Here is a 72089-nt window from a genome sequence, read left to right on the forward strand (position 1 = left end):
TCCATTTCAAATAGGATTTGTCCCATGGACACACGAGCAATCCAACCAGTAGGATTTCCTTTTCCTCTTCCCATTCTTACTTTTGTAGGTTTCCCGGTAATAGGGATATCGGCGAGAACTCTTACCCATATCATACCATTTCTTCGGAATTGTCCACTCATAGAACGATGGAAGTGTCTGATTATAGCACGATGCGCTGCTTCAATGGCTCGATATGAAAGACGACTAGCTCTACAACTTCTAGTGCCATATCTTCCAAAGCCAAGTTGTGTACCGTCCGGTTTGCAACCCCTACTACATCATCCTTTACGATATTTACTATATTTCGTACGCTTCAGCTATAGCACGTCCCCCCTTTTTTTTACTATATGAAATCCACACTTTGACACCTGAGATTCCGTAACGAGTAGATACTTCCGCAGGAGCATAATCTATTTTCTGGTTAAATACATTACGAGATGTTTTTCCATACTTTCCGCATTCAGTTCTAGCTATTTCTGCACCTTCTAATCAACCTGAACAACACATACGGATCCCCTCCACCCCCTCTTTCATTACTAATGGAATATCCTTCACTATTTGACTAAAAATGGAACGAAATGATCTTGTTTTGTTCCTCGGTTGAAAAGAGATGTCTTGAGAAATCGGAGAAGCACTTTGATAAACATATTTGATCTTGACCGATTCAATAAAGGTATTAGTGTTTGGTCTATTATACAACAAAGATCGCATTTTTTTCACTTCGTTCAAATAATAGTTGTACCCGTACAGTATTCTTCTGTTTCTCAGTATGATCTCTATCATCATCTCTATTCCCCTTATCAATTCTCTAATCCTATTTAGGTCTATGAATTTCTCTATCAATTCCATTACCTTATCCTTACCCATGAGGTTCCAACATTTTCTCCTTAATTGACCTAGGAGTTGTTCCCGGGCATCCTAAAAAAAAGGTTATTATACACCCCAACCCTATCCCTTGAAAAAAAGGGTAGCACCGAAGAAAGGAAAGAGTGAGATAGTGGTTTTTGTTGTTCCCGCGAAGCGAAGATCATTCGCTTGGCGAATAAAGTGGGTCACCCTCTTTTTGGCTTCGGCCAAACACTTTTTCTCGCTGGTCGAGCTTTCTACAAAAAAAGCGATGCAAGAACGTATTCTTTTATCTAAGCTTCTTCCCTGTGCATTATCTCCCCCCATCATAGATGGTTCAGCCACACCCAGTGCCACAAAATGATTGAGAACTACGACGGGGATGAAATGCATTTTCTTCTTTGTATTCAACAAGTATTGCGGGACTAAATAATTCAAGGAAGGGCGGACTGCAGGGATGGTCCTTTTAACTAGATGACTCATCTGGCGGTTGGAGCGGGACTTCTTTGGGAAAAAGAACTTGAATAAGTTTGTTTTTCTGAAGGAGTTGTCATTTTCTATCAGGAACGCTATGTCATTTTCAATCCCGGCGTATTTTGAACGCTTGAAGGCCCCGCTGACACGAAGTGATTTAGAAAGATTCTTTTTTATTGATGGTGATCGGTCATGGTATCCATAGTCTTGCTTCTTTTTCGGCCAAATCGTTATTTCGTTTTGCTTCTCCCGATCGTCGAGCCTGATCGACTCGACTCTTTTCCCTGCCCCCTGGCCTCTCACTTCGTTTCGTTCTTTTTCTGTACCGTCGCTTGAATGAAGAAACCCGATCGACCCGGCTTTCCCAAATGTCCCTTACCGGCCCTTCTCCTTTACGGGTCTGGATTTTTCGTGTCGTTTCAGTCGTCGTGGTTGACGGGGAAGAAAGAAATGAATGAATGTTCTTTTGCAAAAATGTATAATAATACACCTATCGAGATGAAAGCCAAAGATGAGTCTCGTGGGTAAATGTATCAAACCGAAATAAGATCTCAGATTGACATCTTGATACACTGATTTACCATAATAACAAATATAGTCAATGGTGACTCCACCGTGGGAAGAGCCGCTTCCTTCTTGCTTGATAGGGGGGGGCTTCCATTCACTAGTGCAGACTAAAAGTGCTCTCCGAATCGTGCTGGATAGTCAACCATCACACGGCTCTCAAACCCAACCTGTGGTGGATCCCGGGAGACAAAGTCAAAATGCAACATCCTTTGCCCCATACTTTGAGATGCTCTTCTCCTGTTTTACGAATCCTAAAATTCTCTTTACTAAGCAAGACTCCATCCATATCCCTACTAGTGGTTTTTCTTTCATTCAATCATCACTTGTTTGACAACTTAAACTAGGCTCCACTTTAGAGATAGGTTTTTGGTCTTAATCAAAATAGGTCAAGGAAGAGTTGGAATGGTTGGTAGCTGCTTAGTCTCATTCGAGAGTTTAATCTCCTTACTGTTTTTTTCTTTTTCCTTCTTATAGATATCATCGAAATAGCGGAAGACCAAGAAGACTTTTCTTTGTGTCGTCCACACCCAGGAAAGATAAGATCAGATTAGTAACAGCAGAATTCCAGTTCCTTGTTCCCATGAAAACATGAGTGAACGGTCAATTATTGTTAAGAGGATTTGAAAGAGCCGAGTCTGTAAAAGGCTTATTGGATAGGTAAGAAAGACTTCGGTATATCCAATTCAAGTTCAAGACTGGTTAAGAGAGCTACGTCTAGTAGGGTTGGGCTCATCATCGTGAACCGAAAATGAAAGGAATTGGTAGTGAAAGACTAGATCCTTTTTTTCATCAATTGTAGTATCTATGCGCCAATCCTTTTAGATTTACAATCTTATTCCTATTATAAGAAATGAGGTTTTAACCCACTTTATAAGAGTCCTTAAGGTCATAAAGAGACCTTAAAAATGAGTTTTCTAGAGGTCAATTCTTTTTTCCAGTCGTAGTATACGACATTACCAGTCTTAGTCTTAGGAATTCCATCCCTAACGAGCTAGAAGTTAAATAAGTTCTCTTAGCATTTTTCTTGATAGTAGGATTTGGGAAGCTCTTCCCTTCTACTCGACTTGTCTACATTTTTCGAACAAAGAAGACGACTATAGGATCAAATTCGCTCTTCAAGAAACTGCTCGTCCCAATAAGATAAGCCAACGTTCAATCTAAGACCGCGCTGAGCGCTGATAGCTTGTAGTGAACAACACCATTATGAAACCAACCGAAACCAGCCTTTGGTACTTAAGTAGTTAAGGTTTTGAACCTTTGCAACTATGATAGAAAGCCGTTTGCTTGTTGCCAAACCCTTCGAATCAAAGTAGGTCGCGACTGTTGTATTTTAGTCGGTCGGGGGAAGCGGTAGCTTGGTGCTCCGCTTCTCTCGCGCTTGCTTGCGTGAAGGCTTAGATCCCTTTTTGCTAGGTCCAAATGCTTCCCAAAAGATCTGATCCAACAAAAATCCCGCATTGAGCGTAGCTGATATGTGGCTACGGCTAATTGATCATATCATTCGATAAAAAAATCTATATGTATAGAGAGATCCCCTAGATATACAGATAGAATAGATGTTCATGGATAGACATACATTCCATGGATTCTTAGTTTTTGGGCTGAAGAATAGATCACTAGGTCCTGAGAAATTCTACCTTATTTCCATTATCCAACGCTCATGCGTCCCCTTTCTCCCACTCTTTTAAAGCTTTTAATAAAGCCTTCTTAGCTGTGGAAGCAACAATCGGTCTATTGGAAAGTTCCTGCATAAAATGTCGGATCCTAAAAAAAAAGCTTTTCTGGGGACGCGCTGTTCAAGTCGAGTTTCCTTATTGTCCCTTCCAAGACATCCCTTCTAACTTCCCTATTTACAAAGGAAGAAAGAAACGTCAAAATCTCTCTTTCGAGAGCCTCTTTTGTTGGGCTCGATGGTCCTATCGCAAGGCTAGATCGAAATCCCCCCATAGCCTGTTCAGCATGAGGAATGGCTAGCGGAGCATCAGGATTTCCTTGATCCATTCTCAAGATCTCAGGCCCCCCTACCAACTCGCTCCTGGTGACATTAGGCACTACCTCATTTGGGCTGGAAATGATATAACTGTCCATAAAACAAATCATTGCTGTGTTTTTGGTCTCGTTGAATAAAATGCAAACGTATTCTGCTATCACCCTTCCTTTTTGGTTACATACGTGATGTCGAATTCAGACAGAAGCAGTAACCATCTTGCGGTCCTTCCCGTTACGTTAAGGCGGGTTTCTCGAACAAATACTTTTTTTGTAGGTCCATGGAAGCTATTAAATGTACTGGGTAAGACAGCATGTAATGCCTCAATTTCCGCCTTACCCGCCAAGCAGGTTTTCTCCAAATTGGTATACCTGGTCTTGTAGTCAGTCATTTTCTTACGTTGGTAGTATATGGCCCTTTACTTCCGTCTGTCTTCATCGTATTAAGCCAACATAGACCCCATAGTGGTTTCAGTGACCGATAGGTATAGTAATAAAGGCTTCCTGGCGTTGTAGGCACTAGAATGGAAGTATTCCTTTATTTTGTCAAAAGCTTTCTGTTCATCCCATTTTCCTGCGAAATTTTTATTTAGAAATTTGTGTATCGGCTCGCAAGTGGTTATACAAGAGAAAGTCAAAGTCTGATGGGACTATTGATCGCTACAAGGCTCGCGTGGTAGCCAAAGGCTACAACCAGCAATAGGGTATAGACTATGATGAGACATTCAGTCCAGTTATCAAGATGGCATCAAGGGCGATTAGGTGGGACTTTCTTGATAAGGGAAAGAGAAGACGTCCCTCAAAGCCCCATTAACGCAAAACAAGTCGATTCCTGCGTTTTTCAATTCCCAGAAGCTCTTAGCTACTCAGCTATACTATAGGCTCTAAAGGCATTACTTAACTGAAAGAGTGCTTATATTATGGGGGCTTCCCTTTCCAACATCCGACTTATATAGCTATACTATAGGCTCTAAAGGCATTACTTGACTGAAAGAGTGCTTATATTATGGGGGTTCCCTTTCCAACATCTGACTTATATACAGGTCAACGTCGACTTAAGAAGCACGAAAAAAATTAGCTCACTCGACTGAAAGGAGAGGGATGAGAGTAGTCTTTTTCCAATAGGCTGGCTGCCTATTGCAGGAGTTCCTAACCTGAAAGGACACCAGCAAGCTGTTACTGCATGTGAACAAAGTCAAAGAGATGGAATCAACTCAATAGAATTAGATTTTTTATGACTGCTGAAGTGACCAAACGAAATGTTGGATTGATTCAATACCAAATCCCAGATCTCCAAAGACGACTAACAGTAGGGTTTGCATTTTTAGGAAAGAAAGATAGTGGCAAAAGGCTGTTAATCAAGAACCGACATCTCATGCCGACCCCGTCTGCAGTTGTTACTACACTGTTACATCCGTATAAAGTGACCTGTATTGGTGGAATAATTGCAATGCGACTATACCGCCTGCTGATAAAGGGAAGACAGTATAACAAGCTTGTCCCAGTAGCCAGGTTTTGTCCTCTGGGCAGCAACCTGGCTGGTATACACCCCACAGAGGAAATTGGGCTGTGAGGTGAGTAACTATATTCAACAATCATTTGCCAACATCGTTCCTAAGCCCTACTAAGTAAGAGGGGATGTGTTCAGTCCCAAGCATCTTCATCAATACTCCATCTGCCCCCCGCCGTAGGGTTAAGGGGAAGGATGTCAAAACCTTACCCATAAAAAAAAGTACATAGACCTGCTCACAAAGAGCTACAAGACAACCAAAAACATTACTGCTAATAAAATGAAAGTGAATAAAGCGAAACCAATATGATATTCAATAAGCCCACTTTTTTGAGAGAAAAAACCTGAATTTGTTGAAGAAGATCGGTTGTAGAGGAAAACCTATAGTCAAACTGAGAATCGCAGTCGAAGTTTGCTAAAGAGTTTGCCACTTTGTTGTTTTCTCTAAATGTATAGACGATTTTGAAATGGCCAGCCGATAATTTGGATGAAATGAAGCTCCACCATGTGTCTAGGTATGGGTAATTTTAGGGGCTTATTTATTTTCATTGAACCAATCAACAATGATTTTGGAGTCAATTGCGAGTTTACGAGCTTGATGAATGTAGAGCGCATCCAGAAGAATAGAATCAGTAAACGTCCAAGATGATCTGATGTCAAGAAGCTGAAAACAGTCTTTCAGCCAGTCAGTAATTTTTTGAATAATAGTAGCCGATTGAGATATTGGGTTTTCTAATTTACGGCTATTGCCTTCCTTCCAGAGTTCCCAAACTGGAAAAATAGTAAGCATAGACGTGACGTAGCCAACTTGGGATTTCCTGCGAGATCTATTAAACCGCTGAGACTGAATAGAATCCGTTTGGAAGGATCTTATATTGAAAAAGCGATCAAAATGGTTCCAAACCTTTATATCAAGCTCACTCTTGATGAAGAGGCGATTAATACTTTATTTATCATGCTCCAAACAGCACAAGAATTTTCTTGCTAATCTTATACCTTTCGTCTGAATTTTTTCCCTTAACTGATTTTGAAATCCCCGTATACAAAGTCAAATAAGAGCTTCCACACAGAAATGCTAATTATTGTAGGAATGGCTTTATCCTAGACAAATTGAGTCCAAGCTTGAATGCCCGTTCAATTTCTTATCGATTCCCAACCAGGTTNTTCCCTTAACTGATTTTGAAATCCCCGTATACAAAGTCAAATAAGAGCTTCCACGCAGAAATGCTAATTATTGTAGGAATGGCTTTATCCCAGACAAATTGAGTCCAAGCTTGAATGCCCGTTCAATTTCTTATCGATTCCTAACCAGGTTTGAGAATAAATGACTCACTACGATTCTTTTTCCATATCCCACTATCCTCCTGATGAGATGTGAATATACCACTATTCCTGATATCATAAACCACTCGGTGAGGAAAAATGCTTCCATATCATTGAAGAAGCAGTTTCCATGTGCGTCAAGCACATCTATGATTTTGGAGACATTACTAGTAAAGGAGTTGGCCTGGTCAATAAGAGGGAGTCATACTTTGGACTGCTTTTTCAAAAGAAACTATCTGAAAGCCCCTATGGTTTGCTGCTTCCAAACCTGGTTGTCAGGACTTGGAGTGAATTCTATTCTATTTTCAGGCAACCCCACCAATACTTAAGGGCTAAAAATGGCGGATTTAAAATGGAGCTAGCACTGATTTCTGGTTCCACCCCTGGCTCTCTGATATTCTTCTCATTGAAAGTACCCACCTCTTATTGACCAGGTAAACTTCATACGAAAAGTTTTTGAAAGCTCTTGAAAATGTCTTGTAGTAGGAGGACCCAAAGCTCCTTCTTGAATAGGTAGGCGCATAGTATAAAAAAATATCTAGTGAAGCTTTCTTTTTTCTTCATCACTGCCTCCCCAAAATTTAGCTAGCATTTTTTCCAACTGGTCAAGAACTCCCTTTGAAACTGGAATCCCTGCAAGAAGGTGTATAGGTATCGTGAAAAGAACATGTTTGCAAAATCCACTGGATAACAATGCTTTCATCTCCTACCATTTTATTTTATACTCTATCAGAAGATGATAATTTTTTTTTAGATTTAAATAGAGGTAGTCCTAGATAGAAATATTAGGAATCAAAGCAAGGAAAGTAGCATTGATGGAACGGGGGATCACACCTTCAACGAAGAAATAAGGTGACCTACTGGAAGTTTTTGAAATACCAACAATATTTTCTATATAAAAAGAATCCGGAAAGCCTGATGGCTTTAAAGGATAGGGGGGACCTTTTTTTGGGTTAGTGCGCGCCGACATGCTAAAAATTACCTTTTGAACTTCTTCCATATTAGGAGGGCTCGTAAGCATCTTATTATCTTTCTCTGTGACTACAGAGAGGATGGTCTCAAGGATCTCATCTTCAAGCACCGAACCTTGAGAAGAAAGTAATGTATGAAATAAATTGAGAGCTTCCTGCCATACAGAGACAAGTTCTGAATTTGGTTCAAGGTGCTTATTCTCTATCTTTCTTCGTAAAGCAAAAGTATTTCAAGGTTACTCTTGGCAGAATCTAACTCCATTTTCTTATCAGCAGACCAACTCTGTTCAAGAACAAATTGGCCTTCTTCGTTTTCGGCATTTCTATATTCTGAAATAGTTTGCCAATTCAGTGTTTTATTTGTCGAGTCAATCTTCCTGGAGAAGACTTGAAAATGATTTCCCGAGCATGGTGAGATCAATGTGAAAATAAGAATGCCGAATCCACATTTTTTAGAAACGAAAGACCCCAAGCCTGGGAGTATTATAATCTTCTAAGGAGATTACTAGAGGAGAGTGATCAGAGGATACTCTAGGCAAATGGTCAACTCTGGTGGAAGCAAAACGAATTTTATATAGAAGCGGGCAGTCCCCATTCAAAAGGATTCTATCTATTCTGGCCCAGATACAATGTTGACTAGTTTGATTATTACTCTAAGTCAATTTGCTGTCATTGAAAGCCCAATCAAATAATCCAACCGAGAAAATCATATCTTCAAAGCTCATCACTTCAATAAAGGCATTGATGTCGGGAGGTTGACCCCCAAGTTTTTTCTAATGGATCCGCAATTACATTAAAGTTCCCACTACTAGCCACGGGAAGTTAATGCAGGTCGATATGTCTTTCAATCATCGAGTACACTATAGACTTCCCACACTTATCATGACAACATCACCGATCGTTGGCGCTTATGGGGGGCCCTATCATACACATGCACCACCAGAGTCTTCATAAGAACTCTAGGGAGAGGGCCAAGGTGAACCCGAATTAACGATGAGAAGCAGTCAAATCAGTAGCAAAGGCACCAGGACGGACGGTTGGTTGAACCGGGCGATAGCTTCGCGATCGATAGCTCAGTGAGGTACGCCACCTGCCCTACTTCTAATGATAGATAGAAAGGGTGGGAGAAGGGCTGAGGGACAGCAAAGGTACAAAAACAAAAACTACATGACATACGTACGTTAAATAGTAGGCCCATTACGAACAATCATTAAGGAGGTCTCCAATCTCGCTTGACTCGGGGTGATCACTTGAACAGAGCGGGATTGATCGATCTACATCCAAAATTCTGGCTTCCCTTCCCAGGAACGCATCTACAGAATAAAGATAGCACGCACCACACTTCGACTATACCAGGGCCTTTAGCTTTCACTGAGAAGAAAAGATTACTTCGAGCTAGATTTTTTCCCTAACACTAACCTATAAATGATAGGCCAGCTTAGGATAATTGAAAACGAATTCACTTTCAGTAATCAGAGGCAGGTCAGGGGCCGACGGGCACGCCCCAAGCTTTTTAAGTTAGGGAATTGTGCCGTACCAATGCTACGAGCTTCCGGAATGCAATGAAATCTTCATATAGTCTATCATTACGAGTATTATGATTCATTTGATTGGCAGGTCCAATCGATTCATAGCCTCTCGAGCACAACCCATATTCATGCAAGGATTGGTGATTGAGGATCCATACAGAGTTTTATGAATTATCTTAGAGATCAAGGAACATATGCTTTCTTCAGGAAATATGAATGCTTTTTGGTAGGGACAAGCCCTTTTTTGGCGTTGAATCGGGTCAGGAAGAACAAGTTGTTCCAGCTCTGGGGAAAAGATTCATCTTCCAATTTTCCCTTCCTTCCAATTCCAATATTTTAGATTTTAGCTTCCCTCATTCCTTTTATTGAGCATAATGATGTCAATCAAGCTTGTTGTATTTAGTATACAAGGTCAAGCAATTCCGCTTTCCCCTACCGATGATGTGCCGAGAAGTGCATTGTTGGAACTGGGTTGGANGGTCAGGGGCTGACAGGCACGCCCCAAGCTTTTTAAGTTACGAAATTATGCCGGACCAATGGTACGAGCTTCCGGAATGCAATGAAATCTTCATATAGTCGATCATTACGAGTATTATGATTCATTTGATTGGCAGGTCCAATCGATTCATAGCCTCTCGAGCACAACCCATATTCATGCAAGGATTGGTGATTAAGGATCCATACAGAGTTTTATGAATTATCTTAGAGATCAAGGAACATATACTTTCTTCAGGAAATATGAATACTTTTTGGTAGGGACAAGCCCTTTTTTGGCGTTGAATCCGGTCAGGAAGAACAAGTTGTTCCAGCTCCGGGGAAAAGATTCATCTTCCAATTTTCCCTTCCTTCCAATTCCAATATTTTGGATTTTAGCTTCCCTCATTCCTTTTATTGAGCATAATGATGTTAATCAGGCTTGTTGTATTTAGTATACAATGTCAAGCAATTCCGCTTTCCCCTACCGATGATATGCCGAGAAGTGCATTGTTGGAACTGGGTTGGAACTTAAGACCATAAGCTCTAGATTTTTTGGTTTCTGCTATAGCCGAACACAAGGGAAAGATCATGTTTTTACCAAAAAAGATCGTTTTATCAGGTAATCGGTACACTATAAGCATTCCTTTGGTTATGTATTATGTATAAGCCTTCCAACAAACAGAAAGACTTGTATGCATCAGGTTCATAGGGGTAAATACATTCAAAAGGGAGAAATGTTAGCGGCTCATATTTCAAATAAATATCACCATGTGGAAAACTCATTTTTTGGGGGGTTGTCCCCACTGGTTTGCGAAAGCAATGGGAGACTTGCTCCATAGAACACCCTCAGAGACTTTCGTCCCCAGTATTGTCTATGGGCAAAGGCGCTCAGGTGCGCTTAAAGACTTATTGCCTATATCTTATCATCAAACGAGGTCGCCACCCCGCCTGCTTTAGTCTCAAATAGGGCATAAATTGAGGTGAATATACTTGACCGAACATCCCTACGTCAAGAGCTTTTGGTCTTCACAAGAGAGCACCAGGTCGTAACATCGGAAGACTGCGCTAATTATTAGTTATTATTAAAATTATATAATTTATTTGTATGGTTAATCAGTAGTGGCACAATCTACGGGCTAAGTAGCGCCTCAATGGGAGTCTTTTTTTTCTCCGCTATAGTGTAATACCAAGACAAGTAAGAGAGAATGGACTTCATCCATTCGGACAAAACCCATACCCCCTAACCAGTCGTACTCTGACCAGGCTTCGAAAAACTTCGAGATCATTGAGTTTCTCGGGAATCGAGGGGTCAAGAGCCTAATTAGGTCCCCTAACCATACCTTGTTGATAAGAGGTTATGCATTTAGTAATGGTTGCACTTAACCAGATCCAAAAGGGGAGAGGACACACATCATTCAGTGAGTGAAAGATGAGGAAATGCCAATTCCAGTGTCTCCTAGGAGGCGCCGTGCATCGAGTATACACCCGATACGCAGCTTCTCATAAATGATACGACAATGGAAGATTCTTATACATAATTACCCTCATTACAGGAACAAGTGATATGGAACTAACTAAGGATCTTCACATGTGACAGGAGATAGGAAAAAGTCCTTAGTCACTCCGTGTACGAAGAATCGCTTAGAAAACTCCGAAGCACCAACTGACGATACTAACAATTTCTCTAACGAAAATGGAACATTCAGTGGTGGAATTAACTCGCGATAACGCTCAGCCACCCGCTTATCTTTGATGACGATATCGTCACCAAGGATAGTGTAGCGTGTAAAAGGAACTCCATGATATACTTGGGCTGCTACGAACCAAATCACCAAATGGTGAGTTAATGGGAAAGCAGGCCAAGCTCCGTAAAGGCCCAATGGGGCTCCTATTAAAAAAAGAACTCTACCTCGAGGATGGATGTAATTCAGCTCGAATGAAGTGAGAGGGCTGAAAAGGAAGCTCTACCTACAAGGAGAGGAAGCCGACGACGAGAATTTCGAATCGTCAAAAAAGAGTAGTAGGCATACTTTAACAATAGTCTTGTCCACAAGCAAATCAATGTTCGGCAGCGGAAAATCATATTTGGGAACATGCTTTATTGAGAAAAATAGATGCATACTTGAACACGTCCATCCCTCTTGGGTATGGGGACGATGTTCGAAATCCAATCAGCAAGTGAATGACCGATCCTTTTGCGCCAATACTGTTGTGAGACTGGTACTTGGCAGCTCACGAGCAACATATAGACTAAGGTTGCCCATCACCCCTTCGCTATTTTTTGAAGGCCCTTTCAATTCTCTTTGTAGTATGTTTCCTCCATAAGAACACTGAATGCCCAGCTTTGCAGAGCAGCTCTCCCCCCAGCCCACAGCATAGTGTGGAATCTGGATCCTTTCATCGAGCACCATTTCTTTTAGATAGAAGGGTGTTCTGACTCTGTTGGATCAAGTCATAACCTAAGCCTTCTACTAGTAGACTACTATGGAGAGACTAAGCTCTATTTTAGAGATTGGACTCTCTTACTGTGATTAGCTCCTACTAGTAAGAACCTGTTCCCGAGCCAAGTTCCCTGGATCCACGTGTTCCTAGATGGGCCTAAATGGATGAATGAAGAAGCGCACATGGGTAGACTTCAAGAGCTCTTGCTCTGCCTATCCTCCTACTTCTTGGGGGTCATAGAAAGATATGAACCGCCTACTCTTTAAAGGGTTGGTGTGGCATTAGATTGTTGAAAATGAAAGCGGCTTCTCCTCACTAATAAAAAACAACAATCCCTCCCCTTTTGTTACTTACTTTTATGAATCTCTTCGGTATACCTCAATACAAGACAAACGCAAGAAAGGATAAACAATAAAAACTGGGCTATCACCCTATCTAAGCATCCTTCCCCTCTCCTCTGCGGAAGTAATATTTAAATCTATTTCAGTTCATGTGTCTGTCGCTATCGCCCTATTCTCTCTCAATTGCCTATCCTTTCTAGATTAGGGGGAGTCCCTTAGCAGTAGCGTCCAACACTTAAGATTGACCTCCTCAAGTGCCAGATATGAATGTTTTCTGAATTTCATACGGGACTACTTACTTACCTAAAGTTCACTTTTGGCTTACCAAAAAAATTAACTGAAGGAACTGACCTAAGCATAGCTCTCTCTCTCAAATACAAATGTCAAGAAAGGGATTCCTTGGATAAGTGGAAAAATGCTCAAAAAATCCTTTCATTTCCCTTTGAAGGCCTTTGTCCTACTTATAGTATCAGTCCTCCAGCCTATACTTGTGTTTTTATTAACCAAGAACACATGCACTTTGTTGGCACTAAAAAAAAGGTTATTCAATCCACTAGTGCAACTGAAGGTGCGCAGCCTCTTCTGAACCGGGACAAGAAAGTACTCTTAACCACTACTTGTGAACAACTGTCCTCAACTTAAGGCGCACCTACTCTTACTAGAAGTCTAGTCTCTCCGACGTCAAGTTTTGATTTCTAACTAACTTACTTAATAGGCCAGGCAGGCCAGGCCGGCTGAAAGAGAGATATTCAGAAAACCCGATTTCCTGTCTTAACAACCTGACTCAAAAGAGAAACGAAGATCGAACTAAAAGAGATCTCACTTTTGATGATTGAACTTTACTTTTATATCCAGATTGGAACTAGACTTAAACGTCTTTGGATCCTGCTTAGGGCCGGCTTTGACTTTCATATCAGGAACATCGACTTGCACTTGCTATATAGAATTTGACTTTCCAGAATCCTTGCTCTTGGCTTATATTCACATAGGCCACTCATAAGAATAAGACGTTCAACTCCCTAAAACACGTGTAATTGAGAGAGTCATCATATCAGTGCCTTGGGGAAACGCCTACCTTCAGGAGAAGATTACCGAATGAGTTTAAAACCTGTCCTCTTTGCTTCTCAAGATATTTAGGGAAAGGGGCGTTCATCCACTTGACTCTAAGGAAAGGGGCCTTGTCGGCCACCGCTTGTTGACGAAAGAGCGCATCGTCAATTACAAGGTCCTCACCTTGGACTTAGTTGGAAAGGTAGGTGTTCAACATGTCCCTTGCTTGCAAACTTCTTTAGTAGGGCGGATGTGCCATTCCTCACGTTTACCGTTGTCCCCAGACTTTACTCTTTCAACACTTCTATACTTTCTAAAGAGTCAGGCATGTCCCTGTCTCCAAGTATGTGATCCACCGATTCACTGAGTGACGTTTTCTTACCGCTGCGCTGGAGTCCCTATCTCTTAAAGGGTTGGTGTGGCAGACTTCCCCCTTGTTTGCCGATTGAAGAAAGCCTTATATGGCTTCAAACAAGTGAGAAAGACCCTTTCTATCTTATTAGTCAAGCGCGCTAGCTGCAATAAAAAAATAGCTCTAACGAGCAAGAAAGGGGATGCACTATGGCGCAACGGCGTTCGCGCAGCAGCTGCGCCCTTGCTTCTTGATTTTGAGCCGGAGGTTGCTGGGTAGTGATGTGGTCCGTGAAGGTTAAATAAGACTTGTATTAAGCAAGCAGAGTAGTCAAGACAAAAAAGTAAAAAATGGTTTTAGTTCGATCGATGGAATCAATCGTACTGTCACTACTGTGGACCGGCTTTAATAAATCACCTTTGGGCAGCAGCTACTATTGGGATCCAATTTATAGATCAATTCTACAATGACACTCTTTAAGAAATGATCTTATCTATGTCATTTCTCTTGACACGATACAAAAGACAACTTTTGAGAGTCACTTAGCCCCTTGACCTCTTTTCTCAAAAAAGACGCTGTGCGGGCAAGTCGATCAAAGTCAGAGGGGGGAGGGAATGCTTATTTACAGTTGTGGTAGTATGACTTTTCATTTCCTATTCGGTCTTTCAATAAGTAGTCAGCTGCGGGCGTAGTCAGACTTAACATTGATTGAAGTAGCTGTTGGAGAGAAGGCACCAGTCAGACCTGCAAGCACCGGGTAGTATGCAGTGGCAGTTTTCAATCATATAATGTTCTTAGTCTGACTTTTAGTGGTAGTCAGCTATCCTCATTCTCCTCTTTGAATTGCCCTGTTGAGTCAGGGTCGGTGCTTGCAAAAATGTCGAGCCGACGGTGTCAGGTACCAATAGTTACAATAGTAAAGGGGGGCTGGACACTAGTTGTGCGAGTGGAATGACCCAAATGGACCTAGTCAGCCCGAACCATTTTGTGGTTCTAGAGGACCCTGGACAAGAAGAGGCAAAGATGCCAGATCTGGACACTGCTGAACCGGAAGAGATTGCTCAGGATGAGTGTTTGGGTAACAAAGCCGAGAAGGGTGTATTCAAGAAGAGAACTCCCGAGGAGAGTGATTTGGCTCATAGAAGCGAGGATTTGGAAGAGAGGGTCAACAATGGCAGTGACTGAGGGGGACTTGTTCTGTGATAAACAAATGACTTCAAACCTCAGGGCATCCAAAAGAGGTGAACCTGAGAAGAGCAGTAATAGTAAGTGTTCAAGTACTGGGGCTATGACCTTAAAGGTGGAAAATCCTCCGCTGGTTCGAATCATCCTGAATGAAGAGTGGGCGAATAATATGCAAAACATATCATAAATGTTGAATTTTAAGAAAGAGGGGGGGGGGGGCCTTCCCGCGTATGTGCCTTTATTTATATTCTTTCTATATTTGAATTACCAATGGAGAATCTTTCTAAAAAAATCTCTCTATCAAAACACAATTCTTCGAGTTCAATTCAAGGTGCACCTTACTTTTTTTTTCAGGTAGCTTTTTCTTACGCCTATTTAGCTAGTGGGGCATTGGTCATAGACGAAATTCATTGAAGGGATAAAACCAAAATAAAGAAGAGAAAGAAAGGGAAGTTTTTTATTTCTTTCAATCCAAATAAGAGAACAAATAAAGCACTCAAAAATGATTGTTAGATAAAGAAATGTTAGTAAGAACTAGCACTAGACTTCTTCCCCCCTTTCTTTTTGACTTTTTCTCTCTCCTTTTGTTTGTGCTTCCACCCGGGCTTTTCATTCTGTTTTATAGAGACCCGAGGAAATTCTATATAATAATAAATGTAGAAAGGTGGGGGTGAGGTACTTTCCCCAGCATACGAAAAGAAAATCCAGGATGACGGCTTTCAAAAGAAGAGTAAGGGACTGGGAGAGGATGACTAAAAAAGAGGCTCGACTAATAGGAAGAGGGTGGCTCTCAAAACCAAACGAGACTAGAAAGAACATGGGAATTAGCACCATTCATATGATCTTTGTGTTGGTAGTGGTACCTACCTGCTAAGCTATCCCCTTTTATTCTATATTCTATTTTTTGCCTGCCCTGAGGAGGGCCCAACTTTCAAAGGGAGTGAAGTAATTGGATTTAGGATGTCACTAGGAGACTAACCCACCTTTCCGATACAACTTATTTCTACTTTCGGATATCATAATAAAGGAAGAAAAGAAGAGCTTGATCCGATCGAAGAGTTTTCCACCCGGACTGTGACTTCTTTCTGATTCCCCAATCCCAACTTGGACTTCCTCGTGTAAGGAGTTTTATCCCAGATTGGATTCATTCTGTTTTAGCTTGAGACTTCTAAACTATAGGTGTAAAGCAGGTCATGAACCCACAATTTTGTCACAGCTTTGGAATTGGAATCCCATCATGATCGACTAAAAGGAAAGTCGCAAAAGCAACATTGATTCGAATCCAATTCATGATTCCAGTTCAGAATTCATTCAATCGAAGAAAAGAAAGAAGCATTACGAACAGATAGCCAAAGCAGACAGGGTGAGAAGATGTGACAACCAGAAGGAATCCTTTTCGCTTTCTCCAACAATGAATTCGAAAGTAAGCTAAATATTATAGACATCTATCATACTCGTTGTAAGGTATGAATGGGCAACAGGGAATCAAGTAAATGACCTTAATGATCATTTTAGAAGTAGCACTTTACTAGCCTGACGACTCAAAGCAAGGTCGAAATCCATCTCTCTTTTTAAAACTGATTAATTAATGACCCACAAGCAAGGGCACGTTGCGCAGTAGTAGCCAGTTCAAGGAAGTGAAACTAAGACAGGAAACTCCCCCTTTTTTTACTTTTAAGTAAGTAAGACCCTGTTATCTTCCCTTTCGAAATCAAGATAATTGACGAAGGTGGTGCTTTGAACATTTTCGCTGAAGTCGAAAAGATAAACATCTACCCGGTATACCAGCAATCCTTCTATGCGGATACCCTTTTTTTAATTTCAACCATTGCCGAGAAGATAAAATGCTCAAGGTTCTATATATTCTTTCTTTATTCAATTCATTCCTATCCTTTTTGTTTTCAGTCCCGGGTTTCCTTTCCTCTCCAAGCCAATCGATCGCCTTCTTAGTTAACTGTGGAACCCACCCTTTAGCCATCTATCTTTAGATACGGAGGGCTTATGAGTCACATAATTTGAAGCCCAAAAAACAAGGTAAGAAAGGTGGGGAACAGCGGCCTCACACAAAAAGATTTGTCTAAGCAATCTCTTTGAGATTTTCAATAAGTCAATACCAAGATTTGCTTTCTGCGCCTACTGATGTGATGATAATTCAGAAGCTTTTTTACAAAGAAGAAGGGCCCTGTTCCTATGGGTTCATGTGCGAAGGCTCCACCAAAAAATGCTCTTTTTCAAGAGAGAGGTTTAAGGCGCATTAATCACGCCTTGAAGGAGGGAAGTAGTGGAGTAGGAGAGGTAAAGATGGATGGGAATAGATAAGTAAGAGAGAGGACGACACCAACTAGAAGAACGGACGGAATGAGAAGAAATCCACAGGATGGAAAGAAGCTTGAAAGAGAGAACCAGGAATGAAATAGCGAGACCAAACGAGAAAAAAGCCACGAAGGTTGACAATAAGAGCGTAAGGCTTTATGCGAGAGGGTAGAGCCCTTGATCCTTTCAAGAATGTAATTATCCATAATATTAAGGAGCCAATTTAGAACCTTTATAGTAGATTAAAAGAAAGAACAAACTCATATGAAAGTTCCCTAGAAAAAATGGTTGTTGTTGAATCAGCTGCGAAATACGCTTTTGCTCACGAATTGTTGTTCTAGCTCAGACCAGGCTATCTATGAGAAAAGAGGGGTCCCGAACGGGAGAAAAATAAGGCAGGCTGTCCTTTGACTAGTTTGTTGTTTTTTCTGGGGAATTTGCTTGTCAACAAAATTCCACTCATAAGTAGGTTCACATCGTGATCTAAGTTCCATTTCCCATTGAGAGGTTATGATACTGGTAAAGAGTCCTATCTTTCTCCTTGGGTTATGAAATAATTCAATAGCTCTGGGCTCCGTCACTGCATTCCAAGGCAAGCTCCTACTAGATCCTAATATTCCTGATATTCTTACTGGATTTAAGTAACTCGAGTATGAACACTGTATCGCTATGCCCCTTGCTTAGCCCCGCTCTTTGGTTTAGGATGGATCCGGACTGGACTAAGCTTAAAGATCTAATTACTGACTGGAAGAGAAAATGTCGTAAAAATGGCTTCTTTCTTCGAGAACTCTTTTGTAATAGCTTGATGAGCCGAACCAACAAGAAATATTACGTTCTACCCTCTGCTTTGAGCCCGGACGAGAGTGAGCTTCCCGATAGTCTCTTCCTTCCTAGAAATAGAACTATAACTATCAAACCCGTCCTGTCTCCTCACTCGAGATATCTGAGATAGCTCCGTAAACTACTAACTTATAATAGATGAGCCCATTATCCTTATGTTCCGAACATGCTTCTTGGTACAAGGGGAGGGGCGAAGAATTCTAGTTATAGTTCTTCTTCTGCCTAATCTTTAGTACCACATTGAGATTGAATCTTTAGAACCATGTGCCTAAGAGGGTGAGGACCTTTATAGCCATAATTCTTCCCCCGGTTCTACGTCCTTCTGCAATAGTGATCTATCCCGTCAATCCCACCTGCGAGCTATCCATTCTAACCTGTCTTTGCCTAGCAAGATACGTCTAGTTCTCCCTCCGCTTGCCTATCTCAGTAGGAAATTGGAACAGTCTCCGATTTCAAAGAAAAAGCTGAGGCGAGAGCTATACCTTCTGGAACTGGAGTAATAACTACTATAAAGTAAGGAGATGCGCAGGAACGATCCCTAAAGCAAAGACTCGGAATGATCCACGACTAAGTATACCCATTCAGACTCGCTTTTGTTCAATTATAAAAAAATAAGCACTTTGATGAAGATTTATAGCATCATTCAAGTAAATACAGATTAAGATCATAGAAACATGAGCTTGTGATATAGCTACACCTAATTCCAAACCGGTTAATGTAAGAACTATAAATAAGGACCAATATCCCCTATGAAATAGAAAAGATCATTCAGACATAGCAAAGTCCAAGCGAACCCACTTAAAATATTTACTGAACTATGACCGACCATCATATTAGCAAATAAACGTATTCCTGAGCTTAATGCTCGAAAACAATAAGGGATTAGCTCAAGGAGTACTAAAAAATGTGCTAATGGCAGCGGGACCCCCTCGGGTAATAAGAAGCTTAAAAAATGAAGCCCATTTTTTTGAAATCCCACTATAGTAATGCCAATAAAAATTGAAAATGAGAGACCCAAAGTAATGATAAAATGACTTGTAACTGTGATGCTATCAGGTATCATACCCTTGGATTACAAAATAATGAAAAAGTAAAAGTGACTGAGATGCGAGGGGAAAACTTTTTTTTAACATTTTCGAAAAGACCACCTATTTGTTCATTTACCGGGTTCAGCACGAAATCATAAATAAGCTCTACCAAGGATTGCCAAGCATTTGGTACTGACTTTCCTCCTCCCTTTTTAGTAACAAAATAAACCAAAAGTAGGACCAAACTGAGAGTTAGTAGCATAAACAAAGATGGATTTGTGAATGAGAAATATAAGTTTCCAATTTTCATAGGAATCAATGGAATAATTTCAAATTGTTCAAGTTGGGTGGAGACGAGATCTTTCAGTAGATCCAATACATCTTTATAGGCTTCACAGCTACTCTGTATTGATTCAAATCTTTCAATAGGGAGTTAAGAAAGTCAATATCGTTGCTTTTGCCATGTAGAAATTCGGCCACTTCCAGAACTTCTTGGGTACTCTTGTTAGGCATCAACTCTCCTAATTTCGCCCATATATCATATTGAAGTTTCACTATACGTTCACTGGAAAGGTTAAGACCTGAAAAGTCCTCAAAAATACCATTAGAATAATCGTTAATAGTTGTTGTGGATTGAAGAGAAAAATCGTTAATAGTTGTTGTGGATTAAATAGAAGAATCGTTAATAGTTGTTGTGGATTAAAGAGAAGTTGTCATAGATGTAGCACTGGAATTGAGACTTTCTTCATCAAAGGAAAAGATACGCAGAATACTTGGAAACATATTGATTTAGTTGAGACAAAACGATTCCCTCAATACAGCTTCACTCCGTCAAGCCTGTACGAGTAGTGAAGAAGTACAAATTTAGTTGTTTGTTGACCAACGAAAAGCATGTGATCAAAAAAGGCAAAATCTCTTTTCTAAAAAAAATCTCTTTTTTTTCCCCAACGACAAAGGAACTTACGGGCGGGGCATTTTCGGGGGCTAGCCCGCTTCCCATTACTTAATAGGGCAATTCGTCACAAATAATTAAGGGAGCTATTGAAAGGTGACTAAAACACCAAAAATGGGGACTAGCCTAGCTAATGATAGAGGCAAGAACACTTTTCGGTCAAGTCCCATTAATTGATCATTACGATATCGTGAAAATGCTGCACGGACCCATATATATAGGAACAGAAAAAGAATCACCTTGATACTAAACCAGATCGAGCCCGGGATCTTCTTGGAAATAAGAAGATCTAGGATAGGCGGCCAACCTCATGCAGAGAGCGATGCGCATAGACCAGGTGAGTAGGGATGCAGCTTTGTGGACTGCTCGTTGGGCCTGATAGGTGGTGGTATCACACCCTTCTCAAAGGAACCGTACGTGACACTCTTGCGTCATACGACTCCGTCCTGGAAGCAGGACCTTCCCTTTCCTTTGATCAACGGTCCCCCAAACCTTTCTGATTTCGTGCCGAACTGGGTCTCTATCTTTGAACTTCCCGTTCGATGACACCCCAGGTCTCGCTGTTTCCGTTTTCTAGGTGACGCCTTAACCTCGTTAGAAAATAGAGTTGGCTAGCTACTGGCATATATTTTACGTCACTGGGCACATAGTCCGTAGCGTCTTTCACTGCATTGCATTTGCCGGGGTTGAATCCCCTTTCTTGAGCGATCGCCTTCACTCGTTGGTAGAACGCCTTGATGCGTGCGTCTAGTTTGTTGGGGTGACACTCCTCCTCTTTATACTCTTAGGAGGCAAGAAACTCTCATTCCCTTCTCCTTTCTTACTCTTCCGAGGATGGTTCAGGGGGAGCCGGTTTCGCCTCCGGCTGAAGAGAGAAATTTCAATCGATAGGCGGTAGCTTCGACGAGCTGGGACATGGAAGTGAAAACCCTAAACTTGAAACCCTACCCTTTTTTGCTACACACTATCTAAGGGGCAAATCCGAAGTCGGTTCTCAAGGCTCGGAAGCTCAGGGATTGAATACCCCTATGTTCCAAGTGACTAGCTTGGTTGGTGATGCGTTCACCCACTTGCACGCTTCCTTGCAAGCACGAAATCCTTAGTTCGCCCGCTACCATATGGGCCGGTGTACTCTTATTGCTAACTCCAAGAGAGGCTATACTCTAAGAGCCAACCGACTCATTATCCCTAGACGCAAGGATTAAGAAATAGCGATGTATCAGGGGCTAAGCGTACCTTCCGCTCAGGAACAAGAAATGGAGCTATTAAGTTAAGGTGTCGCTTTCCTTTTTCTAGCCCTTCTTTGGGTTCCCTATTAATGCGTGTATGCCTTCGTCAAAGAAAGAGAGGAATCACAAGAAATTTTCATACAACTAGGCCTAATTCCATCGATGAATCATTCGAGAACAAATTTTGTGAGACTAATCTAATCTTATTAAATCTTAGATAGGAATTAGGGCGAAGCCTGGGGCAGTTTCTGCCTTCTTAACACGCAGCACACCTACTTGAAGTCTGATTTGAAAATCTCTCTCTACCTTCACAAAACTTCTCGTGCCCTTCTCGTAGTTTTGACTTGCTCTTAGGCTACCGTTGACCGGCTTCGCGAGACCATTTCGGTCTACACACACATGGCTAAGCGCTATTGGGCGGAGCTTTCTCAATCCAAGCTAACTAATAGAAGAAAAGAGAAGAAAGGAAGATCTTATAAGGGACTCACCCCATCTTTACATAAGCAATTTCTTGAACGAAAAAAATATATGCTTTCATGGACTACTTTGACTTTAGGGATTTGCTTCATCATTAGCTAAAGAAGAGAGACAAGGGGAAAGCTTAGTCTAATTGTCCGAAGTGATTCTTTCTTGATTGGATGTCAACTTTCTCTTAATTCGTTCACTTACATACAAATCTATAGGTAGTTCATCTTCTTCTAAGAAAAAAATCCAAAGTGTTCATTTTTTATCGAATTTCGTCTAGTAAGCCTCGAGATCTTACAGATGCTATTGAGAATAGTCATTAACCAATTATGTATCAGACGCACCATCCCTTGAAGTAAGTAAAGGGAGCAAAGATGTGGATTTGACCCGCACCCCCTTTCTTTTTCTTTGTTTAGTGGAGATCTAATCCGATGCCTACTGGAGATAGGCTCTTATCTATGCTAACTATATTTTTTTTGGTTTTATTTATTATGTTTGCATGTAGGTCAAAAACCCTACTTGAAAATGTTGACTACTTATGCTAATATAATAATAAAGCCTTGGATTCTATTTGGATTCCTTACCACCGGGGATTCCCCTATCCTCACTGTAGGAATATATTGAGGCTAAAGAAGCCGCAGTCTTTGTCATTGAGTAAGTTTCTATTGAGCTCAGCCCCTGGTAACATACAAAAGAATCATAAGAATCAATCCTGAGGACTAAAGAAAAGCTGCTTTGGAATCGAATCTGAAACTTTGAAATAAGGGCCTGTGAGAATTTCTTCTTTTAGAAGCTAGGAGATCTTTAGTGTATTCTCTGTAAACCTCACCACTTCGTCAGCAGGTGATAATTGCCATCTTTTTAGGTTTTTAAACCATCAGGACAAAATGCTTTTAGCGGCAAATAGAACGAAGCGGACAATATAACGCAATCTATCCATTGTTGAGCTAAACCAGCCTTTTCCCCTAAAGAAGATTTCCTACTAACTGGATTTAGGAATTTCTTACTTTCCGCGGCATATCTGCCCTGAACTTCCCGACTGAACTCCTATAGACTCAAGAGAAGTTGTAGGATGAGCTAATTCAGTAAGCTATTCAAGCTCCTAGAGCTCCGTCTACCTAGTCCTGTCCTTAATAGATGACTTCCACTTTAGGACTTCTCGGAGATTAATCGATCTATCTTAGTTACGACCGGAGACAGATCGGGACGAGCTGCATCCTATTTAGATGTTTTAATTAGGGCAGAAAGCTACATATCTTCTTCTGTCCTTATCTTTAATGCTAAATTCCTGAAGTTACTTTGAAACATCAACATCATCAAATACAGCTACTGAAACTGCTACTTCCGAATCCCTGTGATGAACTGAAACTGAGTCTGATTCCACTTCTTTCCTTTCCTTTAGCAAGTAATTCATCTATCTATTTTACTCTCTCAGTTGGTTAGGTAGTGTCATTGTCCTTCTGCTTCTTATGAATGACCTAGGCATGCCAATGGACGAAGAAGAGCGAAAAGAAAAGAGAAGACATAGAATTTGAGATACGTATTCGTTTTTCCTCTTAGCCCTTGTCCGAGTTGTTATCTTCTTAACGCTATATCTATCTTCTCTTGGATGCCTTAACTCAGACTTACTTAAATAGTTCCTCGTGCATTATGACTTCATGACTTATTATTTTATTGGCACAGATGAATCAGTAAGACTAGGGAAGAGGAATACTTTCAGTTAGGATGTTAGGAGCTAGAAGGATACGCCCATAGGTAGATAATTCACTGGCTTTCTAATAATAATGTTATTACGGTAAAAATAATAATCATAAACCAAAGACTCAGCTTTTAAGCAAGAGAGACTAGGGCATCCAACGAACTCAAGCACACACACATAGACAAACCAACCAAACAACATTACAAAGTGAACAACGGAAGACTACTAGTGATACATGCAAACACACTACTTTGGGTTGACAAACTCTTTCTCTCCGGTTGCGGGTGAGATCATGTCTTGGAGGAGGGCACTTTTCCTGTCTTCCAGAGCGCTAATGCGGTCCCGGATCCATTGCATGGCTGCAACCACAAGCGCTATAGGGAATAGGGATTCGTTTATCAACTCATTTCGTTTCACATAGTTCAAGTTACACTCATTGGGGAGGCAGGTGCTCCCAAAAGGAAACCAGGGTTTGCTGCCGTCGGTATTGATGTTTTTTATTTTTTTTAGTCTTTCAGCAGTCGCTGGATCCATCTCCACCAACCAAACTCAAAAACGCATTCCTTCCTCCATTCAGCCCATTGGGCAGTCTTTACCTTTCCTAATCGAAGAGCTATATGAGACAAACAACCAACTAGCTTATATCCTTCACTGCAAAACTGCTCCGAGTGGTTAGTGAACTATTGAAGTAGATAAGTTCCAGTCCGCATTTACGACACAACCCAGGTGAAACAGAAGAAGAATGAGAAGCATTATGAATAGATATAAATTTTTTCCATTCCTCACAATACATCTTTTAGGAGCTACCGATCAAGAAAGCAAAAAATGATAAAAGGAAAACAAGGTCCCTGATGACAACTTATTTTATTACAGAAAAACAAAGGAAACCTATCCATAGTAAACAAGAATTAGGGCGCCCTCTTCCTTGGGAAGTTGAACTCGGAAAGATAGGGAACTTCTTTCTATAAGCTGTAGAAATGGGACCGGTTAGAAGGTAACAACCCTAATGAATTGACTATGAAGGTGGCTCTTAGCTACATCAGCGCTTAAATTCCTTAATCGTTATTTCCCAGGCTTCGATAATCAACCCCTGACACAGTTTGGTTTTGATCTTCGGCCATCCTGGTCCTCAGGACCCAACACTATATTATTCTTATATATTTCCTTTCAAATGAAAAGATGCAAAAGGTGTTGATACATCCTATCCACATATAAATCTTACCCTCTTCCACACATTATTAGTGGATGCTATAGCCACTATCACTTTGGCTGCAGGATGGGAATGAAGGTCGAGGAGGTAGGGAAGAAAAGGTTATTCGCTATTGGTTTACCCTTATAGCAGGCCTTGGTACGGCCTATACATGATGGATGAAGGTTTTGTCAAGGTTAAGAATGAATGGTACCTATAATCAGATCCAACCGTTGCAGTACTTGAGAAGAAAGAAAAAATGATTCTCTTTTTATCTATCTTAAGGCTGCTACCGATTCCTTATTTGTTATCCTGACGTCTTGTATGCAGGGTTGTTTGGAAATCCCTTTGCAACTTCCTGGACGTTCATACTTTGTTCTGTAGTCTTTCAATTACCATATGGTTTCTATAATATAATAAAGGCTATAGGTCATCGGTTGTAACATTTACGAAGGATCAACCCCTTGGATTTTTTCGTTCTTGGCCTCTATTCACACTTAAACATCATATACTTGTGTGGATAGCTACTCAAAGGGTGTATGGCATGACGAAGCTTTGTGACTATGCCATTCTTGGCGACGGTGATCGCCGAGGAGAAGGTGACGACCACTTAGCATAATATATAGTTTCAGGGTACTATAACTATATCCAAAGAAATGTCTCCCATTTGAAACATTATTTATTTTAAGTCATGTTTTGGAGTTTTCCAAATAATTTAGGGGCAACGAAGTTACTAGGGATTTCTCTCCAGTGTCTGTTAAGATGCTCCGGTATTTGGTTGACGTTATTTATGTGGAAAAGACCCGATTTTCTCAAAGATTAAAAATGTCACTGGTACTATGTTTCTGTGTTTGACCTATTGATTGAGGGGTGCTTCTTATCGTATATGTGGTGCGCCCTATCGCCCTAAATCTAAGCGACGGAAGACTCACTATCTTTGTATGCTTTCACCGCCCATTGTCATTAAAACTGTGGTTAGGATTTGCAGATTTGGCAGTGTTAACGCCGAGTGTCGCGCGGGCCCTCACTTTAGGGCTATATTTCACTGTTGATAGACATGGTTCAATGTGCCAGCTAAGCTTTCTCTTCTAGAACAGTGACATCCTAGTCTGATTCCCCCTTCCGAAAGTGTCACAACTCCTTCTATCATAACCCCAGAAAATAGGGCAATCGAAGCATCAATCTCATTCTATGCTCTATGCCATCTTCCTTATACTTTGACTATTAATTCATGTGCACAAACCTCCCTCACAAAGGAAAGCGGGAAAGGGCCCGAATCTAACTTCTTTCTTTGATTTGAAAAGAAGGAGAGAGAGCCCTAACCCTCTGGTTTGTGGGTAAAACCTTCAAAGACAAAAAATCAGTGTCCTCTTTGAAGAGTTCTTCAGTGAAAGGATCGCTAGCATCCAAGGATGATTTGAGCTGAGGTCTAGCCCCAAAGGGATAAGGAGCAGAACAACTGACGTAAAAAGAAGGGATAGGGGCCATACTACATAACCTCCTTTTCGTACGAAATTTCTGAATTTAGCACTCTTATTACATTCAGTTTGAGATGAAAGGACATCAGATAGTCTCATTTAAACAAAGAAAGATAAGTAATGGACTCTATCCAAGACTGAGACAATATAGGCGAAAGGGACTTAGAGGACAGCTAGACGATTAAAGATCAAGCAAGCGTATGCAATCAAAGCGCATCACCACTTTCTCCATCTTAGACTTTTTCGACTACTTCGAATAGAATGCTGTGGGAAAGGGGTTAGACTAACTATCCAAATAAGAAAATTTCCCTTTAGCCACTCGTGAATGGGAATCAAAAAGGAACTCCCACTAAAACCTCAAGGAAGATTGAATCCCCTAGGTGCAAGTTAAACATCAACTCAAGAAAGCGTTAGGCGAATGGAGATAGGCCCGGAAAAGGCATTTCCCCTTGGACGACTAATATGACCACTAGCCTTCAAGCCCATTCCCTGAGATAGGACTTCGACCGCTCTTAGTTCTTGGACCGAATGGAAAAGATGCAAAGGTAAGAGGGAGGCGGAAGGCTTACACAAATGAAAGAACAGAAGGTCGCTCTACGACAATAACTAAAGCAAAAGCGAATTCAACCTTAGCCGATTAGAAGGCTAGCATAATAGCTAAAGGAAAAGTCTATGGTGATAGACCCCAAATAAGATACCCTTGCTCACACCTTAGCCGGATTCAAAACTAAAAGCCATTGCGCCTTTAGCCGACTGGGAGGACTTCCTAGAAATTCCTTGTTTAGAGAAAGTTGTACAATCAATGAAAAGAGCGGACAATACAATTATTGAGGGTGAGCAGTCTCACATTCTCGAGGAAAAGTAGATGGTGAAAGAACTGCAAGCGCATAAGCTCGATCGGGCCTTACTCACTCAACAAGGGCAAAAACTTCACTCGCCGAGGAAAGAAAATAAGGAATTTTTAGGGAGAAGGATTTGGCCCTGACTGATAAACTAACAAAAGGAAAACAAAATGCAACTCATCCAAATAAGACCAATTGGCATTGGCCATAGACAGAGAGGATGAAAGAAAGACATAGGAATTTACCCCTGAAGCTAAAGGGGCCTCTCTCCTACCATAAAGGAAGAAGAAGGAAAGACTAAGTCATTTAGTTGTTTTCTAATTCCATTCTGCCTTCACCATGCCTACCCTGTAAAAAGGATTCTCCAATTGATGATTTTTCTATTTCGGCTATTAAGGCTTAGGCTTCCATTTTTGTTCTAGGGTTTCTTTATTCGCCGGTGCGCTCAGTTCCATCCTGTTCCCAGAGCTGAGGCATTGTAGTGCAGCTCCTACTAAAGGCTGCTTTGTTTGGGAAGACGTGCTCTTGTTGTTTTATTGCTGCTGCGGCCTCAATACAATTCTGGCTATCCTGTCTCTTCTTTGCGTGCGGCCCATGATGTTTGATCCTTTCTTTCTTTCTTGCTCTATCGCTTTTTTTGAGGGCCTCCCGGACCCCATTGTCAATAGTGTTCTTTAGCGGGTGGTTTGTCTCGGCTAATGCTTTTGTTTCAAATAAAAGCATCTGCTCTTTCAGCATGTCTTTCGCTTGTCCAGTAACCTCTTCTTTCTCGAAAAGAAAAAATCGAAACCCGATCTTGACGCCCCTAAACAATAGCAATAGCACGAATCCTAAGCTACGACACGCGAAAGAATGGTTCCATGAATCATGGGCGGATCTCAACAGATTTCCCATCAGAGGACTACTACGACTACATCATTGTCGAGGTGCCCCGATCAGTACATGCCAGGTTGGTTGACAAACCCAAGGGAAAAGCCAGGGGGGAGGGGGCAGCCGAAAGGATAGTTTCTGAGGTTCTAGAAAATAATAAACAGGAGCGTAGGAACATAAAAAACCTGACGGATGGGATAAGAATTTTTTGGGCGATCAACCAACCCAACCCCAACACTGACTCGGTTCGGAGTGAGTTTGCATATTAAATAGAAAGAGAGAAACATAATTCTGCTCGGTTGCTTATGATAGACCAAAGAAAGGCACTAATAGAGTATAGCAAGCTGCTCGTAAGAAAGCAATAACTTGATTGCAAGCTTACCAAACAATAGCTACAATACCACATTCCACCAGTCATATTGATTTGATTAGGTTATTGTTCGCGAGAAATTTTGTGTATAGAAATTAATAACTGCAATCACGAAACAAATGTAAAGAAAAATGATTTTCTTAATCAAACTTGTGAGTACAACTATGTGTATCCCCTGATTCTTGTCTCTAATTTCTTTTCCTTGATTCGAAGGCTGAAGCAACGTATTTCTCGAGCGCAGGATGATGTGGACCTTCTTTACTTGATCGTCAAGAAGAGTTAGTAGCGCTTCAGATTGATCACGAGGGACAACTTCTTTTGATCACTTCACCCTTGCTAGATAACTTTGAGAAAGACGATGTAGTTTATGTCTTGATCTCCTCGTGAATCTTCCAAGATGTTATGGAATTTTCAAGATGCCTCCAAAGAGAATATGTAGCCCCTTTATTTTATATAGGCATGGATTAGGGTTTTAGGGTAGCCTCCAAGTAATCCTAATGGACCCTTGGGCTTAAAATATGTGGGTGGGCCATTTTGTAGAGGCCCAACCTAGCCCAATGTAGTTGGATTTGACTTAAGTCATGCAATCTTGACTTAAATAATTAATCCGGCTTTATTAACCCAAAATGTTGACTTGGGTCAATATGTCTTGAATTTAGAACTTAGTCCATACAAAATTTGGACTTAATCCCATAAAATTTTGCATGTCTACACTTACCAAACTAGGTAAGCTAGTCATATAGCTTGCTTAGCACAAAGTTTAGCCTGCTTGCTCCTTTAAATTACTCGTAGTGTAAGCGAGTGTGGAGGAACGAACGGAGCATCTCTCGTAGCACCGTAAGGCAACGAAGTTGCTGCATTGCATAGAGGTCACTAAGATTGCTGGTAAGAATCGTTATTGCAAGTCTATCGAAACCTACCCTACTTATTGATTATCAAAAAGCGAACCCCCCAGCTCTTCCCATTTGGGGTTACCCCTACCCTAAGATAAGACGGTTCCCGCCCTCAGGTCAGGTAATAGAGCTAACTGCATCGAAAAAAATAGCAATTCCTAGTCCGAATCTTGGACCTGGTTCACGCTTGAAAGCAACAATTCTTCTTCCAATTTCGTACAGAAAATTGTGTATATAAAGAAGAGTTCGTCCTTTTATAAAGAGATAAAGTTACTCGACCCTTCAATTCAAGATAAAGGCTTCCGTCATCGTTAGAATCCCGGGGAGGGGAAAATTACATAAAGAAAGGAGACTTATTTCAAAGTGGTAGCCCTTTAATTGCTTAGGGGAATCGACCTTCTTTAGTCAAAGATTTTTCTATTCTTTTGTTAACTGATTTATGTATCGGATGCCATTCACCCCACGGTTGGGAATTAATGATTGGCTCTATCTATAAAGATTATGGATTTGTTCATAATGATCAAATTTGATCTGGTCTTGTTTCTACCTTTCCCGTCATTCTCGATACTATTTTCTTTTGATTTTCCGTTATTTAAATCGTCTGTCTCCGTCAGTTGTAATTATTTATCATTCAATGAATGACTGATAAATGTTCCATTGATATTAATCTAATCCAATTAGAATGCTTGGTACTTTGTAGTTATTCGTAAGCAAAGTATTGAAAGTCGTATTTACTCTTTTTATTTATAATCATCGGGGAGATTCATCCTAGATTATTCCAGCAAATAGCAGAATCATGGCTAGGGAACTATACTAGTGACCTACCCAATTAATTGTCAAATTTTTGCGATCAATGATTGGACCATGCAAACTAGAAATGATTTTTCTTGGCTAAAGAAAGAGATTACTCGATCTATTTCCGTACCGCTCATGATATATATCAACACTCGAATAGCTATTGCAAGTGCATATCCCACTTTTGCACAGCAGGGTTATGAAAATCCACGAGAAGCGACTGGGCGTATTGTATGTGCCAATTATCATTTAACTAATACTCCCGTGGAGATTGAGGTTCCACAAGCGGTACTTTCGGATACTGTATTTGAGGTAGTTGTTCGAATTCCTTATGATATGCAACTGAAACAAGTTCTTGCTAATGGTAAAAAAAGGGGGGTTGAACGTGGGGGCTTGTTCTTATTTTACCCGAGGGGGTTAAATTAGCTCCTCCCGATCGTATCACTCCCGAGATGAAAGAAAAGATTGTCAATTTTTCTTTTAAGAGCTATCGCCCTAATAAAAAAAGATTCTTGTGGTAGGCCCTGTCCCTAGTAAGAAATATAGTGAAATAACCTTCCCTATTCTTTCCCCGAACCCTACTACTAAAAAGGCTGTTCACTTCGAAAAATATCCTATATACGTAGGCGGGAATAGGGGAAGGGTTCAGATTTATCCCGACGGCAGCAAGAGTAAGAATGCAGTTTATAATGCTGCAACAGCAGGTGTAGTAAGCAAAATCATACGAAAACACAAAGGGGGATATGAGATAACCATAACGGATGCGTCGGATGGGCGTCAAGTGGTTGATATTATCCCTCCATGACTAGAGCTTCTTATTTCCAGGGGTGAATCTATCAAATTTTATCAACCATTAACAAGTAATCCTAATGTAGGCTAATTTGGTCAGGTAGATGCAAAAATAGTACTTCAAGATCCATTACGTGTCCAAGGACTTTTGTTCTTCTTGGCATCTGTTATTTTGGCACAAATCTTTTTGGTTCTTAAAAAGAAAGAGTTCGAGAAGGTTCAATTGGCCGGAATGAATTTATAGATTCGCAGATTTATCGACATTAAGTTCGTAAAAAGAACCAAATTCTTGTTAGCGATTATTTATGATAAAAAAAATGAATTATGAAAACTCCTTTGTCTTATTTAGACCCTTCTGAAAAATCTACATTACATACTCTTTTTCTACAAGATGCTGGGAATCCCGTTGAGTTCTTACGCTTTCATGTTGACAACTCAATTCATTTGATTACTGCAGGGATGAACCCAATCCAGAATATGATCAATAAAAGAAAATACCTATTAAACCGATTACAAAAATACCAGTTACAGTACCTATTATCCAAAGAGGAATCCTTCCAGTAGTATTGGCCATTTACCCCACTTCCTTCCAGATTTCATCAAGTGGTCATGCTAGAGACATAAACATCCTTGGATAATTGAATTATGAGATCCTTCCAAACGAGCTAAGAGAATCTTCTTTATTCTCTTTCATTTTGTTAATTGAAGAAATAATTGGAAAATCAAAGAGCAAGTACAAAAATGAGTAATAACCCCCAGTAGAGACTGGTATGATGAAATTCAATATTTTGTTCGTTCGGGTTTGATTGTGTCGTAACTCTATAATTCGGGTGTTGTTTATCGTTGGATGAACTGCTGGTATTGATCCAAAAAAAAGATTTTTTCAAGTGATTGTGTGATAACTTTTTCTTCTTCTCAGTCATTCAAGATATTATGTGAATTAATATATTACTGAATCTAATGAGTTAAACTTAAATTAAAGTGAAAAGAAAAAGTTTTCTAGTTTTATAAGTGTTCGCTTTAAAATAGAAAATGGCTTCGATACAATTCAACAGAATCTAATAAATGATCAACATAGAAATGATTTTCGAATTTGATTAGATAAAAATTCCAGTTTCATTTTTGAATGAAGTTAGACGATACAACTCTTACTAGTTTAATAGTTTACCCAAGAGTTACTCAATGAATAGGTTGATTGGAATTGCGGGATGGATAGATGTTACAGATGATGAATCAATTTCTTTTATATGTCTGTCACTTTATCTTTGTTAGTGTTGTCTGCCTATAATGATAGATGAATCAAATTTCATTCAACTTCTTCTTTCAATTGAAATTGAGATTTTTGCCTATCCTCTTATTTTGCAAAAATGGAAACTTAGGTAAGTGCTTTCTAAACATATGTATAAAAAGAACATATTTCATTTAATTTAGCCCTTTCATGCTTACTATAACTAGTTCTTTCGGTTTTCTATTAGCGGCTTTAACTATAACCTTAGCTCTATTTATTGGTCTGAGCAAGATACGACTTATTTAAACTGAATATTCAAAATGAACAATTCAAAAAATAGAAATCTTTTCGTGGGATTACGTGTATTCTCTATTTACTTACGTTACCAATTGTTAATTCTTGGTCATTGTCATTGAGATTCATGTCAATTCGGATTAATATTTACATATAGGTATTACCTCTTTTTTTTTTTTATCCTTTCAAACAAAGAAAAATGGTTGAAGTTTTTCTATTTGGAATCGTGTTAGGCCTAATTCCTATTACTTTGGCTCAATTATTCCTAACTGCATATTTACAATACAGGCTTGGTGATCAGTTGGCCCTTTGATTAATTAACATCTTTTTTATTATTGACCTTCTCTCCTTACAGTCAAGTGGCTTTCAGCTCCTTTATTAAACCCTCCCTTTTTAATAATAAGAAGGTAAGCATCAAAGCCCAGAAAACCCAACCTATACAAAGAGCTCTTTTCAGCCCCTACTCCTAACAAGTGAAAGTTTCTGGCACCCACCATAGCTTGCTTCGGGGCCGATCTGTTGTATCGGAGCAAACAAATTCAATGATTTTCTGTATTATATTTATTTTTTTCTTTATTGTTGACTTTTTTCCACCACAAACAGATTTTCCACATGAATTGGAAAGAGTCCCCTGATCTCGACATTTAAGCACGAATCCTTTGTGCGCTTCGNGATTAATTAACATCTTTTTTATTATTGACCTTCTCTCCTTACAGTCAAGTGGCTTTCAGCTCCTTTATTAAACCCTCCCTTTTTAATAATAAGAAGGTAAGCATCAAAGCCCAGAAAACCCAACCTATACAAAGAGCTCTTTTCAGCCCCTACTCTTAACAAGTGAAAGTTTCTGGCAGCCACCATATCTTGCTTCGGGGCCGATCTCTTGTATCGGAGCAAACAAATTCAATGATTTTCTATATTATATTTAATTTTTTCTTTATTGTTGACTTTTTTTCCACCACAAACAGATTTGCCACATGGATTGGGAAGAGTCCCCTGATCTCGACATTCAAGCACGAATCCTTTGTGCGCTTCGGCAGCGGGTAGTAGCATGGGCAAAGCACTTTGTTGCGGCAAGCAACCGATTCTTATTGCATTCACCAAGATAGTCTTGCTCGCTCCTTTCCTTACAGTCAAGTGGCTTTCCTCTCCTGAACTCCGCGGCAAGTTCAGCCACCACCTCCGGGTTTGGGCTCTACTCGAGCGTAGTCAGCCAGCTTCATGACTTTGCTTAGCTTCCAGCCTTGCAAAGGGATAACCTTTCACTAGCTAGGGGCCCTCAAAGAGGGGGTCCCACAGACTTCTTCTCTGAAGGTCAAGCCGTAGTTCCTGTCCCTGGGAGAAGTGGAAGGAGTTAGAAGGATGGAGCGCCCTTTGCCCTAAGAAATAGGCAGCTTCGCCTTCAAGTCATCAATAAAATTGAGCTAATATGTGATTATGACAGTACACTGATGCATATGTCTTCTTTATTTTACGGCCTTTTGATTATGATGTATCATGAACGTGCCAATATGTGATCGGGCTAAGCGGTGGTTAGATATAGGGGTGACTTCGTCGGCTTGGATTGGAAGGAAGGGCTTCGCTATCCAATCGCTTTTTGAGGCAAGTTTGGATGAGCGTGGGCAAGTTCGGGATTCACTATCGATTTCCACTTGGAGCGGCTCACCCCTTTTCACTTAAAGGGTGAAGTCGCCGAAGCGAGTCGAAAGGCCAAAGAGTCATCTTTGAAGGCTACTATGCATCCTTATTCATAGTAGAGTGTAAGGTAGGTTTGGGTATAGAAGGACTTGAACCTGTGATCATTAGGTTAAAAGCCCAATGCTCTACCAACTGAGCTATACACCCAGAAAAGATGTAGTAGTAAATAAGGATTGGTACGGAAAAGAGGCCGACCCCCGTTCTTCTCATCATATTAAAGGAGCGTGGCTCTGTATGAGGCTCGTACTACAGAGCAAGCGGAAGAAAACGTAAGGTCGCGTGTTAGAACTCTTGCAAGAAAAGGGATGTGCTAAGGCTCAACGGCTTTTATGCTGCTGCTACGCCCTTGCTTCTTGCCCCTTATTTCAAACTCATGGAAAGCCTTGATCGATATGAGAAAGATGCGCTCAAGCGCCCAACCTATACAAGAAGCTTGGGCTCAAAAGTTGGCCTTACTCAATAAGCACCTTTCTTAGTAAGGTTGCTTGTTTCCACTCATTGAAGATTCTATCTAAAAAAGAAGGTCAACGAGGGATACTCAAATTGCTCTCACTGACACCAGGGAAGGTGAGGGCGTCTTTCTTTCCAGCCGCCATACGGTTCACCTTAAAGCCTTAAGGAGAAGGGGAGGAGCAGTTATCTATGTAATTACGGTCTTTGTTGGCCGTTGTTCCGGTCGAGCACTCTCTTTTCTTTGTCCAATTCCATCTTACCAAACAAGACTGACATCTTACAAACCCGCGAAGGGTTGTGAGGCTGGACCAGGTACGATGAATGAATCTATATTTGTGCACGGAAGTTGCTGGCCAGTGGCTGCTCAATTATTCGAGCGCAATACAGTGGTGTTGGTTCTGATTCGACAAAGGTAGAATGTCTGGTTGAAGGTCCAATACACCAGGTAGCAGTCATGTTCGTTTTGGCTCTCGGGCGAGAATGATAAATAGGCGATGCACTATCCTTGCTGCTATGTACGGTTTCCTTAACTTGACAGATTCATTCAATTGAACCCACACTTAAAGGAGGACCACAAGCTCGGGGCTCGACGAAATAGAAAGTTTCAGCATTTGTGAAAGTTTAAAAAGGAATTGAGTGAGCTCTCGCCTAAGAGAAGATTTTGATAAAGCGGAGAGGGATTTTCGAACAACAAAAAATATTTTCTCCCCAACCGAGGTGATAGACCACCTTATGGGCGATGTGATTACCAGCCAAAGGGCAAAAAGATGGGATTGAATGCAACTCTACCAATACCAATCTCATCTGGAGCAAGGAAAAACAACTCTGCCTGGTATCGATAACGATTAACATATTCTTTTTTTGAGAGAGGGGAACCCTTACTTAAGAACAGAGAGCGGTCGAGCAAAAAAACAAGGCAAGGGATAAAGGAGAAGTACCCGGCCCCATGCAAACGTGGACTCCAATGGCTTTCTTGGAAAAGAACCGAGTATTCCTCTCTTTCAATTGAGCTAATCACCTACCTTCGCTAGTTAGAGTTGTGCTCTTCTTGAGCAGCTTGCGTGCGCTGTTGGCGGAGCTACTTCTTCTTACTGGATGCCCGGTGCCCACCAAAGCACAGAATCTACTCACCCACTACTTGACTAGTCTACGGGTTGGTGAGACTATTCCACTATAGATTGATGGACTTACTAATTTGCTGATTGATTCAAGGAGTTAAGACTGGCAGTTCAGTGATCGAGCGAAGTCTTGGTTCCTCCCTCACTGTACCGAGGGAAGCCTTTCCCACTTCATCTCTTATATATATATTATATCATTATATAATGTAGATGATTATTGATTGAAGATTTCCTTTCTACAATAAGCCTACAAGATGAATTGGACGTCAGCCCGAAGAGCGCTTCCCTGGCGTTGGCGGAGAGATTGAAAGAACGGAACTCCAGTGCATTGATTGAGCTAGCTAGAAGCAGGAACTCCTATTTAATTAAGGCCACCTGTAAACAAAGAAAACAAGAGCTTCGTGGTTGTACCGATACCAGTTGACAGCAATTGGCCAGTTTCCTACAATTGACCGATTGATCCATAAGAGCGGTAAATTATAATATTTACAAGGACGGGAAGCTGTATCAAACAAGAAGAGTTGGAAGCGAACCACCCTTTGAAAAGTTTCTATCTGACAGGAGGAAGTACTCAACTAGTGAATGAAAGGAAAGGTGACGCCCAGGCGAAGTCAATTTATTCAAGAGTCCTCTTTAATTCAGGTAACTAATTAAGCGCATCTATCTACCAGCAAACATATGTTAGAATGGTAATCTATGCTAGAAGTGCCCCTTACCTTAAATCTTAAGTAGCTCACTGAAGGAAGCGTGAAAGTAAGCAAGCAAAGTATTAACCCGAAATCAATAGCCCGCAAGAAATAGAAAGGAGAAAGCCCATCTCTTTCCAGTAGTATGTAGCTTTACTTCCTTGAACTTCTATGGAGGGCTTAGTTAGCGCAGTTGAGTGGCACTTGTTGAATACCTCTCTACGGCCTGTTCCACGGACTGCTCTAGTCTATTTCTAACTAGTGGTGGAAAGAGAATGAGAAAGAGAGTCATGAAAGAGAATCAATTTCAAGTAGCAGTAGAAGTAGATTACGTAGTAGTGGTTGCTTGTGACGTCTCCTCTGAACCCTATTCTTTTCCACTAACATCTCGCCCTGTAGTAGTAGCTTCCTCCTCTCGCCGTCCCGCACTTATAAACAACTCTGGAACCCAAAGAAGTCTTGTAGGAGTGGTAACCCCTGTAGTAAGACTCTTCGACCTCGTAGTCAATCTACTGATGAGCCTTATCGCCAAAGAAGGGGGAGCCTACTGAAGTTTCAAAAAAAGGAATTGAGAATCATTATAGGCTATATTTTAAGTGAAGGAGAGAGACAGGACTTGCTAGGAATTGAATCAATAGGCTCAGGGGCATGCCCCGTATCTGCTGCAAGAGAATCTGCTCTTTGACACATATATTAGACCGTAGCACAAGAGACGATTCGCTCTAGTCCCGTAGCCAAGCAAAAGAAGATTCATGGACAGAAGCTGCGGGTAAACCCTCGGTTTGCCCTCGACTATATACGTTGATAGGGGATAACTTCTTTGCCAGATACCAGCTAAAGGTAATACTATCTACAACTACAACTCCTGAAAAAAGGTCAAATAGTTTCTCATCCGACATTCCCTCTCTAAGGAATGCTTATTCAAACCATTTGTGGGAATTTGAGAATTTTCTTCTTTATCTCTTTCTCCTTGCTGGAAGGCTGTTTATGAGCGGAAGGCAAGTAGAGGTAGAGGGTCCGAAGGAGAGAGGAGATTTAATTAGGTATGCCTCCAGATCTGATGTATACCCTAGGCCAAGGGGTGCGATCCCACGACTCTTCATACTATGGGGTTATATAATCTCCTTGACCTTTCGATTGAGGGTATTCGGCGATGGGCCTACCTTAAGGTAGGAGGTGATTGAAAAAGGGGAAGCTGGTCCCCTTAAATAGTCATAAAAGTAAGTTGTTTTGAAGTAGCTGAACAAATGAATCGGCTGGTATAGAATCAATAGCACATTAATCTTCCTCTATTCTACCAATTTCATTCTTTTTTATGTCCACATGTTTGATTTAAAAAGGAAGTAAGGCCACCTCTAAAGTTTTAGAACCAGCTGGAACTTGGATTGCTGACTAATCTAATATCCTATCAAAGAGGATGAACTTGTGGGTAATATACTCTATGTAAGACTGACAGGCTTCGAATGAGTCTTTGAAGAAAGAGATATAGGTTCTCAAGAGCGGATTTTCAATAGCAAAGACCGGAGAACAGTAAGAGCTGATTTGTCTCAATTAGGGTTTTGACAGAGCGGAGAAAGATCTTCTTTGAATTTAGGGGATTCCTCTATAAAGAATAAGGGAGAAGATCTACAACCTAGCAAACTAGCCTCCTTCTTACTAGCATTTTTCCAGGTCCTCTCAAACCAGTATCTTCCAACCTGGTGCTCTCATTTCTCGGACTAGTAAAGGTCCAAACCAAAGCCAAAGCTCCAAAATTCTAAGGATAAGTTCCCTCTCTATGGAAGAAATTGAGTGCGACAACTATTACTTCAAAAGCTCAAAAATTCCTTCTGGGAACAGCCAGAAGATAGAAAGACCAGTGCCTAGCCTGCTACTACTTCGGATGGATAATACGACTTACTACTCTCATTCCTGCTTGCCATTTCCTTTCTAAAGCTACTCATTCTTCAACCCCAGGATGTGATGACCTATTATATCTTAACTTTAGCTACTCAGAAACCTAAACGATGGATGTTGTCCCCCCGTCTTCCCAAACCAATTTACCTATTTGATATGTCTCTATGTGTGGCATGATAAGATAAGGACCACTAGGGGCCCAGTTTGTCCTTCTTCCCGCAAGAACCCTAACCCTTCATTCTATTCCATACAACCTTGGTAGGAAAACTATTTCTCAATTCCATAAACCAGTAAGGTCCATTTTTTTATAGGACCTGAAGGCTAGGCTAAACCTTTCTCAAGGGATTCCTGAGCGGAACTCTTTTTCAAAGAACTGGAGATATTCCCTTAACTGCAGATTCAATAGCACCGATTATGAACCCGAAAAGAGAAGAGCACCGTCTACTCATACTGTCACACCGGCAAGGACTTTCACTTTCTAAATAGAAAGGAAGAGGTCAGGCCCACTTTTCACAAGAGTAGAAGCTGGTACTCAACACTTGTATTCTATTCCCCATTATTTCTTTTCTTCGCTTTCTAGAAATATCATAAGAGAAGAAATAATTTCATGTAAGTCGGATCCTAGCATAGATAAATGCTATCTGACTTAATGATCGAATTTTGCATTTAGAGTTTCGTACCCAGGAATGGAATCCACTTGCCAACTGATTCGAGTTTGACTTAGGGAGCGAACGATCTAAGTAAGGAGGTAGCTCCAGGAAGGTAGTTCTTTGACCCTGTTCAGTGAGACCGGGGCTTAGCTCTTTGAAGCAGATGTTTAAGGAAGTTTCAAAATGCTTACTCGAAAGAGTAAGGAAGAAGAGCTGCTTTTATTTAAGCGGAATCAGAGCTCTTGGGTAAGAAGGCAGGAAGAAGTTCACACCAGGATTGAAGAAACGGGTTTGATAGAACCAAGGTCACCCAAAGACGATGGAAAAGTGTAATGACCCTCTTGGTCATTTCTATATCTTGCTTTCTGTGTGTCGTTTAGAGCGTTCCTATAGTGAACCCAAGTAATTTATGACTTGCTGGGACTGACAGTTCGGTCACCTGTTCATTCGTTTGGTTATGGTGTGAGTTTTAGTGTTTTGGAGCTTATGAACCTTGAACCATCATTTTCGATCAAAAGTTCGATAAGATGACATCGGAATCCAATTCTGATGAGTCCATCAGCTCCGGAAGGGTCATTTTAGGCTAATTGCATGGTCGGCATGACTCCCGAGGTTTTCAGTTTGAGTCGGTGCGATTAGGCGTTTTAACTTTAAGTTTAGGCCTAAGTTTGACTTTGGTCAACATTCTGAGTAAATACGCTCGGATGAGAATTCCGTCAGCACGATTAGCTCTGGAATGTCGAGTTTGATCTAGATGGACACTTCTTTTGTGTCCCGAGATTTTTGATATCTTTCCGAGTCCTTTTGTGGTTTTTGACTTAAAATGACTTTTGGAAATAGACCCACTTTTTCTTGAGATGACCTCTGATGGAAATTTTGACTGCGCCGTTGAGTCCGAAATATCGAATTTGGTATGGTTGGATATCTCGTTTGCATGCACGGGGTTCCGAACGAGTTCGGAGCACCCCGTCAGAGTTTTTAGTTTTTGGAAAATTGAGAACATCTGCTATAAATGCTGAAAATCAGCAACATTTCCCAAACTTCAAACCCTCACAACTCTCTCATTTGAAGTCCAAATTCAATGATTCAAAGGTTTATTTTGTGACGTTTTTCGCAAGGAACGCGTTGGTGAGCTCGGATAGTGATTTGCGGTCCCCGTTTGAGGTAATTTTCATAAAATACCTGCTGCCACGACCCTATCTATGAGCTTGATTTTGGAAAAATTTTAGACTTGTTTTCTCAGCCATTCTAGGTTCGATTTCAATGATTTTTGAGGCTATCTTGAGTGGTGTTTCGAGGATAACGTCGTGGTGTTGTCACATTTCACTGTAGACCTCCAATTTCTAGTAAATATACTGATTCAACTGCTGTCCCATTTCTAGTTTTTGAGAAAATTTGGATTTTGGTTGCATGTAGATATTGTGTTATTCTCGAGCCCCGAATTGTGTCCCATTTTGGCATATGAGCTGGGGGAACTGGTTAAGACCCACTTTTGGGGTTAATTCCAAAATTTCCAGCGCGGGTCCCCGAAATTGGTCTGTCTCTGTTTATTGTGATTTTGGTGTCTAAATGATCGTAATAACGTGGTGACTCTATTTTTGATAGCGGGGCAGCGTTTCGAGGAGGTTCGGAAAGGGAAAGCTCCGGAGAAGTGATTTTGGAGGGCGTCTGATCGGCCTACAGGTAGGCTATAGTTTCCCTCTCTTAGATTCAGCTTGAGAGTGTGAATGCGTATTGATTAGTTGGGATTTGGGTTGGTAGTGATTGAATCATGCATAGGTGTTTAGAAATCATATTTTTGGCCTATTTCGGGAATTATCGGGTAACTGTGAGCATGCTTTGTGTTATTAATTGTCCCTCTTTGCTATGTGGAGTAATTGTATGCTCGATGACTACTTGTTGAAGCCTTTGGGCCTTAGTTTAGGTTTGACAAGGGATTGCGTTAGAAATACATGATTCGGATCCGATAGGCCTTAGTTTTGCCCCGACGCCGCTCGACCGGCTTAGATCCCTGTAGACTGGTGTAGTTGACTTGAGCCTGATAGTTTGGGCCTTAGCTAGGCGATATGTTTGCTCCGATGATAGTTATCCTTATTTCCCCGATGTTACAGCTTCAAGAGTTACATCGGCGACACTAGTTCTGCTTCGCGATTTGAATTTGATTTTCGATTCGGTTCCGAGGACTTACATTGATTGGCTAGGTGTGGACGGCAATCCACGAATATTTATGAGAATAGATCGATTGAGACTCTTTTAGCAGCTACATTGACACCTTTATAGAGAATCCGGTTAAAGTTCCGGCCCTTATTGCCCAGATACTTATATAGACCATCCATTTAGAGTTCCGGCCTCTATTGCCCATATACTTTTATAGTGCATTCGGTTAGAGTTCCAGCCTCTATTGCCCAGATACTTATATAGAGCATCCGGTTAGATTTCCGGCCTCTATTGCCCAGATACTTATATAGAGCATCCGGTTAGAGTTTCGGCCTCTATTGCCCAGATACTTATATAGAGCATCCAGTTAGAGTTCTGGCCTCAGATACTTGATACTTGTAATTGGTTACTTACGTACTTCTAGTGAGCATTTGGTTCGAGGTCCGATCTTTTTACTGTCAGATTTTACTAATTGGGTTTTGAGGTTCTGATTCGTATTCTCCGTTCTTGGGTTCTCATATGAAATTCTCTTTAGTTATAGTTATTATGTGTACTTGTCGGGCTTATGGGGGTCCGTTCGGGTTTTTATTTAAGTTGCGCACGAGTGTACCTTATGGGCTTATGGGGGTCCAGTTAGGTGTAGTTAGCTTATAGATTGCTTCAATTAGTTCTTTCTACACTCGTGTGCATTCCATTGTTAGTTAGATTTTCGTTCTTGACTACGGTTTGTGTTATTCCTTCTTTTCATACTGCCTTTACTTTTCAAACTCAGTCGGCCTATGATGTCTACTGGGTACCTGTTATTTTGGTACTCATGCTACGCTTTGCATATGTTTCGTGATGCAGGTCTCGGCACTAGTAGCCAGCGTTGATCGAGCTTGGACCAGACTGATCTGAAGACGGGAGCGAGCACACAACATTTTGTACTATTTCAGTCTCCATCTGTATATATAGACTTGTCTTTTACCTTCCGAGACAGTCCAATCTCAGTTGTCCACTTTTGGGACTTGTACTCATTTTGTAGTATCTCTGTACTAGTGACTTCAAGGTTCTGGGACAGATCTTTATTTGCATATATGTTTTGGTTTGCTTTTGCCTGTTTATATTGTTATTTCCCTACTCTTGTTTAGTTTCTACCCTCAGACCCATTACTTGTTGTTCCGGATTACGGGTTGGCTTACCTACTGGTGGGTTATAGTAGGTGCCATCATGAATTGAGAAATCGGGTCGTGACATAAAGGCTGATTGTAAGTTTGATCCTCTATCCTCTCTCTTTCTATCATCATAGGATTAATCTCGTAGACTAGCTATGTAGCAGGCTCAGAGCCTTTTGATGGAGGAAGAACCGCGGCTATGGAATCTGCTGCTCTTGCCGTTGTCTGTTACCCGGTCTTGGTGGTGTAGTTATAGGAGGTGTCGTAGCTTTAAACTCTTTTTTCAAGATGAGAATCATAGACTTTTTTATTGCCCAAGCAATGGAATCCATTTGGTTTCGACCTGACTTTCTGAAATGGGGTTTTGAGAAGGTGGAGTTCAGTAACCCAGTTTATTGACCGAGGAGAGGTTGAGAAGAAGACTATGAATGGAATGGTCCAAAAATCGCTATAGAAGATTGAATTAGTCGTAGTGATGCTAGTCCATTAATTAGATAGATCACCTGTGCGTACGTTATCTATAATAAGAAAAAACCTGGCTCCAGGTAGCAAAAGGGAGTAGCAAAGGGGAAATTCATTAGGAGAGAAGACCACCATTCCCTTGGTCCTTCTAAGGACCAGCAGCATACCTGGATTTACCATCCATCCAGAGAATACCAGTCATCCAGCTTAGAGACCATTGAACTAGCTACCGGAGAAGGGGAACTTCAACTAAGAAAGAAGAAGATTAAGAAGAATTGCTTAAGTATGGCCATTTTGTGTTCGAATTCTAAACCGGCGAGGCGCTGCTGGATGCTTCTGATCAATAGAACACGAAGAAGAGGAAATCGAATTATGTATGATGATCTTGAGTCGTGTCACAAAAAGGGTTATGATAAGTTTGAGTCGAGTCACAAAAAAGGATATGATGAGCTTGAGTCGATTATTTCCAAGATCGAATTCCAGCTATTTCTTATGTAGTGTATTATTATTTTGCCTTTTTTCTACCCTTTCTATTCGAGGAGTCAAAACAAAGAGTATAAAATATCTTTTGGTATTCATTCTTCTCCCTCTCTTATTTCTGAAATATTATTCGGGCAAGGCTCTTGAAGGCTTCCTTGCCGCGTGCGACGCGGGAAGAGGTTCCCCGTCTGGCCCTTTTTACCCTCTTGGGAGAAAAGCACAACCACACATTCCCGAGCCCGAGGTTACGCCCATTCTGTGCGTCGTTCTGGTTCTGGAATTAGAACGCCCTCTCCTTCATGATATCCAAAGGAGAGCGGAGCTTCAACACCGGCTGTCCTTATATTTTATCGGGAGGATTGAGCCCAAGCACCTCCCACTCTTTTGGGTATCCTGGAGAAGCAGTTCCTCTTGGAAATGAGGGTCGAGGCCGCATTGGTGGGGGATGGGTTTCCCCCCAGATAGTTCTGGCTTGGAGGTCAGAAATCCGCAACCTCCTCTTTAACCACCCTACTGTGGGTGGGGTGGCTCTCTTTGAGAATACGTTAAATAGGTATTTGGGCCAGGTCGAGCGGGATGGCACGCAGCAGAGCGTGCCCTATCTTAGGGTGCTTCGTGCTGCCCGCTATTGGGTCTAAGTGGGTTTTCCTGCTTTTTCGCCTTACAGAAGGGTGGCCCACACACGGACAAGGGGAAAGGGGGGGGGGGGGGGGGGGGGGGGGTTACTTCACACTGGGCGAGAGGTGAACCTAACCCACTTACCCACTCATCAATCACAATGTTCAGCTGACTTGCACTGATAGACCCCTATTGTATTGGAATTAGGCGCCTATCTTTTTACTGTTGTCAATGAATCTCTTCCATATTCAATTCTACTCTATGTTAGAACATTTCTGTGAATGCTATTCTGATCTAAGTGGTCTTATTCTTTATCCCTTGCTAGGAAGCATTACTCCTCTTTACATTCCAAATTCAAGAATACGACCGATACGATTAATTGGTCTGTGCGCCTCTCTTATTACTCTTTTGTATCCCCCTGTTCTTCGGATACAATTCGATCCTTCTACGGCCAAATCTCAATTTGTGGAAAGCCTTCAATGGATTCCTTATGAAAACATTAATTTTTATTTGGGTATAGACGGTATCTCTTTATTCTTCGTGATATTGACCACATTTCTGATCCCTATTTGCATTTTAGTGGGTTGGTTGGGTATGAGAAGTTATGGGAAAAAGTATATTACAGCATTTCTAATTCGTGAATTTATAAAGATCGTCGTGTTCTGCATGTTGGATCTTCTACTATTCTATGTTCTTCCCGAAAGTGTGCTAATCCCTATGTTGTGCGGAGCTGAGTATCTTCTATTCGCTGGGATAAAGCCTTTCCTCTGTAGGGGCCTTGTGCAGTAAACCCCCTATGGGCGGTCATCCGTCGTCCTAAAGTAGTCCTCGCGAAGCTTTTGGGAAGAGGGGTAGTCTCGTGTGTAAGCATAGCATTTCAGGTCGAACCCACCCAACCCAACTAAGAAGAACCGAACCTGACAAACACATCTTTTTCCTTTTGGGAGGGTACTCCGAGTAGTGGGTACCTTGTAGGACCTCGACTCGCCTACTCGGGTCTTGCATGGATATGCAGGAGGGGGTGCTCCTAGGTGTGTGTAGGGGTTGTGTTTGTTTGCGAGAAAGGATTCCTCGTCAAGTAAGTGTGGGGGGTGTGGACACACTTGCGCGAATTCGGGTAACGGCTACAAGAGAGAAATTGAAAGGAAACTGTACCTGACCAGGGATGGACGTAAACTCGTAAGCTACCGAAGGTAGGAATAATCGTCCAGGTCTTATTGTGAAAGAAAAAAAGCCACCCCGCCACAGCAGACGGGTTGCTTCCTCTGTCGTCACTGGGGAGCTCTTGGCGAGGAGAACTTAGGATAAGTTGCTAAAACAAACGGGANGTATCCCCCTGTTCTTCGGATACAATTCGATCCTTCTACGGCCAAATCTCAATTTGTGGAAAGCCTTCAATGGATTCCTTATGAAAACATTAATTTTTATTTGGGTATAGACGGTATCTCTTTATTCTTCGTGATATTGACCACATTTCTGATCCCTATTTGCATTTTAGTGGGTTGGTTGGGTATGAGAAGTTATGGGAAAAAGTATATTACAGCATTTCTAATTCGTGAATTTATAAAGATCGTCGTGTTCTGCATGTTGGATCTTCTACTATTCTATGTTCTTCCCAAAAGTGTGTTAATCCCTATGTTGTGCGGAGCTGAGTATCTTCTATTCGCTGGGATAAAGCCTTTCTCTGTAGGGGCCTTGTGCAGTAAACCCCCTATGGGCGGTCGTCCGTCGTCCTAAAGTAGTCCTCGCGAAGCTTTTGGGAAGAGGGGTAGTCTTGTGTGTAAGCATAGCATTTCAGGTCGACCCCACCCAACCCAACTAAGAAGAACCGAACCTGACAGACACATATTTTTCCTTTTGGGAGGGTACTCCGAGTAGTGGGTACCTTGTAGGACCTCGACTCGCCTACTCGGGTCTTGCATGGATATGCAGGAGGGGGTGCTCCTAGGTGTGTGTAGGGGTTGTGTTTGTTCGCGAGAAAGGATTCCTCGTCAAGTAAGTGTGGGGGGTGTAAACACACTTGCGCGAATTCGGGTAACGGCTACAAGGGAGAAATTGAAAGGAAACTGTACCTGACCAGGGATGGATGTAAACTCGTAAGCTACCGAAGGTAGGGATAATCGTCCAGGTCTTATTGTGAAAGAAAAAAGCCGCCCCGCCACAGCAGACGGGTTGCTTCCTCTGTCGTCGCCGGGGAGCTCTTGGCGAGGAGACCTTAGGATAAGTTGCTAAAACAAACGGGATGGGAGGATCGACCCGTTCAGATAATTCCGAAGAAAGATGGTTGGCAGCAGGTAGAGATATTTTTTTTCCTCTTCAAAACACAAGGAAATGCGGGCAGGATAGAGCTCAGCAGAGGGTTCAAGTGTAGTGTTCTGTCCTTAAGATTTAGATAAGAAAAGAGTTCCAAGCATTTATGCACCGTACAAGTGCTGCATACAAGTTCCGGCCAGGATGATTGAGAAAGATTCAACCAATTTGAACCCCTCACAACACAATAGTAGTAGCGTAAAGGCCGTAAGTCGGGGGGCCGCCATAACATAAGGCTATTACTTTCACACCTATCTCTCTCTCTGAGAGAGTGATCCGCTGCGTGAGCAACCCGACTATGCCTTACATGTGCTCTACAGGCCACACGTAATCTTTTTTCCCAACGAACCCTTTTCTTTATTTGGAAGACGGGCAATGCGTTCGGTTCGAAAGGCATAGTTTTCAGTACGTCTCCAGATAGGGCCCCCACTAGTCTGGCTAGCTAGTGAGCGGTTCTTTCGGGCGGGAAGCAGGCCGGACCGTACGGGCGAGCATCTTCCGCAACGCAAGCACCATTGTTCGACACCACCCGAGAAGTAAAAGATTCGTCAGTCCAGGCTAAAAATACATGCATAGATAGTGTTTTAATGCCAAGGCCGAAGACGGAATCTCGGGACGGAGCCGTATGAGGCGGAAGTCTCACGTACGGTTCTCTAAGAAGGGAGTGGCTACCTACTAGAGCTTCGACCAAGCACCACTGGTCAATTCCGCTTTGGGGCCACGCCTGACTCTACCATTATTATAGGGGTATGGGGTTCGAGACAAAGAAAGACCAAGGAAACATATCAGTTGTTCCTTTATACTTTACTTGGATTTGTTTTTATGCTATTAGCTATTCTCTTGATTCTTCTCCAAACAGGAACAACCTATTTACAAATCTCATTAACCACAAAATTTAGTGAGCGGCGCCAAATCTTTCTATGGATTGCTTCTTTCACCTCTTTTGTCGTCAAAGTGCCTATGGTACCAGTTCATATTCGGTTACCCGAAGCTCATGTAGAGGCGCCTATGACAGGATCCGTCATCTTGGCAGGAATTGCTTTAAAATTGGGAACCTACGGGTTTTTTAGATTTTCAATACCCATGTTTCCCTAAGCGACACTTTGTTCCACTCCTTTAATTTATACTTTAAGCGTGATTGCTTTAATATATACTTCCTCGACCACCTTAAGGCAGATCGATCTTAAGAAGATCATTGCTTACTCCTCAGTAGCTCATATGAATCTGGTGACTATTGGTATGTTTAGTTGGGCAGCGGCCGTTAGGTCACCTATTTTGAGTTATGGACACACAAGGCCAAAACATGTGTATCAGGCGCGCGACCCATCAACCTACTAGAAATGGGGGAGAAAGCATAGCATGTCACAATAAAAACTTGATTCGAAAAGTCAATAATAAAGCGCGACCCAAGATCCATGATACGAAAACCAAAGTCAGAATAACGAAGAAAAAGACATCGTGATGTAAGTCTCTTATTCCTTGCATTATAGGTGTTGCTACATCTTGAGATCCTAATTGCCATGGTTCCGCTGCATCAGAAGGAGCAATTGTGAGGAATAGCCATTCTAGAAAAATCATTTGGCTTGGTTCATTCTTTGACTTCTCTGCTCCCCCCCAAAAAAAGAGAGACTGAATTTCTTCCACCTTCCCTGTACGAGTAGTGAAGAAGTATAATAAGAAATCCAAATTTACTTTGGGAGTGTGAGATAGGCAGTCGGGGAGTACGCAGCCGAACAACCGCTAGGGTTTCCAGCAGTGATAGCTGAACTAATCAGATGGGCCACCCCAAACCTGGAGCTGACATTTAAATCGGAAATCAACATCGGGTCCCGACTATCTAAAAAACGCAGACTGAAGTGGAAGACTTTCCTATCGACAATCTTTCTCGGTGCATAAACGAGGCTTATCCTTCGAAGTACCGCATAAGCAAGAAAGCCAATAGACCTTGAATAGCCTGTAAGAAATCATGTACGCAAGTTGGCACAGTGTTTCTGCTTTAAAAAAATTTCGCTCTTTTGATCTGCGCGGTCAAATCGACTCTCCTGCCTGTGTATCCCAAGCCTGGTGACGTTGATCTGTCTGATGGGAGAGATCCACCAATTCCTTTATTTAAATGTGTTGTATCCTCTACAGGGGTGGAGTACCCTCTATTCAATATATGATTTCCTGCCAGGAGGGATATGGAAACATTGAATTCGCCAATTTGCGAACTTTTCTTTGATTCTTGACACATGTCATGCTGGATTTGAAGAAATAGAAATGAAAGTCTAATACCGCTAGAGAAAGTTGAATATGAATTAAACCAAAGAGGAGTTTTTGACTCAAAAAGTAGTGGCAAGAAAGGAAGCAGCACACCAGGACGAATTCCTTCNTTTTAAATATCAACTCAAGGCCTCCTTTCCTTACTCGTTGGTTTGAGTGCTTTATCGAAGGATTGATATAGAGAAAAAATGCCTATATTTCTTATCTAAGCCCACCTACCTTGGGATAAGCGGTTACCAGAAGTTTGAAGTTGACTTTAATGAGCAACACTTCCTCGTAGGGTCACCAAAGCAGGCTCCTTTAGCCGCTTTGACTGTTAGAGCTCACTTCGCACCAACAGAATCGTAAATTTTCTTCTCCGCCTCAGCTTGAGAGCTCCTTTCTACATCAAGATCTGGCCCTCGATTGACTCTGGATATGGTGCGATTCCTGGCATATGTACACCACAGTAGCTAAGGTAACCCCGTTCTAGCTCGCATTGTATTTGAAGTTGAGGATATCGCTTCTGATGTAGTCAGTGAGAAGCTAAGTTCCGTTTTTAGCTTTAGCAAGCTTGTGACTGCCTGAACAGACTAGTCTACGGTCAGCTAACATTCTGAACTTGTCTCGATACTGACAGTTCAGGGGATAGCAGAGAGAGAAAGGAAAAGAAGTAGTTCCGAAAGGAGACTCCACCTAGCTAGCGCACTTCTCACCTCAATGCTACACTTCGGCATCTACGAACTAAGACAGTTCAGAAGAAAAGCTACATCCACTACATGTATTCACCCTGACAGGCTAACCCGATCTTACCGCCCGAACCAGTAAGACTAATGTCTACTTATACCTTTAAGAGGTCCACTTCTTAGTGGTGTAGTTATAGGAGGTGCCGTAGCTTTAAACTCTTTTTTCGAGATGAGAATCATAGACTTTTTTATTGCCCAAGCAAGGGAATCCATTTGCCTTCGACCTAAATTTCTGAAATGGGATTCCGAGAAGGTGGAGTTCAGTAACCCAATTCAGTGACCGAGGAGAGGTTGAGAAGAAAACAATGAATGGAATGGTCTGAAAGTTGCTATAGAAGATTGAATGAGTCTTAGTGAAGCTAGTCCATTAATTAGATAGATCACTTGTGCGTACGTTATGTATAATAAGAGAAAACATGGCTCCAGGTTGCGAAAGGGAGTAGCAAAGGGAAAATTCATTAGGAGAGAAGACCAGGATTCCCTTTGTCCTTTTAAGGACCAACAGCAAACCTAGATTTACTGTCCATCCAGAGAATACCAGTCGTCTAGCTTAGAAACCATTGAACTAGCTACCGGAGAAGGGGAACTTCAACTAAGAAAGAAGAAGAATAAGAAGAATTACTTAAGTATGGCCATTTTGTGTTCTAATTCTATCAATTGTCACCGCCTGGCCTCTCTTGCTACCACGGTAGCACCTAGTGTGGTCAACACCAATCGTGTTCATGCAAAGAAGCTTACACTCATTCACATAGGTTCATCCTGCTATGCCCCGGGCCTTTTGCTCTTCTAACATAAAAGGTGGTCGGCCATTCGTCAAGGCCCAGGAATCCGCTGAAGCGGCGGGATTTGATACCTGCATCTAATCGAAGTTGCATTTTAGTGCTCCCCTAACATAAAGGGGGGATTTTTCTAAGTTGGCAGGCAAGCTACCTTGATCCGTCTTCGACTTCGATTTGTTACGCTCAGAAGCTCCAATAAGCCCTAAAGTCTCTTGCCGCCTAAAACTCTGCCAAGAGAGCGTTGCTTTACGTTTGATCCTATGTACCCATAGAATGCTAAGCGTTCTTCACTTTCGGATCTCTCATAGAGAGAATAATCAAATCCATTACCTAAGTCAATAGATGTTGAGCGTTACTAGACATTGACCAAATAAATTTAAATTGTTTTCACATAGTTAATCAAATTTCAAGTATATCTCAATTGAACTATCAGATTCACTACACATTTTAAGGAGGATATAAATTAAGATAGTAATAATTTTTTTTGTAAAAGACATTTGTAATCATTTTTATCTAAATTTAAAGCTTTTTTATTTTTTATTTTTGTGATGTGGGAGACACCATGTCATATCTTTATAAACTTGTGTAATTATATGAGTTGGTAAATGAGTACACACTTAAATAAATATATATATATAAATTGTTTATTTGAAACAAGGGAGAGGGCACAAGTACCCCCTAGACTATGACCGAAATTCCAAAGACACATGATGAGTCAACGATTTGGACTCATTTAGGGCTTTATTTTAATAGATTTAGTGTCCTCGAATGCATATTTTGTCTCAATAACTGATGTAAATCCTTGAATTTCAGGTATTTGGACACTATTGAGCAAAAAAGAATGAGGCAGCTGAAAGAATTAAGAAAAGAAGGCGTGAGGATCGCGTAAATCATTGAGCGAGTCGCCAAATGGCCTTGGTCTCGCCTAATGTTCCAGTGTGCCAAGCCCTAAAGGAGACAATCAAGTTGGCGACCGAAAGACGCAGTCGGCGAGTCGCCGAACAGTTTCATGATGCAGTGTTTCATCGCCCAAAGTTATAGGACCTCAAGGATGCTGAAGGCAAAAGAAAAATGGCGATACAAATGACCAAAGGGTGGATCACTAAGTGGATTGGCGATCCCAATTTATTCTGCCGACTGGTCCTTCGCAGCACACTTTTTGACAACTATAAATACTTGTTTGAATTTTTAAGTTTAGAACTTAGAACTGAGTTTGGAGACAACTTTTCTTTAGCTTTGAAGATTTCAATTTCTAAAGCCTTAGAAACATTACATGATCACCAATGGTAACACAAGTAGTCTTATGCTTAGAAGTTTGATAAGGTACATTATAGTTCATTATACATCACTATAATGAACTAGTTGAAAATGTAAGATAATATCGAGATTGGATATACAAAGTGATTATACATCATTATAAAGAATTGGCTAAAGATGTAAATGCTATTGAGTATGAAAATGTTCATTTATTTTGAGGCATAGGATTATTTTCAAACAAAATAGCATTTATTTTTTCACTAGCTAGACTTCTAACTTTTGTAACAAATATATATCAGGTGCACTAATGAGCTATAAATAAGAGGAATGGGTAAGTCTCGGGCTGAAACAAAACGAGCACATAAAATAATTCTAGATGTCATGTTGAACGTGGACATTCAGGGAAAAAGGCAATTATTAGAATAAAAGAGTTAATTGACAAAATAATTAATCAAACAAGTGTAGTGATGACTTACAAATAAGAGGAATTGGTTGGTTTCAAAGTACCTCTGCTTAGAATCTTGTCAAGCATCCTCTCTTCATTGATAGTCCAATTTAGATATACAGTAGCTCCTTTTGGACTTAGTGGAAAAATTATTCGAGAAGGCCTTGGCCAAAATATGAATTCATGGTAGATGTAAATTATAAGGATCAACAATTTGTCAGAATAATACACCATAAAGAGTAAGGTGGGGCCTTGTCCTGTCCTAAACTAAGATTTTCTATCTTTTAGAGGCTTTGTAGACTAATGTATATTGTTCAGTTGCTTCTTGTCTCTTTACAGTTGTGGCCTCAACGGCAAAGTCTTGTATATAATTTTTGGATCTACCTATGTTGTGTTCTTATCGCTGCATTCTATATGAACTTGTCACAACTTAAAATTATCATAGTTATATTCATAGTAAGCACAAGTAATATGTTAGTTATCTCGGACCTTTAGAGCATCGGGTGTTTGTCCGTCTTAATGGGAATAGAGGCCTGACGAAAGTGGTCACTTCATCTATAATTTTATAAGAATAAAAATTAGATTTTTTTAGAAAACGAAGTGAGTAAAATTTCCAAGTTCAACTTGGAAAAAATAATTCCATAAAAAAAAACTAATGTCACGCCCAAAATCCCATTAAGGCGGACCGGCACCCATTGCCGAGAAGGCTCGGGAGGACCAACCTGTAATCATGCTCTATCTATGAACATTTAAAGGTGCTGCCATAGTGGATAACATGTTTTCATGGAAGTAGACAGTATTCACAAACAAAAAGAAGGTGCACATGACTTGACCATTGGGACCATGATGTCTAAGACACGGGGCACAACCACACTTCACTATACATAGTCTAGAAAGCCTCTAAATGATAAAACATTATGGGGTTAAGGTAGAGACAGGCCCCGCCTTACACTCAGCTACTATACGATACCAAAATAAATGCCATAGACTCGGAAAGCCCCGAATCAACTTGGAGCTCACCAATAGCCGCTGGATGTCCTATTCTCCTACTGGGGAGATCTACTAGCTCCTGTACCTGCAACATGAATTGCAGGTACCCCGAGAGAGACGTCAGTACGGGAGAATGTACTGAGTATGTAAGGCATAATGTATTGTATGTGAAATAAGAACTCAAATGAAATCATTCACCAATGTAAGAATACAAGACCACCTTTTCTCATATTATGGAATCAAGTACTTTACATTCTTTTCTTTACTTTATCATTCTTTACTTTACACTCTGTGCACAACATATAATACAAATGATCAGCTGATCAGTGGTAGACATATAAATCGGGATTGACCCATGCTCGGCTTTCCTTTAACCCCTGAGATACCACCCGTAAAATTGGGATCGACCCATGCTGGGTGATTCCTCCACTCCTGGGATACCACCCATCAATAAGCAGATTCATTTAATATCTTTCCATTAACATTTGAGATGATTCTTTTGGTGGTCATAGCATTTTTGAGTTGTGGGACTATGTAGTCAACAAGTGACATGTAATAATCATATAATGCAAGGACAACAAAGTAGAGAGTAGTTACACAATTAGTGAAATGCATAGGAGCTAAAATAACATATGGACCTTATTTAGTTAAAAGGAGAACTCATGTAGGGTATTCAGTGTATATGTACAGATTTGGCAACGAACATGTATTGGAACGTGCAGACATGTTAAAGAGTGAGAACAAGGTCATAAGTCGTGTTGGAGCTGGTAGGGTGCTTCTATGTGTCGAGGACGTGTCTAGATTTCATGCCAATTAGTAGGAAACCGAAAAACCTTACATACCTTGCTGTACCACCTTGTAGTTACCTTGAAGTACCTTCCTTTCTTTTCAAATACTTATCTACAATAGAGTAGGTGATAAACTAGTACTAGTAGTTACTAAACATGCTTAGGCAGTCCAATCTCACTCAACAATAATGCTCGGGCAGCAAACCCATAATTACCAAACTAAGGTTGTTGTTTCAATTCCCGCCTTCTTTTATTGCATTTGTAGACTACACAACTATATTTCAATATCAGCAATTTACACCCTTTTCAGATATCAACCAAGTTGTCCCCAATATGTTTATACATCAACTTGTCCCAAAAATAGTCCTAACAATCTAACATACAATAGAGGACGTGAATCCATAGTTTCCCATCATCATCCCACGAGTTCTTATCAACAATACACTTAAAATATCATACTTAGACTCGTGTTTACGGAAGACAAAGATAGGGCAGTCACTTTACCTTAATTCTTATAACTCGTTTTTCTTTTTAATTTGAACTCTTCAATAACTTGAGCTTCCCTTCACATAGGCCAAAGAAACAGCCACTCAATAACAAAGGAAAGTGAGCAATTAAACTATTGACAGATTCAGTCCTCTACTTGTTCATCACTAATTAACATGTTGATCTAGCATTCCATGAGAGGATTAGGCTAAATCCATTAGTAATTCCACTTATCTAACCTTGCAAGGGCTTGCATTTATCCAAGAACCCTAGGAAACTTGTGGCTTCTGCTATGCTTTGAAAGAGAGAGAGGAGAAGCTTAGAGAGAAATCTAATTTTTATATATTCTTAAAAGTGTGGAAATGGCCAGAAACTTGGGGATTATAAAGGTCTTACTTTTCCCCACCTCTTAAGTTTTAATATCAGCCACTAATTTGTAAAATTGGTCCAAGTAGGTGATGCACCTGCTTGGAATTATATATACACAAAATGGGCCCTTTATGTACTCAGCTTGGGCTGCAATTTTTCCCCTTTCTAATATGAAGCCATGGGCCAAAATTATACCTTTAATTTGGGCCTTAGTCTTTATTGGGCTCAAGTAGTTGGACTTTGACAGATTGGTATGAGGCCTCATCTCCATTCCCTTTTCCTTTTTATTTAATTTGGGCCTCACGTGAGCCTACTAATGCATGAATTAATCTTCCCCATCTACCTAGCTCATTTGAGCTAAGCAAGTAAGTGACACCTGCTAGCTTTATAAAGTCCAACAAGCACCTGAATTCTTTTATTCGTTTTCCGAGCGTAATCTCCTTACTTTAACTCAAAACTTATATACACTTGATCACCTTAAATTTTAGACTTACATATAGCCTTTCGATCCAGAATTTTAATACTTCTAAAATTTGACGTTCACTCGATCGTGCAATATTGCAATGTACGGGAGTTACCCTTATATCTTCTTTATTGTCACCATTCATCTAGGAAATCAAGTTCATTATTTATACCACCAAGCTAAATCAAGTTACATATGTGTAGGACTTGTGCATGTAAAATACGGGGTGTTACATCCTTCCCCCCCTTAGGAACATTCGTCCTCGAATGCTAGCATAATCAGATAGCTTAAATAAGTTCAAACCTTATTTTAAATCAACTTTTAACCACATAAGAAATACCCTTTCATGCGTACCTATTAATGCCCCCATTCTGCACCTTGGACTTCCCCTTTAGGTTCAAATAAATAAGGGTACTTGGATTTCATTGCTTTCTCAGCTTCCCACGTTACTTCTTCCATTTGTTGGTTCCTCCAAAGCACCTTTACTGAAGCCATTTCTTTATTCCTTAGCATTTTAACTTGACGATCCAGAATAGCAATATGTACTTCTTCATAGGTGAGATCCCTTATAACTTGTACATCTTCAATAGGAGTGATATAAGATGGGTCACCTATGCACTTTCGAAGAATTGAGACATGAAACACCGGATGAAGTGCTGAAAGCTTCTGAGGTAGCTCTAACTCATATGCAACTTGGCCAAATCTTCAAATAATCTTATATGGCCCTACGTAGCGTGGACTCAACTTTCCCTTTTTACCAAATCTCATTACATCTTTCATTGGCGATACTTTCAAGAACACTCAATATCTTATAGAAAATTCTAATCCTCTTTTTCTAATATTTTCATATGATTTGTGTCGGCTTTGAGCTATTGCTAGCCGTTGTTGTATCACCTTAACTTTTTCCATAGCTTGAAGAATAAGGTCTAGTCCAAATAAAGCAGTTTCACCTACTTCAAACCAGCCAATTAGTGATCTACACTTCCTTCCATATAAAGCTTCATAAGGTGTCATTTTGATACTAAAATGATAACTATTATTATAGGCAAACTCAATAAGTGACAAATGTTTATCCCAGCTACCTTTGAAGTCTAAGACACAAGATCGAAGCATATCATCAAGTGTTTGGATTGTGCGTTCTGCTTGACCATCTGTTTGAGGGTGGAAGGTTGTACTTAAATTCACTTGTGTTCCCAAACTCTTTTGGAATGATTTCCAAAACTTTACAGTGAATTGAGCTCCTCGATCAGATATAATAGAGATTGGAACCTCGTGTAGCCAAACTTTCTCCTTAATATATAACTTTGCATACTCTTCAACTGTATAATCAGTCTTAACTGGCAAGAAATGTGATGACTTGGTGAGTCAACTATTACCCATATGGAGTCAAACTTACGAAACGAGCGTGGTAAACCAGTGACAAAATCCATGTTGATCATGTCCTACTTCCAAGTTGGAAGCTCCATACACTGCATATAACCTCCCGGCTTTTGGTGCTCTACTTTGACTCGCTGGCAGTTTGGACATTGAGCTACAAATTCTGCAATGTCCTTCTTCATGTCCCACCATCAATACACTCCTTTTAAGTCATGGTACATTTTAGTTGATCCCGGATGGATGGAATATCTTGAATGATGTGCTTCGGTCATTATCCTCCTTCTTAGCCCATTAACATTAGGTACACACAATCTGTTTTGATAACAAAGTACTACATCTTGTGTTAGCTCAAATTCCTTTGTCATACCTTGATTTACCTTCTCCTTAAGTCGTTGTAGAGTAGGATCTTTGAACTACTTCTCTTTCACCTCAACTACTAATGAAGATTTTGCCGCGTTATGCACTACAATCCCTTCGTTTGGGGTTTCAAGAAGACGAACTCCCAAAGTAGGTAGTTGACGTACATCCTTCACCATCCCTTCTTTTTCCACGGTTTGCTCATTAATACTTGATATTGTTTTGCGACTGAGAGCATCAACTACTACGTTTGCTTTCCCTGGATGGTATAGTATATCAACGTCATAATCTTTTATTAGCTCTAATATTCTTCGCTGCCTCAAATTCAGATCTTTCTGCTTGAAGATGTATTGCAAACTTTTATGATTTGTATATATGTCAACGTGAATCCCATATAAATAGTGGCGCCATATCTTTAAAGCAAATACAACCACTGCTAGTTCAAGATCATGTGTTGGGTAGTTTCTCTCATGTTGCCGCAGTTGTCTTGAGGCATAAGCTATTACTCTACCATGCTGCGTGAGTACACATCCTAAACCAACCCCTGAAGCATCACAATATACTGCATACCCCTATATGCCTTACAGAATTACTAATACAGGTGCATAAGTTAGCCTACTTTTCAACTCTTGTAAGCCTCTTTCATATGCATCATTCCACTGAAATTTAGCTGCCTTATGTGTTAGCTTAGTTAAAGGTGCAGAAATAGAAGAAATTTCTTCAACGAACCTTCTATAATAACCTGCCAACCCTAGGAAGCTACGAACCTCTGTGGGTGTTATTGGTCTTGGCCAATATTTCATGGCCTCTATCTTTTGTGAATCAACCCTTATTCCTTCATCAGATACAATATGACCCAAGAACATCACTGATTTTAACCAAAATTCACATTTGGAGAACTTGGCATACAACCGCCGATCACGAAGAACTTGTAATACCTGTCGTAAGTGATTTGCATGGTCCTCTTCTGATCTTGAATACACCAAGATATCATATATAAATACTATCACAAATACATCCAAGAATGCCTTGAACACCCTATTCATCAAATCCATAAAAATTGCCAGTGTATTTGTTAGCCAAAATGACATAACGAGAAATTCGAAATGACCATACCATTTTCGAAAAGCTGTCTTGGGTATATCCTTCTCCTTCACCCTCACTTGGTGATAACCTGATCTCAAGTCAATTTTTGAAAAGCACTTGGCACCTTGTAACTGATCAAACAAATCATCAATTCTGGGGAGGGGATATTTATTCTTAATTGTGACTCTATTCAATTGTCGGTAGTCGATACACATTCTCAACGTGCCGTCCTTCTTATGTACAAATAACACTGGTGCACCCCATGGGGATACACTAGTCCTTATAAACCCCTTTTCTAACAAGTCTTTTAATTCACGTAATTCTACCGGGGCCATTCTATACGGAGGAATAAAGATATGTTGAGTGACTGGAATTAAATCAATACCAAACTCTACTTCTCGTTCTGGGGTAAACCTGGAAGCTTTTCAGGAAACATATCAATAAATTCATTTACTACCGGAACAAATTGAAGAGTCGGTAGTTCTGCCTCCACATCTCTCACTCTAACTAGATGACATATATACCCTTTTGACATCATCTTTCTCTCTTTCAAATAAGAAATAAACTTGCCCCTTGGCATTGCAACATTGCCTTCCCATTCAAGGACTGCCTAGTTTGGAAAGTGAAAGTGCACTATCTTAGTTCGACAATCCACCATGGCATAACAACAAGCCAACCAATCCATACCCATTATAACATCAAATTCAAGCATTTCTAGTTCAATTAGGTGAGCCAATGTATCACGATCAAAAACAGTTACTATGCAGTTACGATAGACCCTTCTTGCTATAATAGACTCACCAGTTGGTGTAAACACTTCAAATGGTTTATTCAATAATTTTGGTGTTCTTTTAAGCTTCACAACAACTAGTGGAGGGATATACGATAGTGTGGAACCAGGATCAATTAACACATATACATTATGTCAAAAGATGAACAATGTACCTGTTACTACATTAGGTGAAGCCTCCAAGTTCTGTCGACTCCCTAGAGCATATGTGCAATTTTGGACTCTGCTAGAACTAGCTGCTCCTCTAACACCTCTACCACGACCTGTAGGAACCTCTAGACCTCTACCTAAAGGAGGCACAGATGATGACGATGCAACAACTGCTCAAGTAGGTTGTGCTATATCACCCATGCGCCTTTTAGGGCAATCTCTCATTAGGTGCCCTATCATACCACACCAATAACAGGCATCTGTTCCAATACGACATATACCTAGATGACTCCTCCCACATTGTTTACAAGGCTGCCTAGGAGGCATTGATTGGGTTGTACTGCCCTGCTCTGGATATCCTGCTGTCAGTGAACCTTGGCTCTCACTCTTTTGCCTAAACGGATTGCCTCTCGGCCCTTGAAATTGGGGTAGAGCACTAGCTGTAGACTAGGGAAATGACGGCCTAGATTGTCTATTAGAAAACCGAGGCTTAAACTCACCTTGAGGTGGTGTAAACTACCCGGTAGACCTAGCCCTCTTGGACTGCCCCCTTTCTGTCTCTTGCGCCCTTCTTCTCTATTTTTTATCCTCCAATTTCTGTGCAAAAGCTTGCATCCTTGCTATATCCATGTATTTATTTAAAGAAGCAATAGTACAATCTCTAACCAGATACGAATCCAATCTATCCACACATCGATGATCTCTATCCTCCATAGTAGCAACTACATTGGGAGCATACCTGGACAAGGAATTAAATTGGAGACTGTACACTCTCACGCTCATACCCCCTTGGTGAAGATTTAAGAACTGATCTGTGCGCGCCTCTCGAATCTCCAATTGCAAATAATGATCAAGAAATGCCTTTTTAAATTCTTTCCAAGTAGCTAGAGGTGCATCTGTACTCTTAGATTGCTTCCAAGTTTCATACCATAATATAGCCACACCCATAAATCTATATGTTGCTAGCTCAACAGCTTCTTTACCACTCACGTGCATAACATCCAAAGTTTGTTGGATTTGATCAATAAAGTCTTGCGAATCTTTATTAGGATCTGACCCAGTGAATGATGGAGGGTCCAAATTAAGGAAATCACGTATCCGCGTGCTAGTTGCCCTATCTGCACCACCAATACCCGCAACTGGGCCTTCTTTCCTTTGACCTTGGCCAGCAACTGTACGAGTCAATAATTGAACCGCATTCCTCAAATCTTGCACGGTAGCATCTGTAGGTGGTTCTGGGGGGAACTCCATCCCTTCTCAACTCTTCATGAAATGGAGGAGTTGGGAATGTTTGTGATGGAGACTCACCTGGGGTAGTCCAGCTGGCCTCTCCAGCCGCCACTTCTACTTGCTTTCCTTTGCTTTTACTTTTCCTTTTCAGCGGCATTTGTACTATAACAAAACAATTAAGAGGTTAAACATGGTCCACCTACAACATTTGGCGCTATGGCACGATCTAAAGAATGAAAAGAAAGGGACAACTCCTAATTGCCACGTAGCCTCTTGCTTATAAATGTGGTGCACAACACATCCATAAGCAAGACTCTACATAGACACAGCTTTGTAGGCTCCCTAGGATGACCTGCTCTGATACCACTTTTGTCCCGCCCAAAATCCCATTAAGGCAGACCGGCACCCATTGCAGAGAAGGCTCGGTAGGAACAACCTATAATCATGCTCTATCTATGAACATTTAAAGGTGCTGACATAGTGGATAACATGTTTTCATGAAAGTAGACAGTATTCACAAACCAAAAGAAAGTGCACATGACTTGTCCGTTGGGAACATGATGTCTAAGACACGAGGCACAACCACACTTCACTAGACATAGTCTACAAAGCCTCTAAATGACAAAACATTATGGGGTTAAGGTCGGGACAGGCCCCGCCTTACACTCAGCTACTATACAATTCCAAAATACATGTTATAGACTCGGAAAAACCCGAATCAACCTGGAGCTCACCAATAGTTGCTGGATATCCTGTTCTCCTACAAGGGAGATCTACTAGCTCATGTACCTGCAGCAAGAATTGCAGGTCCCCCGAGAGAGACGACAATACGGGAGAATGTACTGAGTATGTAAGGCATAAAGTACTGTATGTGAAATAAGAACTCAAATGAAATCATATACCAATGTAAGAATACAAGACCACCTTTTCTCATATTATGGAATCAGGTACTTTACATTCTATTCTTTACTTTATCATTCTTTACTTTACACTTTGTGCACAACATATAATACAAATGACCAGCTGATCAGTGGTAGACATATAAATCGGAATTGACCCATGCTAGGCTTTCCTTTAACCCCTGAGATACCACCCGTAAAATTGTGATCGACCCATGCTAGGTGATTCCTCCACCTCTAGGATACCACCCATCAATAAGCAGATTCATTTAATATCTTTCCATTAACATTTGAGATGATTCTTTTGGTGGTCATAGCATTTTTTAGTTGTGGGACTATGTAGTCAACAAGTGACATGTAATAATCATATATTGCAAGGACAACAAAGTAGAGAGTAGTTACACAATTAGTGAAATGCATAGGAGCTGAAATAACATATGGACCTTGTTTAGTTAAAAGGAGAAATCATGCAGGGCATTCAATGTATATGTACAGATTTGGCAATGAACATGTATCGGAACGTACAGATATGTTAAAGAGTGAGAACAAGGTCATAAGTCGTGTTGGAGCTAGTAGGGTACCTCTATGTGTCGAGGTCGAGTCTAGATTTTATGCCAATTAGTAGGAAATCGAAAAGCCTTACATATCTTGTTGTACTACCTTGTAGTTACCTTGAAGTACCTTCCTTTCCTTTCAAATACTTATCTACAATATAGTAGGTGATAAACTTGTATTAGTAGTTACTAAACATGCTTAGGCAGTCCAATCTCACTCAACAATAATGCTCAGGCAGCAAACCCGTAATTACCAAACTAAGGTTGTTCTTTCAATCCCCGCCTTCTTTTATTGCATTTGTACACGACACAACTATATTTCAATATCAACAATTTACACCCTTTCCAGATATCAACCAAGTTGTACCCAATATGTTTATACATCAACCTGTCCCAAAAATAGTCCTAACAATCCAACATATAATAGAGGACGTGAAACCATAGTTTCCCATCATCATCCCCCAAGTTCTTATCAACAATACACTTAAAATATCATACTTAGACTCGTGTTACGGAAGAAAAAGATAGGGCAGTCACTTTACCTTAATTCTTATAACTTGTTTTTCTTTTTAATTTGAACTCTTCAATAACTTGGGCTTCCCTTCACATAGGCCAAAGAAACAGCCTCTCAATAACAAAGGAAAGTGAGCAATTAAACTTTTGACATATTCAGTCTTCTACTTGTTCTTAACTAATTAACATGTTTATCTAGCATTCCATGAGAGAATTAGGCTAAATCCATTAGTAATTCCACTTAACTTACCTTGCAAGGGCTTGGGTTTATCCAAGAACCCTAGGAAACTTGTGGCTGCTGCTATGCTTTGAAAGAGAGAAGAGAAGCTTAGAGAGAAATTTGATTTTTATCTATTCTTAAAAGTGAGGAAATGGCCATCAACTTGGAGATTATAAAGGTCTTACTTTTCCCCACCTCTTAGGTTTTAATATCAGCCACTAATTTGTCAAATTGGTCCAAGTAGGTGATGCACCTGCTTGGAATTATATATACACAAAATGGGCCCTTTTATGTACTCATCTTGGGCTGCAATCTTTCCCCTTTCTAATATTAAGCCATGGGCCAGAATTATACCTTTAATTTGGGCCTTAGTCTTTATTGGGCTCAAGTAGTTGGACTTAGACAGATTGGTGTGAGGCCTCATCTCCATTCCCTTTTCCTTTTTATTTAATTTGGGCCTCAAGTGAGCCCACTAATGCATGAACTAATCTTCCCCATCTACCTAGCCCATTTGAGCTAACCAAGTAAGTGACACCTGCTAGCTTTATAAAGTCCAACAAGCACCTCAATTCTTTTATTCGTTTTCCGTGCGTAATCTCCTTAGTTTAACTCAAAACTTATATACACTTGATCACCTTAACTTTTAGACTTATATATAGCCCTTCGATCCAGAATTTAAATACTTCTAAAATTTGACGTTCACTCGATCGTGCAATATTGCAATGTACGAGAGTTACCCTTATATCTTCTTTAATGTCACTATTCATCTAGGAAATCAAGTTCATTACTTATACCACCAAGCTAAATCAAGTTCCATATGTGTAGGACTTGTACATGTAAAATACAGGGTGTTACAACTAATATCGTTGAAAAAAATAAAATAAGTTATTTTAAGAAAAGTGAATAGAAGTTATATCTTTTAGCCACATTTGCATTAGCTGGTCTTGACTCATTCAATTAATATTTGACCAAAATAAGTTTCTTACCAAATCTGGCAACTACTCATTAAAACAAGGTATGCCTATTTTAAGAAAAAAAATTGGATTATAATTCACCAAGTGATTTAGTTCCTCTAAAAAAAGACTAAACTTTTCTTTTAGAAATGGAGCAAGTTGAAGAAGATATGGTGTTGGCATGTTCACTGCGACGCCATGGATTAGAAAATTGGGAAGTGGTGGCTGTCGAATTCTCAAATTCCATTTCCTATCGACGTCGATGTATTCTTCAATTTTCGTCTGCAGAATGTAAGGTCAAGTACGAAAGTTCAAAAGAGCATTTTAAGAGTCTATATCAGACAAATTTTACTGAAGAAGATGGTGATGAGAGTGGATTCATAAAGTTGATGGCAGATAAACTTGCAAAGACTAATAGAGATTATTGGACAGAGCAAGTCAAACTAGGGGATAATCCACTTCTGTATGATTTATCTTTTTCATAAATCCCTCTTTTATCGTTTTTTATTATCTTTTACTTATGTTGTTTGAAGAATTGTGGGTTTTCATTAATTTTTTGGTTTGATCCACATTTATATGATGGTTTTTTTCAAAAAATTATCTAGGAGACACAAAATATATTCAAGATATATATCTTTTCTAAAGATTTGGAGTTAGGGCACAAATAAAGTATCACTAATTGATACAATCTACACTAAAATGTTAATTTTTTTTCAAATAAAATGTTCATGATTCCAATTTTATCATTCCAAAAAAAAAGGAAGAGAAAAGAATAACCACTATCACTAAACATCAATACTCCATTGTTAAAATATTTAGGGAAAAATTGTCAAACAATACTATTACCTATATACTTTTTAACAACAAATTTCGTAGCTAATTCATATTTTTCTTATAAAAATCACTAATTGATTATTAGCTTTGATAATTTGCCTCATATAATTATTCATTAGTTTTTGCTACTTTTATTGTCAAAATTTATGTTTGTAAATTAATTTTTTGGTACATTGAAAAAAACTAAAAAGGAATTTTTTTTTTTTTTTTTGATAAGTCAAATTGCTTAAATCTTCCAAGAGAAAAAACCATGTTATTGATTGCCTCTTTCCAAATTAGAAATTCTCATTTATTTATAAAAACTAAAATAAAATTGGGGTTAGGAAAAAGGAAAATGGAGGTGGGGATTACACGGTAGGAGTCGAACCCTCACCAATAAAATAAAAATTTAGTTAGTCAATCATCAGAGCTTCTAAGATATTTCAACTAGTCATTCTTTGCATGTTACGATCTTTATTTCTCCAAGAGACTGTAAGATTATTTGTCATCTCTCTTCAAATGCATATTTTATTCTTCTAGATGGATTCTATCGAGTGTTTATAATTTTCACTAATAGTCATATGAGGGTGAAATTATTTATCTGCATTTTTTATTATAAGTTTGATATTGAAAAGGTAATCTGATTACTGATATCTTTATTTATGCTATGTTTTTGTAGGAAAAAATCTTCGAATATTTTCAAACAGGAAGCTGAAGAAAGAATAAAGTTAAATGAGGAAAAAAATGATGATAAATCTAATGAAAAAATAAAGAATATTAATCAAGATTTCATAAAAATCCCTGATGTGGTGAGATCTCACAAGAATTGTTGTCTTTTTTGATCTCGACTTCCCAGTCAGGTAAATAAATTGCTAATATATATGTTTTTTTTTATCTTTATACATGACTGAAACTTTGACAATTAAAAAGAATACTCCTATCTTCTATTTCTTGTTAGGTTCTTTCCTCTTTAATCTATTATGAAAAACATATATACTATTTTCTTAGTTGAAACATGATTAACATTAAACTTCACATATTTTTATCATTAAGGATATTTTTAACACAAAACAAATAATTTTGAAACTTGTGGTCTTAAATACGTTGTAATATTTGTGTGACTATAAAATTGCTCACTAATGGTAAAATGGAAATTTTATATATGGTAAAATGGCAATTTTATAGCTTGATTATTTTCAAATATAGACATATGTCATTTATAGTTAACAAATTGATAATAAAATAGTGTCACATAAAATAAGAAAGAAAGGAGTATCATACACATTTAATACCAAAACTTATTTTATTCTTTTTAAAAAACTCATAGTGAGGTCAAATTTATAGTATGAGGAGCATAAAACATGCATTATACATTCCTTACTAGTACCTATATTTATATTTTTCCAGGAAGATCTATATTATTTTAAACAAATTAAGCAGCATATGGATTTACAGATTAGTCAAAACAAGTTAGAACAAAATGTTTATTCGAACTTGGAAATCAACAACTTCTTTAGAGATCTATTATTGATTTTCAACAATGCCATTGTTTATTACCCAAATTAAACCCTTCAGTATTCTGTCGCGCTTGAACTCCGAGCCATTATTGTGAGAGAAATGGGTAAGAAACCCTTATTTTGCCATGAAATTGTGTGTGGATTACCTTCAACAGGTAACCCAATGTTGGCCAAACAAAAATTGGAGAAAAGAGCATATAATGCATGTAACAAAGCTCAAGAAGGTGAGTCATCGGTCTGGAGAAGTGCGAGAGTGAGAAATAAGCTTGCGAATTCAAGAATGATCAGCAACCTCGTTCTAGGCCATTTATCTACCCAATTTACTACCCCATAATCTTCCCATTCATTGCAAGGAAGAATTTTCACCCTATAAATAGTGATGGTCATACTTTGTTTGGTGTATAAGAAAATATAGAGTGCATTAAACTGAGTGAAAAAAGAAAGTTCGTATTAGTTGAAGGGAGGTGTTCTTTTTATGGTACTTTAAACTCAATCTTCTCCAGAGTTTGTTGAGTTGTAGTTTGTGGTTGGGCTGTGTTGTATCATATAGGTGACAAGTCAAGAAGATTACTGATGGACTGATGAAAAGATTTGTTGTTCTGGCCTTGAATCTCCTTAAAGAGAGCGAGATATCCATGCGAGGCCCAAAGATAATGTATTTTATTCATTTTATTTTTAATTGTAATTTTGTAATTTCACCAACAAAAACTAATTGATTTTCCCATATATATATTACTTTCTAACAAAAACTATACTATCCGACCACTCAAAGTATATCTATGAGTAAATCTAATTTATTTTTCTCTATTGCTATTTTGTTGTCATATTTTTTTCTTCACAACGAAGTTCTAAACTTCTCTTTTGAATTGTGGGTCTATTAGAAATAACATTTTTTTCACACAAAGATAGGCGTAAAATATGTGTACACCTTATCCTCCTCAAACTCACTTGTGAGAATATAGTGAATATGTTGTTCACTACTAAAATAATCTGACTTCGAAAGAGGTCTGAATAAATTCATATTTTGAATTGTGGATCAATTAGAAACAACTTCTTCATCCCGAAAAGGTAGGAGTAAGATCTGTGTACATCCTACCTCCTAGATTCAACTGTAAGATTATATTGAATATGTTGTTCACTACTAAAAAAGGACTCAAATCGATCTTAAAAAAACCGACTGCAAAAGTGGTTTGAATAAGCTGACCTCGTAGAATTGATTCTTTAAAAAATCATCATCAAAACCCAACAAAAAGAGAGAAAACTCCTTTTTCAATTTTTAGGCATAAACCATGATCACCCCCCCCCCCCCAACTTTAATTTAAACTATGTACCTAATTGAAGATAAATGTCGTAACACAAACATTAACTTGACGTAACTAAAATTATTACACCCACCAAAACATTCAATGAGGATGGGGGAGGAGGTGAGTTCTCCCTCCCTCTGACTGGAACTTCAAAAAACAATGGGGCTAAATGTTGCAAAAAGAGGTAATTCCTTAGTTTGTTACAATTTCAAGACTTAGCATTTTATTTTGCTTCTTTTGTTGTTTCAGAATTTTGATAGTAACAAAACTAAGATTTTCAGATGTTCATTCTTTCATGTTTTAATTTTGATGGACTTTTTTCCAAACACTTGCATAGAAAGTTTTCAAAAAGAAAACAACTATATTGTTATGATGAAACTTCAAATTTGGGTACCCATTGTTTAGTTTATCTTGACCCAATCCATCTGAACAAAAATAACATTTGGGTATGATAATGACCACCCGAATTGCCCCATCTATTCTATTGAGAAGGGTGTTGGTTTCAAACCTCAAAACAAACATGAGGAGTCATACTCCATGCTAATGTGTCTTGGATGATCCACATGTTCTTTCTATTTTTCCTTCTTTGATTAAATGATATCAAAAGATTGTATCCTCAAGAATTATTTATGTGATGCTATTTTTTTGTTTTTTTTTTACCTTCACTCTCTATGCCTACTGCTTATATATATTTGATCCAATTCGTACCCTCTTTAAGATATTTTCTCATATACACCATCATAATCTGCTTCTTGATGTGTTCGATTGAGTTAGTAATGAGTTATTGCCTCTAGTTTATTATGACAATTTTGTTATCTATATTTTGTTGTTTAATTTAGGGAGAATTCCCTTATTACTCCAAAGATAATTTTTGATGTAACATTTACGTGATTCCTTAAAATTTTAGATTCATTAAGACAAGGTACACATGCAATGTGCATACCCAGAGACTAGTTGATAAATATTAAAGTGACCATATTGACATTTCTGTTATAGTTAGAAGAAGTTGTTAGTTAGTTGTTTTAAATGTTTGTTACAAGGACTGCCAGCTGGCTTCCACTAGTGGCTAACTAACGTGCCTATAAGTACAAAGCACATGTGATTGTAACTTTCACTTTTTCAGATCCAATAAAATAGTTTCCCTTTCTCCCTCATCTATATTCTCTTTGCATATTCAGTGATCCATATCAATGGTGGACGTAACTTTCACTTTTTCAGATCCAATTAAATACGATTCAATCGATCGAATTTAACTAGGATTTACTATCTGTGGTCTGAAATTGCCAATTTAAAACAGGGGACTGATTCTGTGACTTGCTATTTCTCCAGAATGAAGGATTTGTGGAATGAACTTGATGTCATGATTTCCATGCCTTCCTATGGTTGTGAAGAGTCTAGTGTCTATGTAGAACACCTCAAATCTCAGAGATTATTGTAGTTCCTAATGGGACTCAATGAGAGCTATTGCAGCTTGAGAAGCAGTATTCGCTCTCGAAATGCTAACGTTACAGTTAATGAAGCTTATGAAATTATGACTCAAGAATAAAGCCAACGATAACTGGGAGTAGTTGATGCTCACAAGGATCCCTTAGCAATGTTGGCTGGGAGAACTCCTGGTTATAGACAAAAGAAGCTAGGGACCTATGAAGGATCGTCTGGAACCACAAGTGGAGGGAATTATGGAGGATCGTCTGGATTTGTTGGAGGAATTCCTTGCATCCATTGTGGTTACAAAGGTCATTTGAAGGATAACTGTTATAGAATTGTTGGATATCCTCAGGACTTCAAGAGTAGGAGGAGATCTTCACAGCAAACACACCAGTCACAACCTGCACAATTCAAGCCTACAGCCCATACTAGCTCCAATGCCAACAATCGAAGTCAAGGTTCAGGCTACTTCCTCACAGAACAACAATATCAGGAACTGCTTGGTAAATAGGCTCAATCCAACAATGAGTGTGTTTCTAACATGGAAGGTATACACTAATTTTTATCTAATGTCTTACATTCTGAGTGGATTATTGATTCTGGATCATCTCACCATATTACACCCTGTAGAGATTTATTGTCTGATATTAGGACACTTGAGATTCATCTTAGTGATAAGGTTCAAGTGCCAACCGGAGGAAGATCACAGATCACAAGTACAGGGACTACACCTATTTTTGGGACTTCTAGCCTGCAGAATGTCCTTCATGTTCCTGATTTTAAATTCAATCTCTTTTCTGTGTCTAAGATAACCAAGGAATTATCTTGTGTTGTCCTCTTCTTCCCTAATTTTTGTGTATTTCAGGGACTTTACAATGGCAAGGTCTTGGGGATTGGTAGAGAAAGGGATGGTCTGTATCTCTTACAGTAGAAGCTCACTCCAATTACAAATACTGCAAGTTTCAAGTGTGATGTTGAAGGAGTTCTTTGGCACCTTAGATTAGGTCATCCTTCCACCATTTTCATGCAACACATATCTTCACTCAATAAATGTGTTAGCCCTATCATACAGGACAAATGTCATATATTTCCTCTAGCTAAACATCACAGGTTAAGCTTCCCTACTAGTTGTACTAAGACATTTGCTTGTTTTGATTTGCTGCATGTAGAGTTGTGGGGGCTTTACAAAAAGCCTACCTATGACAAGAAATATTATTTTGTCAATATTGTTGATGATTACAGTCGGTATACATGGGTTTGCTTGATACAATCTAAATGTGAGGTTACCACAGTGTTGAAATTTTTTTTGTGCCTAGTTAAAACTCAATTTGATGCATGTGTAAGAATATTGAGGTGTGATAATGGCACTGAATTCTTTAATCACATTGTGCACAATTGTTGGCTTCACATGGCATTGTTCACCAGAGTAGCTGCCCATATTCCCCACAACAGAATGGCACAATAGAAAGAAAGCATAGGCATATACTGGAAGTGGCTAGAGCCCTCAAATTCCAAAGTGGAGTACCCATCAGTTTTTGGGGTGACTGTGTCAGGACCTTAGTTTATTTGATCAATAAGTTGCCTTCACAGGTGTTAAAAGGATAGAATCCTTATGCACTCTTGTATGGAAAAGAGGCCAACCTTGATCATTTGAGGGTGTTTGGTTGCCTATGTTATGCTAGCAAACTACCTAGACATGACAAGTTTGTTGCAAGGGCAAGAATGGTTGTTCTAGTTGGATATTCTGAGACTCAGAAGGCTTACAAGTTGTATGATCTGACTGACAAAACCTTCTTTGTTAATAAGGATGTCAGCTTTAGAGAATCTGAATTTCCTTTCCATAAGTATGTCTCTACAGATATGGACATGTTCAGTATTAATTCTTTTTACACTGTGCATTCTTCCAATCCTATTGTTTTTGACAATCCTTTGGTTGATGGTGCCCCTTCACAGTCCCCCCACCTATACCTGCTGATGTTCATGTGGAAGTAGACTCTGAGGTAGCTGAGGTTGCACCAGTTGATGTTGTGCAGGATGAGACCTCGGTACAGGGTGAGTTATTTGATTCTGTTTTAGCAGAAGAGCAGGTCACTCCCTTACCTATCCCTGCACCTAATCCTTATCCCCCTAGACCAGTCAGAACAATCAAACCTCATATTTGGCTCACTGACTATGTTTCTACTGTTAAGCCCAAAGGCAACTGCTCACATCCCATTTCGCAGTTTGTATCCTATGACCATTTATCTTCTGTTTATAAAGCATATTTGGCAAATTTCTCTCCTACTATTGAGCCTACCTCATTCAAGATGGCTTCTTAGGATCCACAGTGGGTACATGCTATGCAATAAGAGATAGATGCTTTAGAGGCAAATCATACTTGGGAGCTGACTGCGTTACCTGTTGATCAGAAGACTATAGGTGCTAAATGGGTTTATAAAATTAAGCATAAAGCTAATGGTGAAGTTGACAAATATAAAGCTAGATTAGTGGCTAAAGGTTACACGCATACAGAAAGGCTAGACTACCATGAAACTTTTTCTCCAGTTGCTAAGATGGTCTCAGTCAGGAATATCATTAGTGTTGCTGCTGCTAAGGAATGGGATCTTTTTCACATGGATGTTAGCAATGCTTTCCTTCAAGGTGACTTGGATGAGGTTGTGTTTATGGAATTTCCTCCGGGATTCCATAAACAGGGGGACACTAGAGTATGCAAGCTCTTGAAGTCATTATATGGGCTTAAACAAGCTTCGAGGCAATGGAACATCAAGCTCACAACAGCTCTCCTTGAGGATGATTATAAGCAAAGTTCTCATGATCATTCATTATTCACCAAGCAATAAGGATCAGACATTGTGATCATCCTTATATATGTTGATGATTTTCTCATCACTAGAAACAGTCATGACATGATACAATCAGCCAAACAATATCTTCACAGCAAGTTCAAAGTTAAGGACCTAGGACAACTTACCTATTTTCTAGGAATAGAGGTCTTAAGGTCACAACATGGAGCTCTGCTCAATCAGAGGAAATATGCTTTGGAGGTCATTTCTGAAGTTGGTTTGAGTGGAGCCAAGTCAGCTTCAACACCATTAGAGGCCAATGCTAAACTAACCAATGTTGACTATGATGATCATGTAGGAATAACAATCAATGATCCATTACTGGATGATGTTCATGCTTACCAAAAATTGATTGGGAAATTAATATACGTAACTATAACCAGACTTGATATATGCTTTGTTGTACAATTGCTAAGCCAATTCATGCAGCAACCCAAAAAAATCTCATTGGGAGGCAGCCCTTAGAGTGGTGAGGTATCTCAAACAGTCTCCCGGATTAGGAGTTTTTATGAAGAAAGGGTCTGCCCTACAGTTGAGTTCCTATTGCAATTCGGATTGGGCTGCATGCCCTAATACTAGGAGATCAGTGACAGGGTTTGTGGTTCAACTGGGAGGTTCCTTAATATCTTGGAAGTCAAAGAAACAACACACGGTTAGTCGTAGCTCTGCTGAATCTGACTATAGAAGCATGGCTGCTGTGGTATCTGAAATCATCTGGTTAGTTGGCTTACTGAAGGATATTGATGTCAAAGTTCCTACTCCTATAGAGCTCTATTGTGACAACAAAGTTGCGCTGCAAATAACTTCAAATCCTATGTTCCATGAACGTACGAAACACATTGAAATTGATTGTCATTTTGTGAGGGAAAGACTTCTGGCAGGGCTGATCAAACCTGCACATTTATCTACTTCCTTGCAACTGGCTGACTTGCTAACTAAAGGCCTTGGAGTGGCTCAACATCACTTCCTTCTATCCAAGCTTGGTGTTCTAGATGTCTTTCACCCTACAGCTTGAGGGGGTGTATTAAAGTGACCATATTGACATTTCTGTTATAATTAGAAGAAGTTGTTAGTTAGTTGTTTTAAATGTTTGTTACAAGGACTGCCAGCTGGCTTCCACTAATAGCTAACTAACGTGCCTATAAGTACAGAGCACATGTGATTGTAACTTTCACTTTTTCAGATCCAATAAAATAGTTTCCCTTTCTCCCTCATCTATATTCTCTCTGCATATTCAGTGATCCATATCAATGGTGGACATATGTGCAGAGTACTAAACATAAAATTTACAATAAATAAAAGAGAACCTTTACGAGAAGAGTACAAGTTAGGCGGGGCTGGAGGGTGGGGTGGGTTAGGTCTTACCTTACTAATCCTAATGAGGTAACGAGTATTTATGTTCCAAGAAACCTCAATCTTCGTGTGATCATTTGAGATGAAAAAAGATATCTGGGGTTAAAATTT

General features: G+C 39.9%; 1 non-coding gene and 2 pseudogenes across 1 annotated transcript; 1 reads left to right on the forward strand and 2 right to left on the reverse strand.

Annotated features, from left to right (window-relative positions):
* Positions 1–18553: 18553 nt before the first annotated feature.
* Positions 18554–20038, reverse strand: LOC125844142 (ATP synthase subunit a-like; annotated as a pseudogene).
* Positions 20039–30106: 10068 nt separating this feature from the next.
* Positions 30107–31129, forward strand: LOC125844449 (cytochrome f-like; annotated as a pseudogene).
* A 2988-nt stretch (positions 31130–34117) lies between these two features.
* Positions 34118–34190, reverse strand: TRNAK-UUU (transfer RNA lysine (anticodon UUU)). Its single transcript has one exon. It is a non-coding gene; the product is annotated as a tRNA-Lys (tRNA).
* Between the last annotated feature and the right edge of the window lie 37899 nt (positions 34191–72089).

The sequence above is a fragment of the Solanum stenotomum genome, chromosome 1, assembly GCF_019186545.1.
Source record: "Solanum stenotomum isolate F172 chromosome 1, ASM1918654v1, whole genome shotgun sequence".
Lineage (NCBI taxonomy): Eukaryota > Viridiplantae > Streptophyta > Magnoliopsida > Solanales > Solanaceae > Solanum > Solanum stenotomum.